The sequence below is a fragment of the Sycon ciliatum genome, chromosome 10, assembly GCF_964019385.1.
Source record: "Sycon ciliatum chromosome 10, ocSycCili1.1, whole genome shotgun sequence".
Classification (NCBI taxonomy): domain Eukaryota; kingdom Metazoa; phylum Porifera; class Calcarea; order Leucosolenida; family Sycettidae; genus Sycon; species Sycon ciliatum.
In genome coordinates, this window is record NC_088652.1 from 10,156,262 (window position 1) to 10,227,249 (window position 70,988).

The 70,988-nt window shown below is 46.5% G+C and overlaps 4 protein-coding genes and 1 long non-coding RNA gene across 5 annotated transcripts; 3 read left to right on the plus strand and 2 right to left on the minus strand.

Annotated features, from left to right (window-relative positions):
* Positions 1-1,162: 1,162 nt before the first annotated feature.
* LOC135826629 (uncharacterized protein K02A2.6-like) lies at positions 1,163-4,084 on the plus strand. Its single transcript, XM_065339232.1, has 4 exons — positions 1,163-1,178; positions 1,529-2,199; positions 2,820-3,046; positions 3,142-4,084. Exons 1-4 carry the CDS (start codon positions 1,163-1,165, stop codon positions 4,082-4,084), a joined length of 1,857 nt encoding a protein of 618 aa, XP_065195304.1.
* A 1,700-nt stretch (positions 4,085-5,784) lies between these two features.
* On the minus strand, positions 5,785-36,752 carry LOC135826630 (uncharacterized). Its single transcript, XM_065339233.1, has 6 exons — positions 36,419-36,752; positions 30,693-30,976; positions 24,494-24,820; positions 17,817-18,005; positions 9,661-9,695; positions 5,785-6,006 (listed from the first exon to the last, which is right to left on the minus strand). The coding sequence occupies exons 2-6, from the start codon at positions 30,889-30,891 to the stop codon at positions 5,785-5,787; spliced, it is 972 nt and encodes a 323-aa protein (XP_065195305.1). The 5' UTR covers positions 30,892-30,976; positions 36,419-36,752.
* A 15,997-nt stretch (positions 36,753-52,749) lies between these two features.
* LOC135825606 (uncharacterized) lies at positions 52,750-54,180 on the plus strand. The gene is made up of 3 exons (XR_010555094.1): positions 52,750-52,916; positions 53,357-53,391; positions 54,021-54,180. It is a non-coding gene; the product is annotated as an uncharacterized LOC135825606 (long non-coding RNA).
* An 8,839-nt stretch (positions 54,181-63,019) lies between these two features.
* On the plus strand, positions 63,020-67,510 carry LOC135826631 (latent-transforming growth factor beta-binding protein 2-like). Its single transcript, XM_065339234.1, has 5 exons — positions 63,020-63,091; positions 63,343-63,475; positions 63,912-64,172; positions 65,542-66,024; positions 66,936-67,510. Exons 1-5 carry the CDS (start codon positions 63,020-63,022, stop codon positions 67,508-67,510), a joined length of 1,524 nt encoding a protein of 507 aa, XP_065195306.1.
* A 2,088-nt stretch (positions 67,511-69,598) lies between these two features.
* Positions 69,599-70,261, minus strand: LOC135826202 (uncharacterized protein DDB_G0271670-like; the record flags this gene model as incomplete). The annotated part of the gene is made up of 1 exon (XM_065338835.1): positions 69,599-70,261. A coding segment is annotated over one exon (663 nt), but the record flags the coding sequence as incomplete, so codon positions are not given.
* Positions 70,262-70,988: the final 727 nt, after the last annotated feature.

A 70,988-nucleotide genomic window follows, 5' to 3' on the forward strand; every position in this document is an offset into this window, starting at 1 on the left:
TGTGGACGGTAGCAGCAATGGTGAAGTGTGTTGGTAGAAAGGGAAGGAGCGAAGTGTGAATATGTGTTAGTGCGACGTGAAGGGAAAGCACGAGAAGTGTGGTTACCAGCAGCAATGGTGACATGTGTTGGTAGAATGGGAAGGAGCAAAGGAGACAAGTGGAGAGCTGTGTCTGTAAGTGTGAATATGTGTTAGTGACATGGAGAATAGAATGCAAAGTATGCAATGTAGCTGGGTCCATGGGTGTGAAGACAAAGATGACGACAAATATTTGCTAAGCACTATATATAACCAGCTAGCACACATAAGCATCAAATATCAAGTATTATCATATCATATATTCGCAACGTCACAGTCTATCACAATTTACAGCACCAGCACCTAACACAATAATTTCACACTGTGTCCAGCAGTCTCCAGCCACGATCCCTGTTAACACTTGGACCTCTATCACGAATGAACATTGCTTCACGTATACGACGATTCACGAAGGACGACTGCTTGGCGAGAATTGATGCGTTGGTGATGGGTGTAGATGTGATTGCTTGTTGTGGGTGGTGTTCTGCATAGTGTTCTCCCCATGGCGTCTCCAGCGCTTGCGCTTTGGCCTCTCTGCAATGCTCCTCAAATCTCTTCCTTGTAGTTCGCTCGGTCTCGCCAACGTACTCCTCGGCGCAAAGTGCACATAACATCGAGTAGATAACATCCCGAGACAAACATTGACCACTCTCCATACCAGCATCACATGCACGACATTCAACTGGTCGCCCCCTTCCTCTTCTCTTCTTATACACTTCCTTCGGGCATTCAGGACGGGACAATGATGACGATACCAACATGTCCCTTAGTGACCGACCGGACTGGAACACCACGCGCACATCCTTACTGAAAGATCTCACCGTACGACGAACATCACGTGCCAAACGATCATTGACGAAGGGCAGTTTGATGATGGATGTGTACGATTGTTGTCGTTGTCTGGTGGATTATTTTCTTGGTGTGCTTGCATGGTGCTTCGCTGCTTGAATAGCGTGTTGTGGGTAGTCGTTGTCTCGTAGTAATGTCTCGATCTTCTTCTCTCCCCGCTCCCTCCCCCTGTCGGTTGACGCGTTGCTGTTTGCGCACCGAAACTGCTCCTGGGCAACCGAACGCTTCACCCCCAATGGCAATGAAGACTCGTACGATAGATGGACACCACTATGACTGGGCTTAACGAACAACTCCCACTGCACAACACCACTCGCCACAGAGATAGACAAGTCGAGATAGTTGACTGTGTGCGAGACATTCTGCTGGGTGTGTTCCACTGTGAAGCGTATGTCTGGGTGTCTGCTGCTCATGTACTGCACGAACTCCATCAACTTGACAAGACCATGACACCATACTACCAGACAATCATCGATATAGCGACGATATAAGCGAGGCTTCCACGGAAACATAGCCATCGCCTCCGACTCGAGCTTCGACATGAAAATGAAAACATGAAAATGATTGCCATTGGGGGTGCGAGATGGTTGCCCATTGCCAGGCCTTTCCGCTGAAGCCGAACTGGACAGGTTAGAGAACCTTGGTATTGTTAGCAAGGTCCAGTGGAGCGAGTGGGCAACCCCAATTGTGCCAGTTATCAAGCCCAATGGCTCAGTGCGTCTCTGTGGCGATTTCAAGGCCACATTGAACCCGCAACTGAAGGTGGATCAACACCCTCTTCCACGTGTAGAAGATGTGTTCGCCACTCTGGCTGGAGGACAACGCTTCACCAAGATCGATCTGAAACAAGCGTACCTCCAGATGGAAATGGAGGAGGAATCAAAGCCACTTCTCACACTGACAACGCACAAGGGCTTGTATCAGCTCAACCGTCTCGGATTTGGTGTGGCTTCCGCACCAGCGCTGTGGCAGCAGGCCATCGGCCGCACCCTGCATGGCGTTCCACATCAGGCCTGCCTGCTAGATGACATCATCGTCACCGGTCGCGACGACGATGAACATTTGGACAACGTGGAGAGCATCTTGGGTCGTCTCTCCGACCACGGCCTGAGAGTCAATCCAGCGAAGTGCACGTTCTTCGCAGATGCAGTGGAGTACTGTGGTCACATTGTCAGTCGCCACGGTTTGCGCAAGACTGATGACAAGATCAAGGCGATCAACGAGGCCCCGGCACCACAGAACGTGTCCCAGCTGCGCAGCTTTCTGGGTATGGTATGCTACAGTCAAATCTGCCGTTAGCGACCTCTGCTGTAGGCGACCATCTACCGTTAGCGACCGATTTTCCGTGCACCGACGGTTTCACATACAAACTGATCTGTCCAGAGCGACCATCTGCTGTGCGCGACCAGCGACCGCGATTTCATGCACGGTGGCTGCATTCAAATCTGCTGTAAGCGACCGCGACCCAGGTTCAGTAAGGTGCGAAACTGTACTTGCCAGTGCGTTGTCAACTGCAAAGTGTGAAAATGCGCTGTCTTGCAAGTGCGATCGACTGGCGCCTGGCCTGTACTGAGGCTGTGATGTAGCTCTCAAGTCCAGGCAGTGTCGATCTACTGCCGTGTCGCATACGCGTACTATACGGGTATGGTCGTCGTTGAATATCCAAAAAATGATATTAAAAATCACATTATTCTCGTCGATTTGAGTACATGGAAGCATATACCTGGTATGCCGGATTTACCATACATCTGCCGTAAGAGACCATCTGCCGTAAGCGACCGCTTTTTCTTGCACCAAGGGGCGGTCGCTTACAACAGATTTGACTGTACTACCAGCGCTTCTTGAAGGACTGCTCCACGACTCTGCACCCTCTCAACCGCCTGCTCCGAAAGGGTCAGTCCTGGCATTGGACAGCTGACTGTGCAGCAGCATTCAAGACCATCAAGGCAGCTATCGCCTCGGATCAGGTACTCATGCATTTTGATCCCGACCTGCCGGTACAGTTGGCAACTGACGCATCACCCTACGGCCTGGGAGCGGTGCTCTCGCATGTTCTGCCGGACGGTGCGGAACGGCCGATTGCCTTCGCGTCACGTTCGCTTGCCGAGACCGAGAAGCGGTATGCCCAAATAGATAAGGAGGCCTTATCAATCGTCTGGGGGGTCCGCAAGTTTCACACGTATCTGTTCGGACGATCGTTTGTGCTGCTGACAGATCACGAGCCTCTGACAGCCATTTTCAGTCCGAGCAAAGGAATGCCAGCTCTGACGACAGCGCGTCTACAGTCTTGGCCAAGGTCCTAGGTGGTGTTCGTGACGGGTGGTCACACTCCTCAACTGACGGTGACATGCAGCCATTTGCGAGGCACAAGAATGAGCTGGGACTGCACCAAGGATGTCTTATGTGGGGAATCTGGGTTGTCATCCCACCCCAACTACGCAAGCGAGTACTTGAGGAACTGCACACAGGCCATCCAGGCATGGTTCGTATGAAGTCATTGGCCCGTAGCTTCGTTTGGTGGCCAGGCATCGACGCTGACATCGAGACAACCGGCAAGGTCTGTGCTGGCTGCCAGGCACACCAGGCAGCACCACCAAAGTCACCACTCCATCCCTGGGAGTGGCCGTCCAAGCCATGGCAACGCCTCCACATTGATTTTGCAGGACCGTTCCAAGGGCACATGTGGCTGATCGTGGTGGATGCCCACAGCAAGTGGCCGGAAGTTCTGCCAATGAACAGCACCACTGCTCCAGTCACCGTTCGCCGTCTCCGGGAAGTGTTCGCCCAGCATGGTTTGCCTGACCAGATCGTCAGTGATAATGGCCCGCAGTTCACATCCGATGAGTTCCGTCGTTTCACTGAAGCCAACGGCATTACCCACACCTTCTCAGCACCGTACCACCTAGCGACGAATGGGTTGGCTGAACGATTCGTGCGGACGATGAAGCAGGCACTAAAGTCCCATTCGGACACAGCACCGCTCGAGTTCTTGCCTCGCTTCCTGTTGTCGTATCGCACCACACCACATGCAACAACGAATGCCACACCAGCATCTCTGCTAATGCATCGTGAGCTACGCACTCGGTTGTCCTTGGTCCAGCCCAGTGTTCAGGCATCTGTGGCCAAGAAACAAGCAGCTCAGAGTAATGCGAGGTAAGCAAACCGGGAGCGCACGTTTGCTGTGGATGACACCGTCATGGTACGTGACTACCGCACCAACGCACCACACCCATGGATTCAGGGCACCGTGCAAGCGGTAAACGGCTCCCGCCACTATACTGTGGAAGTTGGCCCAGACCAGCAATGGAGGCGCCATGTGGAACAGCTCCGGTCAGTCGTTTCCGCTCCGCAGTCATTCGTACCAATGAGCGCAGCACCCTTGCCGTCCGTCGCAGCACCGGCAGAGCCTGATTACAGTTTGTGTTTTCCCGCTGCTCATTCGCCGACTTGTGTTCCGCCACCACCCAGTGTTGAAGCCGCTGCTATTCCAACACATCCACCTGTGCAAGCAACAGTACCAGCAACTACTGCAGCGCAGCAGACCCAGCCGCCACCGGCACAGGCTCTAACTGAGCCCCGTCGTAACCCGGCAAGAACTCGAGTTCTGCCAGCTCGCCTGAGAGAGCAAAACATTCTCCTGAATGCTCTGATAATCTGTTGCTCGCGTGGTTACTGTGCTCTCGGCTTATCCATTGACTTTCTCTTGTGTATTAAATGTATATACGCGTTTGCAACCCTACTATACATGTAGGGGAGGAAATGTAGTGTATGGCTGATGATACACTCAGGGACATTTCTTACGTCATCATTATCGTATTGACGTCACACCATACGCAGATCATTTTAGTATGTCTGCCTTTTGTATTGACACACGTGTCTCCTTGTTCTTGTTCCGTTGACATAATTTACTTGCAATTGTAGTTGGTCTTCTTCTAGTCTCCATGTAATCGATCATAGAATAAACCGAACCCCGTCCCTAGCTGAGACACTACTCTTGGCTCTTGGTTTCCTTGTTCCAGGCGCTTTCCAGGAAGCCAATGGTCATGACATTTGAAGAATTGATGACTGAGTTAGGGACCATCCGTAGTTATCGACCTTTGTCATGAAGAGAAAAGTTTCATTCATGGGTGGGTGGGTTGAGGAGAGTTTGAAACATATTGATAGCTGAAACAGTCCATTCTAGCTGCCAAATCAATATATTTTTTCGTTCATGGGGGTGGGTGGGTGGGGGAGGGTCATAACTAAACTCTTTCGTTTCTCGAAAATTATCGATACACTCAAACGCCTCTTATCTGGACGCCTCAGGTACGGGCACGTCTCTCTACCGGGCACCTTCAGCTTGAGTTCCTGCAGCGAAATGTTTCGAATTTGGAAGGTTCGAACTTTTTTGCATATGCGCAAGGGCTTATTTGTCACTGCCAACTATCTATGGATTCTTTCTGTATCCTGAATACGCAATACGTGCCAAATAAACTTCTTCAAAAAATGATATGATACATGGTAGATGAGTTTTCCTGAGATACGGGCAAATCTGAGATACGAGCAGTGCCCGGTCCCAAGGTGCCCGGATAAGATACGTCCGAGTGTATTTCCGGATGGCCCCTTACGAACTTTTGCATGTGGTGTGTTTCAGCAAAATTGACCCGTTCTCGCTGGCACTTGGTGCAAAGCGGGAGTACTAGTACCCCGCAGCCGTCAAAAGGTTTAAAAAATAGTTTGTCTACCAAGCTTTGCTTCGTACTCTCTTTAAAATATCAGAAAATCTCAACTGCTGCAAAATTCTGTATGCTCATTTAGCGTCCACTTCTGCCGGTACACTTAAGTAGAGGTCAATCCAACCCACTCCTGTAGTGCACTCTATCTCTCATGGGCCGTTGGCCACGATGAGAAACAAGATTCAAAACGGCCCTTACGGCTGGGGGTAAAGTAGTGTTCCGATGAAGTGGGAGGTCCCCAGCTGCCGTTGATCAAGCGTGGGCGAAGAATACATACCACCTCCATAAAAGGACGTGGTACTGTCACGTTAAAGTAGAAGAATTGACCCACTGAGTCATAATTGCTACTATCCAGTTTATGCCACTAGAAAAGTTTCACATGGACAGAAAGAAACACAGAGTGGATGACACTTCAAGAGAGAGAGAGAGAGAGAGAGAGAGAGGAGAGAGAGAGAGAGAGAGAGAGAGAGAGAGAGAGAGAGAGAGAGAGAGGAGAGAGAGAGAGAGAGAGAGAGAGAGAGAGAGAGAGAGAGAGAGAGAAGAGAGAGAGAGAGAGAGAGAGAGAGAGAGAGAGAGAGAGAGAGAGGAGAGAGAGGAGAGAGAGAGAGAGAGAGAGAGAGAGAGAGAGAGAGAGAAGAGAGAGGAGAGAGAGAGAGAGAGAGAGAGAGAGAGAGAGAGAGAGAGAGAGAGAGGAGAGAGAGAGAGAGAGAGAGAGAGAGAGAGAGAGAGAGAGAGAGAGAGAGAGAGAGAGAGAGAGAGAGAGAGAGAGAGAGAGAGAGAGAGAGAGAGAGAGAGAGAGAGAGAGAGAGAAGAGAGAGAGAGAGAGAGAGAGAGAAGAGAGACAGAGACAGAGAGACAGAGAGACAGAGAGAGAGACAGAGAGACAGAGAGAGAGAGAGACAGAGAGAGACAGAGAGACAGACAGAGAGAGACAGAGAGAGAGAGAGAGAGAGAGAGAGAGAGACAGACAGACACAGACAGACAGACACAGACAGACAGACAGACAGACAGACAGACAGAGTAAGTTACATTTATATTGATTTCACCCGTGACTTGAGCTTCCCACAACACAAGTGTATAGGCATTAGTGTAGTAGTTGGCCCCGGAGGCAATCACCCTCACTCAAGTCAAACACTCACTGTGACTTCGTAGTTTACCAATAATTATCAAGAAAGAAACATTATACACACTTGGAATGCAAAGAGAGTAGAAAGGCAACAAGAAAGAAGACCGCAAGGGAACAAAAGTCCGGCAACCGGCAGCCATGTTTTAGTTCATTAAACAACAAGCAATCTACGAAAACCGGTTGCCGACGAAATTCTAGCAACTTCTGGAACATTAGTATATTAAATTAGCCAATCACAGTTCACAGCTCTGGAACATTCTGGAACATTAATACTAGCAGCCAATCACAGTTAGCAACAGACAGTCATACGGGTAAAGTAGAGAAATACGGGTTTAGCCATACACGACTCATACATGACTCACGAGCCACTCACGGAAAGGGTAATAACATGCAGATACAACATACTGTATAAGCAGAAATATTCGTCTGGAATTTAATTTCGTCCTTTTCGTCCAAATTTGTCCAGCGTTTCTATACACTCTTATGATCTATGGACGAAATTTTCAACCGGACGAACTCCTTTTCTTTGGAGTTGGACGAAATTATTGACCGACGAAATTTTCTGCCTCTACAGTACGCAAGGAGAGAAAAAAATGTAACTAACTGCCCATCTTGGGGTTCGAACCTAGGAATCTGTATTTTTGTATTTATGGATTCTCCACTGTGGTGGATAGATCGATAGAAAGTGTAATTGTTCACACTTAGGCCACACTGAAAAAAGTCTGTGGTTCGACTCACCCGACCGACCGTACATTTTTCAGCCCGACCGTAACTTTTTTTTCGGCGGGCTGTCGTGTGAGTGACGTACGTGGACTGAACACGTCCACATCTACGTGCTGTGCAGCGTGAGTCTGCGGATGCAGGCGCTAGGCGGCTCCTTTTGGACTTGACTTGTACAGTAGTTATACTGCAGTGCAGTGCAGTGAGTGGTACGACTGCTGCCTTGTGCTGGTAGTAGAGTCTACTCGATACGACCACCGGCAGACTGGCGAGACTTATTTTGAAGTGACCGTTCGGTTGAGAGTGATTGCCTCGTTCCAGATTAAGGACGGCCTTCTGTTTTGGGATGAAGAACAGACGAGATTGCACTTTCCTCGTGTATTGGGAACGATATTTCTGCCACACAATGTTTCAAAGTATTAGCCAGTGATCCCTTTATACAACATGTATGGCATAACACTGCGTAATAATGCCGATGTACTGGGTGTCTCAAGGCAGTACAGTGTATTTACATGTACTAAAAATATATTATTTAAAAAAAATCCGCCCGCCCGCCCGTAAAAAAATGTCCATGTTAGTCGAACCACACACCTTTTTTAGTTTGGCCTTAAGAGTATTTATTTCGTAGAGCTTGTATTTGTATTTATGGATTCTCTGCTGTGTAGATATAAATACAAGCTCTACAAAATAAATACTCTCAACTGTGAAAAATATACTTTCTACTTTGAAGTATCAAATATTGCAACCACTACATTGAATAGGTCTCAGAAGAGAACGGCACCTAAGCTGAAACTCTAGTTTGTGCAGATGTAGCCCAAAGGCAACAGTTTGTAACAGGTACTTCCTCCGCGTCATTAAAATTGTCACTTCCAAGAGCGATTTTATCAAATCTACTTTGTCCACTCGAAGCGAAGAAATCAGCTAGAACTTGAGGGGAGCTCTCAGCTTGCGACTGCAGCAGTTCCCAAAGCAGTAAGATCAACAGTAGCTGAGCTATTGCGCTCGATGTCCACACAGATCAACGCAAGCTCAAAGCCTTCTCTGTGCAGTGCGCGGGCGCTTGGTTTTATTTTTCCCCGCTCTATTTGCAAGGTGCTTGATTTTGCTTCTAAAACCGATCCCAGTGTCGTGACATTCTCATGTACGAGTTTAGTGTGTAGTACTCGGTACGTACTGAGCTCTGTTTCTTTCTCTTGTCTCCATATACTGCATGCTTCACGTTACACGCTTATCGGTTTGACCCTGAGTTCATGTCCGCTATCCCGGGTCTCCTCTATTTCTGTTTGCTTCCACGTGGTACACGGTTACGGTGTAGCGCTGCACGTGTTTCGTCAGCTTCAAGGCCGTCACAGCCTTCGGCCTTTTTTTCTTCTTTTTTTCGGAGCACATTACAACAAAGCACAATGATCGCAGCTTAGCGCAAACGTGACAAATCCTTGTCCCCGATCGTGGTTTGTTGCAGAAAAAAGTCTTTCATTGCAGTTACACTGAAATAGCACCAAATGCCTGGAAATGCTTGCAATTGGCTTAATAAATAATAGTTAAATTTTGAATTTTTTTCCCGGGGGAGGGTAATGTTTGTCCCCGATCGTAGCGTCTTCTTCGTTTGTTGCAGAATCAAAAAGACTTTCATTGTAGTTACCGTATTCTGAAATGGCACCAAATACCCGGAAATGCTTGCAATTGGCTTCAATTTTTGAAATTTTTTTCCGGGGGGAAGACCCCCGCACCCCCCTTCCATGGCCGCCCCACCTCCAAAGTCGGTGCGACGGGCCTGAGCTCGAACTGTAGCATATATGGTAAATCGTACTTTAGTCCTGCTCACACTTCCTTTATGTCACGTACCCGCACGCGCGGTTATCTTGCGCTCTACTGCGCAGCACGGTAGTATTCTACTTTCATTTCCCGTATCCTTTTCTGGCAGGCGGGCTCCCTTTTGCTGTTTTGTCCTTTGGAGAAAATGGCTTGCTTTTTCCTTGGAAGTTGGAAGTCAGTGGCGGGCGGGTTCAGGATTCTTTTTGATAATGTATTTGAACTAAAACACAACGTAGAAATAACACAATTGTCTCTTGACTCTCTTGCATTATATCCGTCCGATGTCAACAAAACGTGACACCCAGACCTCAGCAGACACAGCCCAGCAGACACCCCACATTAGACCCAAAGACCCACCTTCTGCAAAAATTGTCTGGGTTGCTTCTTAGAAGCTGCGTAGGGCACAAAGCAGCAAAGGAAAGGGACAGTCGGGTGTGCACGTGAGCATACTTGCATGCATGCACGCGTTCAACAGAGAGGATTATTTTTCATTCCGCCATGTCGAATTTTTTTACGAAACCCCAGAGATATGTTTTAGCTGACCTAGGCGCGTGTTCCTTCGCTAAGTTTATAACTAATTTGTAATGGTTACCATACCCTTGTGATGCCATTTATCCGTACGTTCCATTGCATGAGCATGAAACTCTTAATCCCAGGGTCATGGGTTTGAGCACCACGTTGGTTGCCAATGTTGAAACGTCGCCACTAACGTAATAAATCCTAGACTCGACGACACACAGGCCAGGTACGAGGTGATTCGTCATTATTTAACACGAAAGTAAAAAAGCCTTCCGTAGGTTCGAGGTGCGAATCTTTCCATTTCTTCCTCCAAAAATGTAATTCTGATGTCCTTAGATTGCAATGGTGGGTTGTTCATGCACATAATCCTTGGTGTTGGGAAGCAGGGGGCAGTTGAAAAATGGCAATTTTTCCGCATATTATTTGTTGTGGTCATTTCTTAACATCATGGTAAAATAGGCCTTAGCAGCACAATTTCAAGTCAGTTTTCAATAGAAAGAGACCCTACGTATCCAGGATGGTCCAGCAAGACTGGATCAAGATCATGTTGATCCAAATACAAGCCATTCAAGCTTGCATAGCAGTAGGTGTATCACCCTGATTTTATATGCAATTGTGATCAACATCTGTTAGCAAATTCAGTAATTGCCAATGTTTGGCCATTACCAGGCCGACACACACCCATTCTCCTTCCCAGGCGTCGTTTCCAGTATGTAGCTATCATATGCTTCCTTTTCAGCTATATATTTTGTCACTGGAGGTTGAAACCAGCGGCTATGACTCTCTTATACTCTATTTACCGTAAACATCGCGCACATGCAGACTGAAAGCTCTTGCAATGTCACTTCCTGAAGGAATATCAGTCTCAATTTTGGAGGCGAACTTCACAGAACATTGACAATGGCAATGGCAAAAAGAAATTTGACGTGACTTTTTGCAGGCGCTGGCAATGAGATATTTTACCGATTTGTTAAGAAATGACGTAATGTTAAAAAATTACGAATCACCTCGTACCGTCTATCAACAAATTTTCGCCGGTGAAAAACGTTCGCCGATCGCCAAAACCTTTCGCCGTCACTAAACTTTTCGCCGTAGGCGTGCGAGAGTCCACAAAAGTGATCGATGTTTCGTGTGCGCATGTACTCGTGGTATAGTAGTACAACGGTCCGAGCGTAGTTTGTAGACCCCTGTCTACTGTACGCAGTTTTTACAGAGAGTCCGGTGGAATAAGAGTGAGCCGAACTGATAATTGTGGTTCTGGTGACAAATTTTGGCCGCGATTAATTTTAGCCGATTGACATCGACCGGCGAAATCAGCGAAATTAAATCGCCAGCGAAATTGTATTAATTACAGTAGGTGATAGGGAACACATTTATGGGGAGAGACCGAGAAATGAAAGACTATTTTGTGACGAAATGAGAGAAAGCTGAGAGAGCGCGCTGCAGCGAGAGAGAGAGAGAAGAGAGAGAGAGAGAGAGAGAGAGAGAGAGAGAGAAGAGAGAGAGAGAGAAGAGAGAGAGAGAGAGAGAGAGAGAGAGAGAGAGAGAGAGAGAGAGAGAGAGAGAGAGAAGAGAAGAGAGAGAGAGAGAGAGAGAAAGAGAGAGAGAGAAAGAGAGAGAAATAGAGGGATAGAGAGATAGAGAGAGATAGAGAGATAGAGAGAGAGATAGAGAGATAGAGAGAGATAGAGAGAGATAGAGATAGAGAGATAGAGATAGATAGATAGATAGATAGATAGATAGAGAGAGAGAGAAGAGAGAGAGAGAGAGAGTAGAGAGAGAGAGAGAGAGAGAGAGAGAGAGAGAGAGAGAGAGAGAGAGAGAGGGAAGAGAAAGAGAGAGATAGAGATAGAGAGAAAGAGAGAGAGAGATAGAGAGATAGAGGGATAGAGAGATAGAGAGAGATAGAGAGATAGAGAGAGAGATAGAGAGATAGAGAGAGATAGAGAGATAGAGAGATAGAGATAGATAGATAGAGAGGTAGAGAGAGAGAGAGAGAGAGAGAGAGAGAGAGAGAGAGAGAGAGAGAGAGAGAGAGAGAGAGAGAGAGAGAGAGAGAGAGGAGAGAGAGAGAGAGAAGAAGAGAGAGGAAAGAGAAAGAGAAAGAGAGAGATAGAAGAGAGAGAGATAGAGAGATAGAGAGAGATAGAGAGAGAGAGATAGAGAGATAGAGAGGAGAGAGAGAGAGAGAGAGAGAGAGAGGAGAGAGAGAGAGAGAGAGAGAGAGAGAGAGAGAGAGAGAGAGAGAGAAGAGAGAGAGAGATAGAGAGATAGAGGGATAGAGAGATAGAGAGAGATAGAGATAGAGAGAGAGAGATAGAGAGATAGAGAGAGATAGAGAAAGATAGATAGATAGAGAGAGAGAGAGAGAGAGAGAGAGAGAGAGAGAGAGAGAGAGAGAGAGAGAGAGAGAGAGAGAGAGAGAGAGAGAGGGAAAGAGAGAGAGATGAGAGAGAGAGAGAGAGAGAGAAAGAGAGAGAGAGATAGAGAGATAGAGAGAGATAGAGAGAGAGAGAGGAGAGATGAGAGCGAGATAGACAGTTAGGCCCTTGCACACTACGTACATGTACAACGTCAACAAACTTGAGCATACGCTGTGTATGCGCAAGTCTGTTTAAGTGCAGTTGCACACTGACAAGAGATCTGCATTTTATGTGTTCATTGCCTGAAGAAAATTGACTGAAATTCAAAAGATACGGCACGAAAATGCTCTTGCCAGAGCGAGTGCTTTCTGTTTGTCGCCTATGATTTCGTTCTTGTGTCGTTCTTGTTGCAAATCATGCCCTTGAACCTCAGGTTGCCTCCGGCAAGGAGATGGCGGCGACTTAGAATGTTGCCGCCATGATCACGGATGTTGCAGGACCTTGCAGGACCTGATGCTGCAAAAGCGTACGTCCCATGACGCTGGTTTGGTGCAAAAATTCAAATTTACCGCGCCTTCCCATGGACATCGTGTCAAGAGGGCCACTCTTCATGTGCACCGCATGCAACTGTATTTCCTGTGTGAATACCATCATAGACCTCCACCATAGTCTGTACAATATGTTGGCAAGCACCAACAAGTGGTCTTGAATAAAGACGTCCACTAGAAATCACTTGTGGAAATATTCAAATTTCGAACCCTCCAACGGCCATGCACTAGCCGAATCCAACCTCGTGGCAGGAAAGCACACACGGAGCGCCTTCATATACCATTTTGCACTGTGACATGGTAATAGTCCCTGCCCTAGCAGAAACTCGAATGAAGCCGCCACGAATCGGCTTCACTTGATGAAGTGTCACGCGAAATTATGCATCTATGAGAAGTTTGAATACTATTGTTGTGAATCTGGTGTTGGAAAGGTCTCTGAGCAGTTGTTAGGGGGGTGTGAACTTGCCAAATGCGTAAAACCATGCCTGTCCCTTCGTAATGCTGCACAAGTTTTTGTTGTATAATTGTGCATGAAAATAGCTCTATGTGCTGGCTGTTACAGTGTCTAATCACGACAATGGCAGCTTTTACGAATAATCAAGTAGCTGATTATGTGCATGTTTGAAAACGAATGCCATTATTGGAATTCCACAATGTATTTTCTGTTCTTGTTTTGCTGTTGGAGAGAACTGTTAGATCGTCTCTCTGTGCTTCCTTTATTCAATTTCTTAGTTAGTTTTCAATTCTCTTAAAATATCATAATATCGTCTATGCAATTTGTAAAACTCAACGGATCTTGGGAGTTGTGATGGTAGTCGCCTCGCCTGGGGGATTCTGAGTTACCAGTGTGTAACAACTATGATTTCCACAAGTGAGTTTTAGTGGATACCTTTGTTCAAGACCACTTGTTGACGCTTGGGGATATGTCATAACAGACTATGGTGGTGGTCTTCCCCCAATTTCATGACCTAACCTCATTGCTACTCGCCCTTGAAGATGGCCTTCATATTAAATTTAAAGTAAAAAAAAGAAAAGAAAGGACCAAGAAACTACAAGTTACACTATAATGTCCACTAACACCACCAGTTACTAAACAATCAGCTCATGCTGTAACATTGCACGACACTGACCGACGGTACTGACGTTCTGCAACGTGCCAGAGCTGCTAGCCAGTTAGTCGTAGAACGTCAGTACCGTCGATCAGTGTCGTGCAATGTTATCGCATGAGCTGATTGTTTAGTAACCGGTGGTGTTAGTGGACATTATAGCGGGACTCGTAGTTCCTTGGTCCTTTTTCTTTTCTATAAATTCATCCTTGGCTCTCCATCCAAGTCCATTGGTAATAACAGTTAAATGGCCGCCATTGAACAGGCTGAAGCGATCGATTCGGTCTTGGGACTCAGCAAGTCGCCAATCGAAAGTTGGATGGCTAAATATTACTAGGTAACTTGGATTGGTCTGCGAACATAGTTGGTTTGGCTGAACTGTATTGTTGTGAGCAGCAGTAATCCCTCGTTCTTGTACCTTGTTTGAAGGTGTTTCGGTTCGTGATTTTATCGGTTTTTGGATTTTTGGCCAATATCTAAAGAACAGAGGGTTCTGGACCAAACTATCATAGTGGGTGAATGAGGTCCACCTAGGGATAAAAGGAGGCAACTTTGTACGAATTCAGAAATTTGGCCAGGTCGGGTATTATGTGGTTGTTACAGACATTGACTCGTACAGAGAAATTCACAGTTCCAGTGAGACTCGGCCAAACGCCGAGTTTTCCGCATCCGCAGGAACGCCACCACCCTCTTGGATCAAGGCGCAGATGCAGCTCCTAAGCGGTAGGAGGTGAGTAGATCAGACCCACCACAAAGTGGTCAAAGACCGAAATCCCATTCACTGCATCCATGTTTCCCTCGTGCCAGGCCACGAGTTCCCAGTTAACTGTGGGTCGCAGCACGGCTGGAAATAATCCTTCCGCTTCCAAGCAGGACTTGAACTTGGCACCCTCTGTTTCTCAATCATGGTCTCAGACCATCCCACTATGCCCGCCTGGACTCTTAATTGGGACGAAAAAACGTACACAGTGGAAATTGTGGGCACAAGTTATGCGATCGAGTCCACCAACTAAACCAGATTTTGAACAGTCAGACGTGTACAATCTAGCACAAAATTGTGCCCACAATTTCCCATGTTACAAATTTTTCCTGGGCTCACCATCTGAACTCTTACTGTAAACAGTGGAGATTGGGTATAACGACACTCCTTCGGGAGAGGACAAAATGTCACTATATTCGATCTGTCACTAAACCCGATCTTCGCAAAGGACTTACTAAACGACTAGGGCAGCGGAATTGTGTCGCTAAACTCAATCTGTCGTTTTATCCGACCTCCACTGTACCGTAAAACATGTAAATTTCGGTGCATTAAAATTTCGGTGCCAGGGACCTGCCAGGTTTCAGGTGTAATGTAGAATTAGGTGACCAGCGTTTCGTTCACATACAGTGCATACTCAAGTGCCTTTTAGGTGTACCATAATTTAAATGTTGGTGCCTGTTTTCTCTACCGAAATCACCGAAATTAAAAAATTAAAAAAATTTTCACGGTTCGCGTGAGACTCGGCTGGAAGCCGGGTTTTCCGCATCCGTAGGAACGCCACCACCCTTCAAGGATCAAGGCGCAGATGCAGCTCCTAAAGCGGTCCGAAATTAAAGTTACACCTAAAATATCGTGTTTTACAATACTCGCAATAATCCCATTGTGCATTGCCAAATATGGAAGGTATGAATAATGCATGTGAGTACGCTGGTATCAGGAATGCACTGTTCAACACCCCAGACGACCATGCCCAGGTGGCTATGTGGGGTGTTATGTGAGTACACTGGGATCAGCAATGCACTGTTCAACACCCCAGACGACCATGCCCAGGTGGCTGTGTGGGGTGTTATGTGAGTACACTGGGATCAGCAATGCACTGTGTTCAACACCCCAGACGACCATACCCAGGTGGATATGTGGGGTGTTTATCGTACCAAATTACGTCATTGCGCAGTGGGCTTATCTGCACGGAGTGGCTTCAGACTCCAGTCACATGACCATTCAGCGCAGCCGTGTTGCGTTCAACTCAACACCTGTATGAATGGGGACACACGTGACGGCGGACACATCGGTCCCACTGTCCACACGCCATGATCACACTTCCTGCGTGAAATGCAGTCGCATGGCAAACTGATGTGAGCACCACTCTATAAGCTCGCTTTGTAATATAGTAAAAAAAATGCTATAGTTTGTCAGGGCCATAGCAGCCGGTTCGGCTTGGGCCGGACCACTTTTTCGCCCGGAATGCAGGATTTTGCACCCTAATTTCAAAAATTTCCCGGGCGACGCCCCCAGACCCCCCTCCAACCGGACCACCTCCAATAGCGGTGCTACGCGTCTGCTTGTACTACCGTAATGCCGCGTATAAAAGCAGGTGCTTGGGCGAGACCAAAATATAATCGAGATTCCCGGGCAGGACCCATGCGAAATTGGTGCGGGCGGGCGAATTTATTTGTTCTTTCCCATGTACATTGTATATTGTATATTGTTAGATTGACAGCATGAAACAAGGTGAAGGACACGGTATTCTACATGTATAACCCTCTCAGTGCCACGGGCGACTTTAATCGCCCAGAATGAGTATGTGTGTACAAATAAATTCGTATCTTCACTTCTACACACAGGAGAGTTACAAACGACCACTCTACGTCTTCAGGAAGACCTTGGCTATCGACTCATCACATCGTTTTTGTGTCCGTGAGGATAGATATCGCCAGGGGGAAGCCTGAAGCGCGCGCTCGGACAAAAAATTGTCGCGCGTAGAAAACATGACATATACGCATAGCGGGTTTCTCTATTTCTTTCGCGGCAACCCATGCGTATTGGGTATCAAAACACCGAGATTTTCGGTGGCTTTCAGGCCAACTTTGTCCGAACTTCGTGTGTTGAAAGTTGACTGCACTGCGATCGATCGCGCGCGCGTGAGAAAGTGCAGATGCTACGAAAATGCAGAAAACGGACCTCGCTCAGGCGCCCTCGCGAGGAAAACTATTTTCGCTGCGTTTTCTCTTCACAGCTGTCTGCCTGGCCATGATATCTTTCCAGAGAGCCATCGTTTGCAAAGATCCGTGGATATACAGCTGAGCAATGACAAATTTGAGTTCGGCTCAACTCAGAAAAATTTGAATTTTTCTGACCCCCTTGGCAGTGAAAGGGATAACAAGGTTTATCTAATGCTAGTTTTGAGCTAGTATTAGGTTTTAATTATAATATGTACATGTATGTACATGACTATATGTGTGCATGCCATGTTGAACTTTTTTTACAGCATTTTCCGGTAGTTTTATTCAATTTTTTTACAGACAACAGGTACGCGGTTCATCCGTTCAATTTTTCTATGTTTCGGCCAGCGATGGCCCTGATCTGATCTACATCAGGGAGTCGTACAAGCTCGGGTTTGTGTGACTCCGCGTCACAGATCTACTCACACGATCAGTACTGTACATGTATGAACTGTTAAAAAAAATTGGCTCGATTTTGGTGCGGGAGGGCCCGGGAATCTCTTTTTTTTTTTTGGTCTCGCCTTACGGCCGTATAGGCCGGGGTTCAAATCATGCCTCTATTCAAAACATGCTTTTATTCGAAACATGCTTCTATTCGAAACATGCTTCTATTCGAAACATGCTTCTGCGCCAACATCATCAGTCTACACTGTGCATTGCATACTGTCACGCATGTACTTGCACATGTACTTTGCAGAGAGCGGCTTCTATTCAAATCATGCTTCTGCGACACGGTGCGCTTCAAAAAATCGGCTTCTATTCGAGTCATGCTTCTATACAGGTCATGCTTCTATACAGGTCATGCTTTTATACAGGTCATGCTTCTATACAGGTCATGCTTTTATACAGGTCATGCTTTTATACAGGTCATGCTTTTATACAGGTCATGCTTTTATACAGGTCATGCTTCTATACAGGTCATGCTTCTATGCAGGTCATTACAGTATGCCCCGAAGAGCCAGCGGCTAAGTCTCCTGACTCTAATTCAAACTTACAAGCACTGAAGTAGTTCATTGAGCAGTTCATCAGGACAGCATCAATGAGTGGACTCTTGGTAAGTGTGCGGTCCCGCAGATGCGCCGCCAACACGGCCGTGCGCATCGTGGGGTCAGCCAAGCGAACCAAGTATTGCAGCTCGGTCTGATTCCTGAAGGTACTGGTCTGAAACGGTGTGTCTTGGCTGACTGAAAGCACACGGACAGACGGGACAAAATGAACACACATTAGGTGTTAGAACATAGCAAACAGGCAACCCTTTCGGAGTGTCCAGCGACCCGACCTACGTCCACGAAGATGACCGGCTACCCAAGAACTCCGTGACGTTAATCGACCGGTCTGTCCTGGTAACTAGGGGTCTGAGTAGCAGAGCTATAATGACTGAAAGTGAGACTCAAACATTGACAACTTGCACATGCTTAAAAGATGTATATCCACTAGTTTCAGTGTACTGGGCTTTTTTTTTAATAGCAATCAGAAGAATCAGCCAAGCAAACATTTTACGTAGTAATCCACAAGAGAAGAATATGAATAGTAGAATTTTCTAACCGATGATTCTTCTGACAGACTGTACAGTAAAGCCTGGTTTAAGCGACCAACCCGCGGTGCAAGCAAAAGCGGTCGCTAAAGCCATGTGGTCTTTGGAACCAGGTCGCATACATTCGTGACATATCGGACTGTCTACATACGTGTGCATGATTCCGCTTCCATGTACTCATATTGACAGGCGTGGAGCGTAGAAGACGTTCTGCAGGCAAAGCACACCTCACTCAAGTGCATACAGCACACCCTGCACTGTCACCCATCACTTCTATTGACTGCATGCACATGAATCAGAGCGCACTTCGACCCTGTCGCTGTCAAACCTGACAGCCAAGATGGCACTTTTGGTTAGTTTTGGTCGCTGTGTGCAGGTCCAATACTGCACTTGGTACACAAAAAGTCGGTCGCTGGTCGCGCAAGGCAGGTTGTTGCTGTATCCAGTGCAGCTTCTGTGTAGAACAATGCGTGCATGGAAAAACGGTGGTTAAAACTAGGTGGTCGCTAAACCCAGAGGTCGCTTACACCAGGCTTTACTGTAATCAAGTTCTTGCCTCCGCGCCGCCTATGGGCTTTTCCCTATGAACCCAATTCCGCGTTCAAAGTGGCAGTTCGGACTGTGGCCGGACAAACACGACGTCACCAAGTTTCCGTGTCAGGATGAAGTGCAGTCAAATCTCATTTGGACGAACACCGATAAGGCGAACTTTCCATTCGTACGAACTAGGGCCAATCCTATGGTTGGCCAGGCATCAATTCAAGTCGAAATTATTCGTTTACGATGAACTTCTGTAGAGCGAACTTTCGCGAAGACGAACTATTTTCAAGTGTAATTTGAACAAAATCAGTGTGGTCATGTACATGTAGTGCGAGCTTTCGGTCCACGAGCGTGCGCGTGGGTTGGCTGCCATTTTTCTTCCTTTTTTTCAATAGCCGAGGCCATATTGTACATACAGCGCAAATTGTTTTCAAGCGTGTTTTGAACAAAACCTTTGTGCAAACTTTCGGCACAGTCGTGATTCAGTGCACATTGTCATTGTACTTTCCTGTTTCTGGCTTATGCTAAGAATAACATGCTTCCCATGCACCACAGCATGCACCTTCACGTAAATACAATCCATACGATATGCATATCGATTTTTTGTCAGATCTGGATAAGAAGAACTTCCGAAAAGACAAACAATGTTCAGTCCGTTGAAGTTCGTCCTAACCAGGATTGACTGTAGGCAATGAAAAACTGCCAATGAGCATGCTTTCCGTGGCCATGGGGGCTCATGGAAAAAAGTGGTTGCTGTTTTTTTTAAGCCCCGGTGGCTCCTAGGAATCACTGAAATTTACGTTAGGTCAATCAGGGGCGTCGGAAGGTAATTTTGTGTGGTACGGTCAGCCATCTGAAGTACAATTTAACTCTTGGGGGAGGGGTGGCTCAGCTGAAAATTTTGGAAATTTTGAGCCCACATCAGTGCATTTTATTGACTCACGGGGTACTTGGCCCTTTTTGGGGGGGGGGGGGCAAATAGTGGTACGGTCAATGCCGTAGTGACCGTACCGTGTGCGACACCCCTGTCACTATGGGACTAAAAACAAGCTCGAGGCGATTGAAGAGCTGAGATAGCAAGACCTGATAAGTGCCAGACTTGAGAAAAACCAGATCTTCAGCTCAGTGTACTCAAAACAGGTGTAGAGGCACCACAAACCAAAATTTCACATTCCAAATCTCATTAAAACCAGTTCATAACTGAATCCCAACGACGTATTTACAGTCAACTTCGCCAATAATGACTGCGGATATATTAAACGACAATTCGCGAAATTTCCAAGCTCAGAGCAAAGTCCCATCTAACTGGGTACAGGCCTTGGGATTAGAAAATCATGGTCGTTCTGACATAATGTCCTGACACTTCTTCAATTTTTCGGACATGCCCGGACATACCATTTTGCCACACATGTCTTTGAAAGTCGACTTTTCAAATTTCTCACCCAACGATGAAGGACTCGGAGAAATTTTTGGACGAACAACTTTTCTCGGCGAACCGCACAAGAAGTGACAAACCTTGCATCTACGCATTTCACCCCTGCGCGATCGTCTTTGCGTCTCTCATACTCCAACGCAATGGATGCTGAAAGGTCCTTGTCCCGCAGTCAACAGTCCACTTGTCACAAGTGGCCACTCGCACAGCACAGAGCTTCTTGCCTGAAAATGCCGACTCAATTCCCAACATAACTGTGGTTTATTTCGTGTCACGTGTTTTTGTTTCGTCTTGGTCGCTGTGCACACGCGTCACTGGTTGGTGGTGTTGTGCGCATGCGCGAAACTGTGTGAGCTGGTCTTTGGCCGGTCTGTCGTCTTGTTCCGTGGTCCTGCTTGTTACAATAAAAAGAGTGTGAAAAGGCAGTCCAGTGGTGGTGGTTGAGCTGATGGAGAAGTAATGTTACACTTACGACTAGTGCTGAAACGATTACGTCTTTTCCTTAGTGGCTCAGCTGATACTAGTGTTGAAACGATCTCACCGGGTACTCGTTAGCTCGCTCGCCAGAAACTCGGCTCGTTTGTGCGGCCAGCTCGTTTGCACTAACGAACACCGTACACCGTAATCCGTACACATGGCAGTACAAGTCGAGCGGGGAGTCGGAATTTTTTTTACGACTCCCTAGTCGATCGAGAGTCCAGTCCCGCGCAAAGTGAAAATCACTCGCAGTTACAGTGACTGCATGCCGCCTGCAGGACACTGAGTTGTTTCAGTTGTCTGGTTGCAGCTTTGGTGGACTCCACTGATGTCTTGTTCCGCATCTGCTGACCTGCTGCAGGACAAAGTTCTGTCAACTCTCGATTCGAGTGAAAGTAATTAGTTACGCCCAGTCGTTTGGAAGTTTTCTCCTGCGATGCAGCGAAGAACAGGGCTACAGTCTTTGCAAAACGGTCTATTCTTACAAAGGCTGCTCAATGGCGGCGCTGAAAAGACATCTCGACACCAAACAGCAGTCCGAAGTGAAGCAGCAGCAACCCCAAACGCCGGCGGTGATAATTTGGACCAGCTGAAAAAAATCGAACTTAGGAAACAAATATTAAAAAATCATTATTTGCCACATCAGTGAAACTCGTTAGCTCGCTCGATAGCTTGCTCGTTAGTGGAACTGATCGCTCGTTTGTTATAGATACGCTCGTTTCAACACTAGCTGATACCATAACGATCGGCTTTTCGGCTATTACGATTATTATTGTAACTACATCAGTACGTGTACGTTCTGTGAATTTCAAAATGTTTACGAGTCCAACATCGCCAACGACGGAAAGCGGGCGCATAGATCCGATGATCCCGCAACAAGTCCGTCAGCTGTTCGGACTGACCAGACAAACACAGACAAGACAGAGGCAACGCAGTGGTTGCAACCCAAGAGCTGATGGTGCCCTTCGCCTGTGACTTCGCTGACTCCGACGATGAAGTCAGAGAAGCCGGCCAGGGGTGCAGATCGGCGGATTTCGACGGGTGAACTGAATTGAGGAACGCCAACAAGTAACTAGTTGCTTCTCCTGTCTATGCCAAAACAGGCCCAGACGCCAGACCTAGCTCGTCGTCGAGCAAACTGGTTCGGGAACTGTCGACAGAACGGAAAACACGAAACTGAAGACCACTTTACTGTCTTTAGCTCAAGACTACTCGCACATGGAGGGAACTCCAGCCCCTGCAGCTAGTGTAGACACATACTGAGCCTGCCAGTCCTGCATGCTGTATGTAAGAAAAGTAGTCAGTTCAAAAGACGGCGACGGTGATCGCGCCAATGTTTCTCAGATCGCGCTTGTACTTTTACACGTACATCGATGTTGCAAGTGTACAGTCATGTACATATTCGTGTCGAACTCGCAACACTTACGTCTTTCGGTGCATGCATGCTTTGTGCGACCCCCAAAAAGGGGAGAAATCCCGTACCGTGCGTAAGTACCATTCTACTCGTTTAGCCGATAAAATCGAAATAACCGTTCGATCTATTTCTTATCGAGTAAGTAACGAGTAATCGATATAATCGTTTCAGCACTACTTACGACATGGTGTTACACTTACGACATGGCCATGGTTCTATTTTACCGACTTTGAAGATTTGGGGATCGTTGGAAAGCTCTTGATGAGAAACACGCTGATCATCTGCGTCTTGTTTCAAGCTTTCCGCTCGTACCTCACATGACTGCCTTTCCTTCAAGAAACATTTGTTCTGTGTTGTGCGACTTTGGCTTCGTTCTGGAATACTCCTTGTGTCGTCGCTGACAAACTCGGCTCCGAGAAGCCCTTCCCGATTTTTTCCCAGCTTAGATCGATATTTTCCCAGGTAGAGGACTATCCTCTGGTTGTCTTCCCCAAGTGTCATTAGAATACGCGCGTGAACTTCTAAATACGAGCGGCGAGTCAAGAGCCTGTTTTCTCTTGATTTGGAAGACAAATGGTGTGGTCCTTTAGTTGCTGTTGAGTGTAGAAGGCTGCTTCCTGCTGTAAATTGCTTAGTCGCATGTGGGATATTGTAGATGAAGACAGCAGTCGGCCAAGTGAGCTTGACATTGTGATATCTACCCTATTGTGCGTTGAACGATTACGAAATGTCTAACTTGAATGTTGTACACGCGAGCACGCCAAGCAGAGGCTGACAATCACTGGCGAGATCAATCTCCAGACTGCCAGGAGTAGTTCGAGCAAGTTTGAAGCGGAAAGACAGCTAACTGGGCAGGCCAGGATGCCTTTCCACCCTCTTTCTCTCTCAAATTGCCGAAAAGTCGAGTATCTCGCTCGAGCGTTTTCAAAACCTTTCTCTTGGTTTCGCGTCCCAAATCGTGAAACCACGCGAGGATCAACATGAGTTTCTTCCAAAAACGCAAACTCATCGCGTATTTGTACTATTCGCACAAGGTTACATAAATCGCGCCGAACGACGCCATATTTATAAGTGCCTGCGCGTGAACAGCCGTGCCCGAGGTCAAATTCACTGCTTGAGTGACGGGCTTTCTGGACGTCTGACAGCTATTCAGTCACTCACAAGCCAGTCATTGTGCTAAACAGATCTTCTTTAGTTCTCTATCGGAAGTGCGCCATGTCATTTCGCTCATGCTATACATAAACGGTACAAGCACGTGCATGCCTGCACGTGCGTACCTCCACGTGCGTACATAGTGCTACATACAACTGCATGTACGATATCTACAGACGTCTGATAGCTATTTCAAGTACCTGTCAGTCAGAAGTAGTAGAACCCATAGCGATGGATAAAAGGCACACATGCAAGAAAATGCAGCCAAGGGGGGGGGGGGGTGGTGGTGCTTTTCCTTTTGCTTCAAAATAGTTGCAGTGATCAGCATAACTACATATACTGTATCATCTCTAATATAAGCACAGTCTCCAATAATAGAACACCCCGGGGCGGCATTCAAAAAATAAAGTGCTCAGTCTCCATTATAAGCACACTGTGTAAATTCATTATCTGTACCGGCGAAAAAACCCTGAAATGTGTGCGTCTGACATGCATTTGGCCGTGGCAACATGCCTATGAAAGGAGGTGGAAATAATAATGGAACAGTCACCAATAAAGGAACGTCTCCATTAATAGCACCGGGCGGAGGTACATTGAAAAAATAAAGGACCGTGCTTATAATTATTAGAGATAATACGGTAGTTGTACATGACAGTAGAGTAATTAGTATACATGTCCCCGTAGATGATTCCAAAAGGCTTATTTTTCAATTTTATTTCCCTTGCATATTGACTTTATAGTTCCTTTCAATTGCAGTATGAAAATAAAGTACACCTTGACGTATAGCATGAAAAGAGCTTCATTTTGATATGCATGTCATGCTATTCAAAAGATGGGTTCAGGTACATTCAAATGGGACTTCGGGTGTATGGGCACTTCGCGAATAAGGACATTTTTCTGATGCCCCACGGAGTGTTGTTACTCACCAAACTAACTGTAGATGCAAACCGCACATTAAATGATTTGTTTTGCCATTATCTGAAAAAGCGATGAAATGGATTTAGCGGGTTTGACATTCCACCTCTTGGACTCGGAAAAGAACATCTTGTAGAGAAAGAATGAAAATGGCCAGTGCGTCAATTCTGTGCTACTACTGCCCACACTGGTTAAGGCTGGTACTCACCGCAAACGTATCTCTGTTTCTTCCACTCGGCTTCGGGGATTTTTCGCACACCGAAATCAGCTCCATATGTGCGCGGGTAATAGCAGTAGTTGTTGGCCATAGCTATGCAATGCCGATCCGGCACTAAGAGCTTTCTCGTCTTGTAGTGATAGCCAAACTCTTTGAATGCGTTTTGCAGGCAGGCCTGAGAGTCCTTCTGCATCAGCACAAAGTTATTACCCAGTCGCTTGCACACATCTTCGCGATTTGTTACGTTTGGAGGCGTGCGGTAATCGTTCTCCGGTTGTACAATGTGCCACCCGGCGCATTTATAGTGGTTACGCTTGGCTAAAGGATGCATAGCGCCGAGGACCGAGCCATGCCCACACAGACATAGGCGTGCACGCACACACACACACACACACACACACACACACGCACGCACGCACACACGCGCACACACATACACACAAACACGCGCACACACGCACATACACGCACACACACACGTACACACACACATACACACGCACACACACATACATCCACATACATGCGCACATACACCCACACCCGCCCACACAGACGAAAACACAAACAAAAAATCTGGTCAATACAAATTTCATTTGAAAGACTGTCAAATCTTTTAATTAGAGCTACAAGCCAGAATTTGTGAAGAAAATCTCTGCCAGCACACTATTAGATGGCCATACCACATTAGGAGCTGTCCGTAAATATTGATATTTTTATCACGGAACAAGTTTATTTCGTTTCAACCCAACCCCTCCCTCCCTCCTGTCCACTCAGAAAGTAAAAGGTTTTTCAATAAAAAATAAAATAAAGTAGAAAGGAAAAGGACATTGTGGAAACGAGTTAAGAGTAACTCTCCACCACTGTAACTAGATACTATATACAGTCAGAAAGTGCAACAACTAGGCACAAAACTGACAGAGTACTGAGACATTCGACGTCCTGACACCTAGCTTCAACACATCTCCATAGCGCTAACTGACAGCCTTCCAACTTGGAAGGTTCAAGGTTATGGAAAGACCAAAGAGGGGAAGGCAAGCGCAACGAAAACGAGCACAAGCTACAGTCCCAACGGAACAAAGAATGTCGATTGTTACTGGACGATGACGAGACCAGTAGGCGATTTGACAAAGCGGCATTTTTTGTTCCGTTGGGACTGTAGCTTGTGCTTGTTTTCGTTGCGCTTGCCTTCCCCTCTTTGGTCTTTCCATAACCTTGAACCTTCCAAGTTGGAAGGCTGTCGGTTAGCGCTATGAAGATGTGTTGAAGCTAGGTGTCAGGACGTCGAATGTCTCAGTACTCTGTCAGTTTTGTGCCTAGTTGTTGCACTTCCTGACTGTATAATCTCTATCTAGCTACGATGGTGAAGAGTTACTCTTAACTCGTTTCCATATGTCCTTTTCCTTTCTACTTTTATTATTGGATCAATACCCGAGTATAAAATAAAGGTTGGCATAATGCAGGCAAATGCAACAAAAGTTGAGTGTGTGTCACTGCTTCTACTTTCATGTACGTGAATCAATGTTTTCTGAAACGAAATTGATCAACCCCCTCCCACCCCACAACGAAAATATTTCGTTTGTGAAAAAAGGTTGATATTATTTAATTATTTATGGACGGCCCCTTAGGAGCTGTCCAGGACACAGATCCGCGCTATTGTGTGTGTGTGTGTGTGTGTGTGTGTGTGTGTGTGTGTGTGTGTGTGTGTGTGTGTGTGTGTGTGTGTGTGTGTGTGTGTGCATGCGTGCGTGCGTATACCGGTGACGACTGGGGAGCTCATCTTATTCAGAACCGATTACAAGATCTGTAGAAAAGGAAAAGGACCAAGGAACTACACCTTACACTAACACACCACACTAACATACCACACTGTAGGCGACAATGAGCTTACGCGATAACAGTGCACAGCACCTTAATCCTTGGCTCTCCATCCGAGCACACCTGATGAGCCGCCATTCTAAGATCCAGTTGTGAATTCCCTAGACTCCCACGGTTCTCTCCCGTCCTTATCTACTCTGGCCCCGTGACATACTGGAGCCCTTTATAATTTTAACCACAGATTTTGTATGCCTCGATCTATTTCCTTAGCCTTTCCTCGATAAACTGCTCCCTTTACATAAAGTTGTCATTTCATTCTTCTTGCAGGAGATCCCCTCGACAGGCCAAAAGCCTTTGGGAAATCCTTAAATATAATAAATACCAAAAAAAAGAATGAATGAAAAGGGATGAATGAACTCCACAATACGTGGAAGGCTCTGTCATACTGTAAGTCTGCAAGTGTGTAGGCGCGTTTAAATTTCGGCCTCCCAGGGCTAACACACATTTCGGCCGCATTGAAATTTCGGCCTGTTCTGCTGCTGCCTGCATACACATTATCATAATATGATCTATATTATAGAACCTTGCAAAACAGATCTTCGGTCGCAATAAATTTCAGGCCAAAATTGCCCAGGGTGTTCGAAAGATTCAAAAATTTCGAACTCTCGTAACTTGGTGAATTCTTCAGTCTTTTCGGTTTCGGAGAAACGAATTATGTAGGTCGAAAAGAAAACTCTCAGCTGTCGTCTACAACAAATGCTGAAGCAATGAATTATCGGATTTGTTACTATCTCGAAAATAGAGGTGTGAATGATCATCATTCTACTCAACAATATATATTTTGGCAATGGCACTTGTCGGGAAAAATAGCAACTTTGCACTCCATTTGACATTTGAACAGATGCAAAAATAGCAACTTTGCACTCCATTTGACATTTGAACAGATGCAAAAATAGCAACTTTGCACTCCATTTGACATTTGAACAGATGGCATTTGCACTGTGAGAAGACAGAAAAACACGGCGAACTTGTTCATGCTTAGCGTAATTCCGCGCATATAAGCCCATGGGCTTATAAGTTATATGTGAAATAATGCAGTTTGGGAATAAAATATCCAGTAAAACATGTTCGTTTTTTAGCCCATGGGCCAATATTCGAATTTTGAAGGTTCTCGAAAAAGAACAAGTCCGTGCTCATAGTGGGTCTATCATATCCTACTGGCATAGTAAACTACTAAACTCCACTGACCTGCACTGACCTGCACTGACCTGCACTGACCTGCACTGACCTGCACTGACCTGCACTGACCTGCACTGACCTGCACTGACCTGCACTGACCTGCACTGACCTGCACTGACCTGCACTGACCTGCACTGACCTGCACTGACCTGCACTGACCTGCACTGACCTGCACTGACCTGCACTGACCTGCACTGACCTGCACTGACCTGCACTGACCTGCACTGACCTGCTGTACCATGGTAGCAAGAGTGCATATTATGAAAAAATTCTACTTGACAAGTGAGTCGCGCGTGTGCCTGTTTATTAGCCCATGGGCTTATAAACGGAGGTGGGCTTATATTTGGATATAGGCCCACGGGCTCATATGCGCGGAATTACGGTAGCGCGCTATCTGCGAGAAGTTGTATGCCGTCTGATACTGCTCATAATGTTTTCTGCATTTCACGCGCCGAAGGTACACGACAGTGCTGCCTTCTGGCTATGGATTGTAAATGGTGGTGCCACAGATCCTACGCTATGATCAAAGAGTTCAAGTAAGGTGGAAGCAAGTTTTACTGCAGCTCCAAGTTTCACGCTTGCACGATCATCAGGCCAAACATTGGGACATAACCCACGTTAAAATACAGTGGAGATCGGATATACAGTGAAAGCTGGTTAAGAAGAACACTGATAAGAAAAACTTTCGCTTTAGAAAAACTAGTGTTCATACCTCTATTGGATAAATCACTGTGTATTCACTGGGTATAAAATATGGATAAGAAGAACTCCCGTTATTGCGAACAAAATTAATACCATTGGTCCCTTGATGTTCGTCCTAAGGAGGGTTGACTGTAATGACCTTGCAAATAACGACAGATTGAGTTTAGCGACACAATTCTGTTGCCCAAGTCGTTTAGTAAGTCCTTTGTGAAAATCGGGTTTAGTGACAGATCGAATATAGTGACATTTTGTTCTCTCCCGAAGGAGTGTCGTTATATCCAATCTCCACTGTGCTAAGAAGAAGGACACACTTCAGGCTCTTGAAGAACATCTTGAAATCTTTTGATGAAGTTTCAAGATGAGGGAAAGATACAAACGGGGAAAGGTCTGAAGAACAAATCGCCTGTCATCACCAGGACTGGAACCAGGAACCCTCGCTTGAGGCCAGCCATGTTCTTAAAACACTTGAGCTATGGTGTCGCCGTCGTCCCCATGGCCAGCAATCAAGGACATCTGAGAGTTGTAATTTTTGTACTCCTCCAAGGTGTGATTTTTGGCGTGCTGGGCCAAGCACAAGGAAGCCATCTGCAAAAAAACTGCAGAAAATGGTTGTTGTTGGATCCTTTGGTGTAATCTTTGTTTCTAGTCGAAGCTAGTTGCTGTTTGGAGCAGAAACGCAGAAATTGACTATTTTCTGCATATACTCATACATGTACTCATGTACTCAGGCATGCAGTCTCACTCGTATTTTAGCTCTTTTTCTGAAATGGATGCTGCTCTGCGCCCCTTGGTGAACATTTCCTGCGCTCGTGGAGCAGCTGAAAAGGACCACTGGTATGTCTGGTTCCTGGTTTGAAAGTGGAGAGTCGACTTTTGTGCCTTGAAAAAGGAGTAGAGAGCGATAAAGGTACGTCTGTGGCCTATTTTTGAGTGCTCCTCGTACATTTTTGATCGTGATAGAAATTCTCAGACCAAAGTCAGACCAAAGATGATGGCCGTACAGTTTTCTTGTGGATTTTTTAGTTGTTTCATCTCGTATCTATGTCAGTATCGTGATGGTGAAGTGGAGAGGGTGATTTTCTTTCTCTCGGCTTCGTTCGGCCGACTTTGCTTCGTCCTCGTTGAAAAGTGATCCTGAAAAAAGGTCGATTTGCAAAATTATGTTGATTTTCAATAGGGGTGAAACAATTATACCGAATACTCGAGTACTCGCTCGGTTTTTTCAGAAATAATCGTACTCGGAATAAATCAGAGTACTCGTTCATACGTGGTACATGCATTTACCACAGAAATCTGCAGTTTCAGAGCAGCAATCGGCAGATATTGATGTGCAGACTGTGTGGTGAACATTTGTTCAAGAGTAGAGAGAGCCCAAATGACCCAGCAACCAATATACCAGAGAAAAATGACTGCCATTCGGTTCAATCAGGGGTGTATCATGTGATTTTAAGGCCCTCGGTGTGCAATTTTTAGGAGATGAAGAATACTCGAATACTCGAATATTCGCTCGGAGAAAATCAGAGTACTCGAACTCGGGATCTCAATGCCAACTTTCACCCCTAATTTTCAATGTACGTGGTGACATGCGATTGCTGGCTATGAGCAGAAACCTTTCGACACGATCTTCCGACTTCGTAACTCATGCTTCCTGTGAATCCACACAGGCGGGCTGGAAGCAGCCCTCACTGTAACGCACACACTTCACACACTTCACACACTTCATGTACAAACTAGCTCGCGGCACTGCTTTAAAACTGCTTTCATGAAAAATCAAAAACAGGCGCAGTAAAACGTGTGACTAACGACCGCCCCCCCCCCCCCCTCGGGGCCAGAGAAAGCGGTTTTTAGTCGCAGGTGGTCCCTAGTTAGAGGTTTGCACCGCTCAACCATAATGTGAATGTGAGACCGTCCGTGCCTGGCAAAGTGGTCTGTAGTACCAGGCTGGCCGCTAGTCACGGTGGTCTTCAGTTACAGGTTTTACTGTGTGAGGAATATAGTTTTTTCATTTTTTTTTTAAATAGAACACAAACCTACAAATCATGTTGAAAGACAAAAAGTACATTGGACTGGGTGAGTATCATCATACTCCCCCAGAGTGCGCAACTGGGACGGGGTTGTGGGGCGGCGTAATCTGTGAGGTACGTCATTTTTTGGGTCGGACTTGCCTCGTTCCATCGACGCAGACACGCGGCGCAACGCAGTCCACACTTCCCCTACTCATGATGTCATTATTATACCGTGCAACAATTTGGTATTATGGAAAGTTTGGAAACCCCCTCGATAGGCGAAAGCCGTTGGGGAATCCTTAAACAAAAAATTACTTTGAAGTACAAAAAATTACAAAACACGGATTTCGCCCTCCCAGATCTGATAAGTGAAGTTCCGCACTCTGGGGAGTTATGCACTCTTGGTATCACCAATACGCCCTTACGTATCCAGTCGCCAGACGGCTCTGTGAGTTTAGGCGTGGCGTAAACATCGGGCGAGTAGTCCACGATCATCTCGAACGGTATGTTTAATGCCTGGGCAGAACGCAGCAGCCCGACGGCCAGTAGCAGAAGCGGCAGCAACCGGCGTGACATGTCTGCAGCAGTGCAAGCCTGCCACACGCTACCACAACCGTTTGTCATTCACTTCGCAGCGGGAACGGTGCAGGCCACGACACCTGCCTCGGTCTTGATGCCGCCGGTTCCTTTGCAAGTGTCCGCTGGCTCTCTGCAGGGACAGAGAGAGCAGAGAGAGAGAGAGAGAGAGAGAGAGAGAGAGAGAGAGAGAGAGAGAGAGAGAGAGAGAGAGAGAGAGAGAGAGAGAGAGAGAGAGAGAGAGAGAGAGAGAGAGAGAGAGAGAGAGGGGGAGGGGGGAGTGCACGTTCTACACTCAGTTATTGTGCAGTGTGCAACAACGAAATGGCATGAGATGGCTGTGTGAGAGTGTGTACTTTGTGCATACACAATAACTAGATGTATGTTTCATGACTGCTGCTCAAGAAAAAAACTTGATATCATTACATGACGTGTGAGTACATTGTTCGAATCGCCTGAATCTCACGAGTCCGGTGCAGTTTTAATCGTAGTTCTACGTTGAGTATGAGGTAGGGGTGAAACGAGTATCTATTTTGACCAATCGATCCCTCATTCATAATATTCGATCGAGGATCCGATTATTTCGAGTATTTTATCAAAATTCAAAAGCAATAGATTTGTGGGTTCTCGACCAATTCGGAAGAAATTATCTGTGAACATAGAACACAAGTCGCCAACGTCTTGTACAGAGTGTAAAGTAACGATTTTCATCAGTACTTTCGTTTCTCAGAACGGTAACTAACGTTACTTGCCGTGGTGATCGCATCGTCCAAGTCATAAAATACTGACTCAAAGGCATGCATAACGCATGCATACCAGTGGACGAGCGGTACAACCAAAGTTTTTGAAAAATAGAATGCCAGTACAGTACTAAAAAAACAACAAAAACAAAAACAAAATGTAAAAAAGAGAAGAAACACATGAGAACGAGTTATGCAGCAACTACCCATGACTGTAACAAGATGACAAACGGTCAGACAGTGCGATAATAGGGCACACAACTGACAGATTACTGAGACATTCAGCGACCCGAGACCTAGCTCTAACACATCTCCAGTGTGCAAACCAACAGCCTTCCAACTTGGAAGGTTCATGGTTACGTAGGACCGAAGAGGGGAAGGTGAGCGCAGCGAAAATGTGCACAAGCTAAGTCCCGCGGCAACAAAGGATGCCGACTGTTACAGGACGATGATGAGACCAGTTAAAGGGGAAGTTAAGGCAAAAATCAAAATTTCACCAGTTGTAGTCTTCGGGGTGCTGAGTCGAAGGGTCGTGGTCCGAGGAAGCTGAGACGCTCCCTTCCTACTTTAATCCCAATCAAACTCGCGCACTTCCACCGAAACTGGGTGACTGCGCCCTACTAGATGGGGATTTGTATGCAAAATGTCTCTAAAAGCGCCATTTCGTTCTTATAAAAGCATGGATGACCGCGATTGGCCCATATGTTGTAGTCTTTTGGACGCTGAGTCGATTGGTTTTGGTCCGAAAAGGCTGCGATGCAGCGTTCCTCCTTTATTCCCAATCGAACATGGTGGAACAAGCGGTCACGTGCTCCTGCGTACACCAGTCACCTGGTCACCGTGCCTGCAGGGTACAACTTACTAGCCTGTTTGACCTTTTTTGGGTGCAGTCCTGTCACTCGAGTTGAACTCGAGTTGAACCTTGGTGTGAAAGTTGTCGCCTGATGGCGTGGTGACCAGGTGACTTGGGCACCCAGGAGCACGTGACCGCTTGTTCAACCATGTTCGATTGGGAATAAAGGAGGAACGCTGCATCGCAGCCTTTTCGGACCAAAACCAGTCGACTCAGAGTCCAAAAGACTACAACATATGGGCCAATCGCGGTCATCCGTGCTTTTATAAGAACGAAATGGCGCTTTTAGTGACATTTTGCATACAAATCCCCATCTAGTAGGGCGCAGTCACCCAGTTTCGGTGGAAGTGCGCGAGTTCGATTAGGATTCAAGTAGGAAGGGAGCGTCTCAGTATTCTCGGACCAAGACCATTCGACTCAGCACCCCGAAGACTACAACTGGTGAAATTTTGATTAGTGCCTTAACTTCCCTTTTGATAACAATGCGGTCTGACTACAATTCGAAGCAGCAAAGCAACACACCACCCAACTTGGGTGGGTCAGCAATATCGGAGATAAAGGAAGGGGGAAGCTTTGCGAAAACGAATTGTAGAAAACCGGACGCCAATATCTAACGGTACTCCTCATGCATGACACTATCGTGGACGAGTTGACTACAATAACAAGTAGTTCCACACGACGTACGTTTCGCCGTGTTGTTATTGACGGCTCATCAGGTGTGCAAAATTTATACTCAGATACTGAGCCAGTAATAAAATGTAAAAAAGAGAAGAAACACATGAGAACGAGTTATGCACGTCATGTGAAACTACTTGTTATTGTAGTCAACTCGCCACAATAGTGTCATGCATGAGGAGTACCGCTAGAGATTGGCGTCCGGTTTTCTACAATTCGTTTTCGCAAAGCTTCCCCCTTCCTTTATCTCCGATATTGCTGACCCAACCAGGTTGGGTGGTGTGTTGCTTTGCTGCTTCGAATTGTAGTTAGACCGCATTGTCGTGTTATTAACTGGTCTCGTCATCGTCCTGTAACAGTCGGCATTCTTTGTTACCGCGGCACTTAGCTTGTGCACATTTTCGCTGTGCTCACTTTCCCCTCTTCGGTCCTACGTAACCATGAACCTTCCAAGTTGGAAGGCTGTTGGTTTGCGCACTGGAGATGTGTTAGAGCTAGGGCCCTGGTCGCTGAATGTCTCAGTAATCTGTCAGTTGTGTGCCCTATTATCGCACTTTCTGACCGTTTGTCATCTTGTTACAGTCATGGGTAATTGCTGCATAACTCGTTCTCATGTGTTTCTTCTCTTTTTTACAATTTTGTTTGTCGCTATCTCGATAATTGCATTGAGGCACTGAATCACAGTGCCCAGACGCAGTAAATGCACTGCGACCCTGAAAAGGTTAAGAACGCACCCCTAGCCAGAAGCAGCCCACCAGTATGAAACAGAGACCGCTGGAATTGGTGCTGCACTCGAGCACGGAAATCAGGGGTCGGACTTCAGTTGTCATCACAGTACATCAACACGACTGTATGTAGCGTACCTACCAACCATCTTGATCTGGCCGGGACCGTCCCGATATCGACGGTGGTAATAGGCACTCAAAAGTGTACTACTAGTTGCAGGCCTCACAGCTAGATTTGTAAACATTTTCATACCTAGGTGAGTCGTTGTCCCGATCTCAGGTTTGCAAAGGCTGCCAGGCATGTTCTGAGTCACGGGCAATTCCTAGTTCCGGGCAGTGCTGGGCCCCAACCTGCCCGGATCAGAGGAGTGTTGCTGTATTGACGATGGGTACATTTACTGTGGGAATTACTAGCCCCCACCCCCAACCATCCGTGCCGGTTTGATTTGCGATGCAAAATAAAACAAATACAATACAATGGGCGCTTTCGATTACACGATTGCACAATTCTGGAACTGTTTTTCTTAATTCTGGAATGACCAGAATGAGCGGATTCCGGCCTTGTAAACGAACGACTGGAATTCACAACGCATTTTATTCATGTCATGTCACAAACAAAATTGATGAATCGTAAAAAGGGATCACGTACACCCTCGCGCGGACGTGGACCCAGCATCGCGCACACGCCGGCCAGGGAGGCTCTTCGCGCGCTTGAGTCATGACCAGACCGGTAACTAGGGATGTCCACAAAATGTTTTCGATTTTTTTGCATTTTGGGTAATTTTCACACTTCTTTTGCAATTTGGGTAATTTTCACACTTTCCATTTTGGGCCAATTTATCCAGCAAACTTGCCGCAGGAGTCTCACTCGCGGCTTGCCCGGAAGATTCTACGATGGAGATGGCGTCGAATTCTTCCTCGCTCTTCTCATTGGAGTCGGAGTGGATCTCCGTCAACACACTTGGCTTGCTGCATGCCATTTCCACCGATGTTTCTGTAACAGCTGTAGCTATTCAGGCAATACGGCTCGACGACTCGTAGATCTGGTACATGAAGCGCCATTTTGGTTGTCATGGCAACAGTCACATTTTTCGCGCAATTTGGGTGATTGTTTGCAATTTTTTAAAGGGGAAGTTAAGGCAAAAAATAAAATTTCACCAGTTGTAGTCTTCGGGGTGCTGAGTCGAATGGTCGTGGTCCGAGGAAGCTGAGACGCTCCCTTCCTACTTGAATCCCAATCGAACTCGCGCACTTCCACCGAAACTGGGTGACTGCGCCCTACGAGATGGGGATTTGTATGCAAAATGTCTCTAAAAGCGCCATTTCGTTCTTATAAAAGCACGGATGACCGCGATTGGCCCATATGTTGTAGTCTTTTGGACGCTGAGTCGACTGGTTTTGGTCCGAAAAGGCTGCGATGCAGCGTTCCGCCTTTATTCCCAATCGAACATGGTTGAACAAGTGGTCACGTGCTCCTGGGTGCCCAAATCACCTGGTCACCACGCCAGCAGGTGACAACTTTCACACCAAGGTTCAACTCGAGTTCAACTCGAGTGACAGGACTGCACCCAAAAAAGGTCAAACAGGCTAGTAAGTTGTACCCTGCAGGCACGGTGACCAGGTGACTGGCGTACGCAGGAGCACGTGACCGCTTGTTCAACCATGTTCGATTGGGAATAAAGGCGGAACGCTGCATCGCAGCCTTTTCGGACCAAAACCAGTCGACTCAGCGTCCAAAAGACTACAACATATGGGTCAATCGCGGTCATCCGTGCTTTTATAAGAACGAAATGGCGCTTTTAGTGACATTTTGCATACAAATCCCCATCTCGTAGGGCGCAGTCACCCAGTTTCGGTGGAAGTGCGCGAGTTCGATTGGGATTCAAGTAGGAAGGGAGCGTCTCAGCTTCCTCGGACCACGACCATTCGACTCAGCACCCCGAAGACTACAACTGGTGAAATTTTAATTTTTGCCTTAACTTCCCCTTTAATTTTTTTAGAGAACTTTCGAAAATATCCCGAAAACATTTTGGGTTTTTTCTGCACATTTTACATTTCCATTTTAGGAGAAAAAAGACATTTTTTGGACATCCCTACCGGTAACACACCGACTGTGCAATTCTGGAGCCAGTATTAGAAAAATTCCGCCCTCTCTTCAGAATTTACGGATTCGACGGAATTGGGTCAAATCAATTCTAACGACAGAATTTGTCACTTTTTGTGTAATCGAACTGTGCATCAACAATAACTAATTCTAGAATTGACCGAAATGCGTGTAATCGAAAGCGCCCAATGTAGAAGCTGGCATTTCTTTTTTTTTCAAATTCTTACTGTCGACAACTAAGGTTTCGAGGCCATCGCATGTGCATTGCGATAACGCTAGAACACATGCATACAATCAGCATAGCCACAAGCTGCCACGGAAAATAACCCTAAACATAGACGTACAAACCCGGAGCCAGCTTGGCTGCAATTGGAGCAGAAGCAGCGGTGGCGGCAGCGGAAGCAATAAAAGGCCAAGCACAGTTGGTGAAGAGCCGCAAGTAGCACAAAACACCCGTGGTCGTGCTGAATAATCTTACCGATTGTGGGACGAATTAGCCTGCGACAGCTCACACACCGACCGGAAAAGTCGAAATCACCGACGGTGGAAATACGTTCGGCACAAATTTCTGCAACCGGCTACGTCCTGAGATCAAAGGCGAGGCAAGGCGAGGCAAGGATAGGATTTTCTAAAGAAATTTATCCTGACTTCTCTGTACCGACTGGCCGCCAATAAGGAGAATGGATGCATTCACGAACAGCGGCGCGTACTCGTTGGGGAAATACTATGTTTGCTACACGCTGGGAAATCAAAGCGTTAGGTGATTGTCAAGTCTTTCAAGAAATTTGGCTCATCCACGCTTCGGCTTCCCTTCCTTCCAAAGCACGCCTTGTTCAATGTTGCTGAAAATAAAAAGATAGAACTAATACTTAGCATGCATGCTGCATCCGAAGTGGGATCCGCTTCGGGGTCTTCTTGGTGACGAAAGTAGCTCAAGATTGGTACGCAACTTGGGAGTGGTATTCCTTTCACGACCATGTTCCTAAACGTACACGCACATATATGTACCTGCAGGTTTGGTAGAGTTCGCAAATGACCAAGGGCAAGAGTACGCGTACCAGAGCAGGGAGTCTTTTACGGCTCCCGGGATCCCTGGTAGAATCTACCGACATATACCATCCATAAACATCATTTCTGAGGTACTAGGTGTAGACCTACGCATGGCAGAAAATAACTTGGAAATAATTCATGCCAGCGCCAAGTCTATAGAAGACAATTGTACAAGTCGATGCAGGCCTTCAAGAAGGTCTATGACCACCTGAGGCAGTCTGACTAGGACTGGGCAACCGACCGCCTCTGGGCAACCGACTAGCCTCTTCCGGGATTATGCCTCTGCTAAGTCTGCTTCTCCCACCCCAAGCCAAATTGTTGCCAATCCTGAGTAGCCAATCTTCACTGCTACTACCCTTCATAAAATAATAATAATTATAACTTTATTAGGATGACCCAAAGGCAAATCGCCTATCGAGGGGTTCACCGCATGGAATGGTTGTGGTATGACAAAGCAAAGAGGCAACCAGTGTTCGTGTGTATGTCGGGGGGGGGGGGGGGAGTTTCGAACTGTGCACAGTGAAGGGATAAATGTATGTACATGACCAAGGACAGGGTATACCGGACAAAGTTGCCATTTTTGGGAGCACCGGATTGGGACGTTTAACAGTATTGTGGTGATGAGTGCAAAATCATAAGAATTTGTTATAGAGGTTATAACTTATTATTATTATTATTATTATTCCTAAGTCCTCCTGGGGTTTGCCGCTCTCCGGTCCTCTTTCATCCCGTTCTCCCCTCTTTTTTGGGGATTCTTTGTACTTCGTCTTTCTTGTTTTTCTTGTTCCTTTGTTTTTTGTAGGACAGATTTTTGGTGTACTGATTTCGGTTGTTGTTGTGTCTGACTCTATTCCCAATATCTAATTCTGTGGTTGGTTTTCCAACTCATTGGGTTGTAGTTTCCATCATGAGTTTGATTCCATCGTGAGTTTGATTCCATCGTGAGTTTTGATTCTATTTGCTATTTTTCGTTCCATTTTTGAGCTCATATTTTATTTTCCTGATTTCTTCTCCAGTGTATGTTTTATTGCATTTTAATACATTGTGTTAATTTTGGCCCGTAAAAGAGGCTTGCACTTCAAAAAAAAAAAAAAATTATTATTATTATTTTAATATGGCAATAAGTAGGACGAGCTGAAGCGACATGTGGACTACTTTATTAACAATGTAAGCGATGGAGACGATGCAAGAAACAACCTAAAGGGTAAGGAAAAATACATGTAAGAAGAAAAAGGGCAATGGAAAAAAAAAAGATGATTCGAACAAGTTTTCGTACAACACTCTTCAGGAATCACCGTTGTACTAAAGAACAAAATGAGAACAAAGGAAATAATATAGCAATCAAGGTAGGGTGACACGATACAATGACAGCACTAGAATATCGAGGTGCGATTTCTCACAAAAGTGTGCAGAAAACAAGGGTATACAAGTAAGAACTAAGCGTGACAAGTGTGTATCAGCAACAAAAAACAAAAAAGTGAGAACGAATGATAATAATAACAATAATAAACAAGAAGGTGACAAAACACATTTAGGCACAAGTGGCAACAACGTTGCCACACTACACAACAGAACATTATTTGAACAATTTTAAGGTAATAACACTATCTTTCTGGACACACAAATTCGGCTTATGAATGCGCTGACAAACAGCTTCCAAAACTTGTAACTGCAAAAGATAACCATGACGAGCACGGCACAAAACAGAAAAACAGGAATCAGAATAAGTACGACAACAGTCAGTACTAGAAACCAAATGATTGTATACTGAAGACTTGTTATTACGAGACGGACGCACACAATCTCGACTCACTCGCACACCCTCACACTCACTCTCACCCTCACTCAGGTTCTGCAGAGCAGGTTCTGATTCGGACAGTGAGGGAGAAGGTGAGCTGAGTGAGGGTGAGAGTGAGTGTGAGGGTGTGCGCGTGAGTCGAGATTGTGTGCGTCCGTCTCGTAATAACAAGTCTTCAGTATACAATCATTTGGTTTCTAGTACTGACTGTTGTCGTACTTATTCTGATTCCTGTTTTTCTGTTTTGTGCCGTGCTCGTCATGGTTATCTTTTGCAGTTACAAGTTTTGGAAGATGTTGGTCAGCGCATTCATAAGCCGAATTTGTGTGTCCAGAAAGATAGTGTTATTACCTTAAAATTGTTCAAATAATGTTCTGTTGTGTAGTGTGGCAACGTTGTTGCCACTTGTGCCTAAATGTGTTTTGTCACCTTCTTGTTTATTATTGTTATTATTATCATTCGTTCTCACTTTTTTGTTTTTTTGTTGCTGATACACACTTGTCACGCTTAGTTCTTACTTGTATACCCTTGTTTTCTGCACACTTTTGTGAGAAATCGCACCTCGATATTCTAGTGCTGTCATTGTATCGTGTCACCCTACCTTGATTGCTATATTATTTCCTTTGTTCTCATTTTGTTCTTTAGTACAACGGTGATTCCTGAAGAGTGTTGTACGAAAACTTGTTCGAATCATCTTTTTTTTTCCATTGCCCTTTTTCTTCTTACATGTATTTTTCCTTACCCTTTAGGTTGTTTCTTGCATCGTCTCCATCGCTTACATTGTTAATAAAGTAGTCCACATGTCGCTTCAGCTCGTCCTACTTATTGCCATATTAAAATTATTGTCTCCTCGTCGAATTATTATTATTATTATTACATGTACTATCATTTGAAACTCGGATGTTATTATTATTTTTTCTTTTTTTGTTAGGGATTTCCCAACAGGCAATGACTATGATTGTTGCCTTTTTACCGGGAACCCTAAATGAGACTTTGTGTTATTGAGCCATAAATAAATGTAAAAAGGAAAAGGACATATTATGGATACGAGTTAAGAGCAACTCTCCATTACTGTAACTGGATACTATATACAGTCAGAAAGTGCAATCACTAGGCACAAAACTGACAAGTTCCAAGTTGGAAGGCTGTCGGTTAGCGCTACGGAGATGTGTTGAAGCTAGGTGTCAGGACGTCGAATGTCCCAGTACTCTGTCAGTTTTGTGCCTTGTAGTTATTGCACTTTCTGATTGTATATGTCGAAAGCCTTCGACAAAGTGCAGCATCAGACTCTAGTTAGGGGGTGATTATTATGTGCAGCTCCAGCCCGGGCTGATCAACAGGCGGGCCAGCCCGCCCGCAACGCGATCTCGGGGTTGTACACAAATCCACACAAAACCTGTGGTGCGTTTACATGGCAAGCGGGCTGGCCCGGCGAGGCGGGATCCCGCCTCGAGGCACCCGGGATCCCGGCTAGGCGGGCCAGAAAAAGAACAGACCAGCCCGGTCCAGAGTTTTATTATTATGGTGTCGACACTGCGTTCATACTACAAAATAGGTACTTTTACCTTTTGAGGGAAGTAACCTACTTATATATATATATATTAGTGCAATTAGGAAAATAATAGATGCAGACATGGCCAGACAACAACGAGTTCATGGAATTTTTAAGGATTTTTATGTTATTCAAGATCGATTTTCGTGTTCCGCTCATCAGTGAATAGTATCGGAACTGAGGGTACTGTGTACAAAAATAGAACATTTTATAACAGCATAATTAAAAGTGTGAACAAAAAAGGAAGTGCTACAGCATTACATAATAGTTGTCAAACATAGTGCTAATATATATAACTGAGTGTAGGCACAAAGCATGAGGTGATACAGTGCAACATGACACAACATTTACATCTGATAACCAGCTACGAGAACAACTTTAGCGCGACTACATGCTTCTTTTGTTTACAAAGAACAGGATTATGCACACGAATAAAATACAGCTTCCAGAACCTTCAACTGCTTAACATAACTTGCACGGCAAAAAACAGAAAAGTGAGAATCATCGTACACACTAAGACAATCTGGACGTGATAACAAGTGACAAAATACAGCTGACTTTTTGCTCACGTCGCTCTCTTCCGTCTCATCCCATCGTCAAAAATGGACATTGGAAATGGGTGGGCAGTAGCAGAGAACCCAGCAACGGTGACGCGGAGCAGCGGTCAAACGACTTGTGATGCTGGTGGAGATGATGGAGCCATGTTGGAGGCTGATAAGGAGTGCAGTGAGACTGAGCATCAAACGGATGATGAGGAAGTGACTGATGATGATGATGGTGGTGATGAGGACGATGATGATGAAGATGAGACGGAGGACGAGGATAAGGCGGAGGAGGTTGAAGGAAAGGAGCGGGATGAGACGGAAGAGAGCGACGTGAGCAAAAAGTCAGCTGTATTTTGTCAATAGATGACTTGCACAAAGATTGTCTGGGTTCGAGACGGGGCAAGTGGACCTTCTGACTCTGACTTCCCCACCTTTTGAGTTCGTGACTTTCGCTTTTTGCCTGATGATTCAGTGACGAACACTCGGCTAGTTTTTTTGGCTAGAGAGTAGAGTTGTTTTGATTCGGCTTGTATCGTCAAGCCGAAGCGCTGCTGCGCTCCTGAATGCACTAGCAGACGAGAGATGGAACTGAGGCTCCCATTCCATACGTTCCTTTCCGAGCCGGCCGGCCGGGAGGCAGAAAAATGAGGCGGAATATTATTTTAGTATCATTGGTGTAGGCTGCAACAAGCACGTCGTGGTCCTGAAGTGTGACTACTTTCCCGCAGTGGAAGCGAAGTCAAGCACAACGAAAGTTTGTGGACGTCTGAGAAAGAACTCGATTCCCTTTGATTCGGCTGCACTAGTTCCAGAGCGACTCTCTCCTGAGGACAGACTGCGGAGAGGCCAGGAACCTGCCGAGTCACGAGTGGAAGCCCAAACCACGAAAATGAAGGGTGGCAGGACTGAGTGTGAGAGCCCGAGATGGCCTTTAGTAGAACTTCAAGTAGTATCTGAGTTGAAGGAGAGAACAAGTGTGGTGGAGATATGAACATTTCATCAGCCCTGACTCTGAGCAGCTGTATCTAGACTTGGACTTAGGCCGGAGACATAGCATTGTAAACCTTACTGAAGCCATATGTACCCAATGGCTGGCTCTAGTGAGAAAGCAGTTTGGCGCAGGCTCGCAAACTATGATTGAATCAGGGAGTGGTGGAAAGTCACATTATACCTCTCCATGATTAGCTGGTCATGACGACAATGCGGCTCCGGCTGGGTCTCATAGGAAAGTAACTCAGTTAAGTTGACCCTGGAGCACCACTTGCACATCATTCCACCCAAGTCGCGGAAGGATGGCACATTGCTGCTACGCAATGGATGTAATTCTGAGCAGGCACTACATATGATCCTTTCTGCAGACCGTCAACACAAGATAGAGCAAACACCAACAAAGCTGGAAGACCTCACTCTGCCATGCTCACAGCACAATTTATAGCCAGCAACCGAATAATACATGTACCGTAAAGTACCGCCAGAGAGCCCCACCATCTCATCCTTTCGTGGTCGTATTGTGGAGGTGGTCTGCTGTCTGTAGGTCATACGACATGAACCTTGTACACATATTGCACGTTTTGCAGTCAATCCGTACCTTCGAGCGGACACAAGCTCCACACAAAAACCTGCCAAGTGCGACCTTAGTACACTAAGATTCTCACACCGTACAAACTTCGTTGCACTCTGCCATACGATCTTCCTTCCCTGTAAAATCAAGGTGGGGCGCTCTCGCGAGACGGGGCGCTCTGGCGGTACTTCACAAATACACAACATGGGAACCCATTTATACCAAGTGCTATTATCGGGCAATGCCATTATGTTCCTAGCACGCGGCACAAGAAAATTATAGAGGTCCGCCGGCATTGCCTTGATTTTGTCATTATGTGATGGTGTGTGTGCGTGTGTGTGTGGTGTGTGGTGTGTGGTGTGTGGTGTGTGTGTGTGTGTGTGTGTGTGTGTGTGTGTGTGTGTGTGTGTGTGTGTGTGTGTGTGTGTGTGTGTGTGTGTGTGTGCGATCGGATTGTTGCTGACTGCGAGGGATGGCTAATATTGTGCGGATGCAGCGATGATGGAAGGCATCCAAACGTCTACTATCAGCTTTCAAGGGCGTCCAGCACTCACTGCCGTACAGCAAAATGGACAAGACACAGGCCACATATAGCTTTCGCTTACTGACTAATGACAGCGAGCGATCCGACAAGACTGGAAGAAGAGCAGCGTGGTTCCGCACAGTGTGTCAGTTGCTGCCGATGGTTCCGTAGTAAGGGTGGGCTTGCAGTTCATCGCTGCCAGCCTGCACTCCCTGAACATGCAGATACGGCATTGACGGCGTCTCTCGCTAGTTGCTGCTTCCAGCATTGTCAACGCTGCAATCGCTGCTTCAAGTCCCGGGCTGGTTTTAACCGCCATAACTGCAACCGTGGAAAACGTCTTGCTGCAGCCGATAGGGAATCACTGCCGCTGATCTGCATGCATTGCCCGAAGCGTTTCCGACGACAGCAAGATTTGACGAGGCACCAGAAGTCCTGCCAATGACGGTGCCCTCCAAACTCTGGCCCCCTCCGGGGGTGACATTGCCCAATGGGCAGTCATGCTATAGTAGTAGTAGTAGTGTGTGTGTGTGTGTGTGTGTGTGTGTGTGTGTGTGTGTGTGTGGGTGTGTGTGTGTGTGTGTGTGTGCGTGCGTGCGTGCGTGCGTGCGTGCGTGCGTGTGTGTGTACATTACATATTGCCCTATCAAAAATATAATAAACTCGGATGGTGAGCAAATGTATCATGGATAAAAAGAATAAGGACAACATGTTACGAGTTATGACTAACTGTCCACCATGTACCAATGTAGCTAGATCATAATACAGTCGGCGAGTGCGACAAAAAGGCACAAACTGACAGGGATGCTAACTGTTAGGACATACAACGACCAAAATTAATAATCCCGTTTGTCTCTTTCCCTCAAAACTAGTTAAAATTAATAATATTCAACGGTTAATTTTGAAATGTCTATTATTTCGTGCCGTCGGATTAACCGAGCATGCAACGAAAGGAAAGGTATACACGCTTACACATTATATTTTTAGGCAATTATCTGCACCAACCTGCATTCCTGCCGAAGCATCATGTCGGCTGTGGTGGGTCGGCATTCCAACGTATCTCCACACACCAGGAAAAACGTGAAGCGAGAATTCCCTCGTCTGCAACTGGCAAAGTCTTCACTTGACACTCAAGTTGAAACTTCTAGATACCTAGCTAATAGGAGCAGACTTCAGGACATTTGTCGCACTCGGGAATCCTCAGTTCGATCCGTACAGGGTTGGTTAGACACAAGACTGAATGGAATAGCAAATTTCATTGACTGACATCTTCATCTTTACCAACACAGTTCACCACATAAACTTTCGCGCGAAAAAAATAAAAAGACCCACTGATCAGCTGGCTTGGCGCATCGACTGCACACTCTGGTTTTCATCAAGGAGTCGTAAAATACCCAGGTATTTTACGACTCCCTGGTTTTCATGACTCTTGCTACCATATTTTTTCCGTATCCATTCACCACGGGCTTTATCGGCTCATCAAGGCCACCGCGGGAACGTTCGAACGTCGCTCATTGGCTACAACCATAGAAACGGTACGGTAAAAACCTGAAGGTGCAATCATTTTGTTGTATTACGGTCCCGTTTTGAGTATGGCTCATTACATGCCCCATCAATGCATGCGGGTCTGTTTGATTGAACGGGAACTGGGCCAAACAACGTAAAGGTTTAGGCACCCAAGATGGCAGAGGTCGTATCTGTTCACGGGGGAGACAGATGAATCCCGGGACATACCACCCTGGGGCCTAATAAATTACAACTCCGAGGAGAGGGCAACTTTGTCTAGTTGTTGTTGTTTATTTTAGAGCAAAGAGGAAGAAATGTGTCATGCGCATGCACATATCTGGTGAGGGAGCTGACGTCATTCAGCGAGGTCGCTACAGTACTCCCCCACCAGAGAACAAGCGGAGCGCAGAGAACGACAGAGAAAAAAAAGGAAATAGAAAGAGCGCTGCATGTGGCGTACCCAATGTTTGTTAACGAGGCTAACAATGGCCGAAACAGAGGAGAAAAATGCAGAAAGCGAAAAGAGATGCATGACAGAGGGGGGTTAACATGTCAGAGGTGGATTAACGTGACAGAGGTGGAGAGCATGTCAGAGGCGGAAAGAGAGAGAAAAAAACTGTATGCAAACTGTGAAGGCAGAGGCAAAGACGCGCAGTAATCAGTTGCGGGAAAACTTGCCAATGAACAGCCCATGTAGCCGTGTATCAATGTGGCGAGGCGGCGACTGGGTAGTCGGCAGCCAATCCAGGTACGCAACATGACAGCAATACAATTTTGTAGAATAAGCAGCAGTGCTGGCTCCACGACTGGGGAGGCTTTGCGGGTGGGAGGGGGCCAAGCTCCAGCTTGTGGCCGGCGCACACTGGACGGTGGTTGGAGGGTGGTTGCTCCACAGCTGCTCCAGGCGGTGAGGTGCGGATGTTGAGGCTCAAGTTTAATGTCAACAGCCGGTGATTGACAGGCAGCCAGAATGCGGTGCACGCAGGAACGGACTGCGGCGAAAACAAGTGATGGCTGGCAGGCTGACGGGCGGAAACAGCATGACGACGGATGGCGGCGGCAGGAGGGCGTAGTCCGCAGCAGCTCCAGGTGTGCCGAGGGCGGGTGGGCGGCGAGAGGCACCACAAATTCCCAAATCCGGAAAGTCAAAATACTAGAATGCTCCGCGAGCGCAGCGTCGGGGGTCACCAATTTAGGCACCCAAGATGGCAGAGGTCGTATCTGTTCACGGGGGAGACAGATGAATCCCGGGACATACCACCCTGGGGCCTAATAAATTACAACTCCGAGGAGAGGGCAACTTTGTCTAGTTGTTGTTGTTTATTTTAGAGCAAAGAGGAAGAAATGTGTCATGCGCATGCATATATCTGGTGAGGGAGCTGACGTCATGCAGCGAGGTCGCTACAAAGGCGAATATGGAGAAGAAAGGGAGCAAAGGAGGAAAGGAAATAAAATGAATGTCAGGAAGATAAAAGAAAAACAGAAATCAAAACAGTCCAAGCTGCAGAAGGGCCCAGGAACTGACAGAGACGGGTCACATATACACGGGGGCACGCACATTCACATGTCAGACGGAAAAGACAACAGCAGCCGCAGCAACAACAACATCAGCAGTCCAACACACCATTTCAGGCCTACACATGGGCCGGCTTATTCACGAACACCCAAATTGGTCTCTCGCACCTCAAGCACACCCCTTCATACATGTACTTCACGAAGGTACACCCCCACTCATCTATTTCAGCTTGGAAGGTAATACCGCATACCAGTGTAATGAGAGTTCACATAATAGTCATTAGTCTAGCATGGCGTCATTATATTTATCTCAATTCAGTGTTTTCCGAAGAATAAATAAAATAAAATAAATTCAGCTTGACAGCCTTGTTTTGCTCCTAGAAACCAGGGGACGCCCTGCATGCTAGGGACCCAATCTGCGGACCACAGAAATACCAAGAGTAAGAATGTGGATACAGAACAGAACAACAAGGACAATCAAGGCTTGTTTGCTGCGACTTGAAGTTTCATGCTCTCGCGCGTGCTCTGCCTCCGCGGTGTTGAGCACTGTCAACACACTGCACTGGGTACACCCTCCGGTAAGAATGTGGATAAAAAGGAGTCACTATTCGTACTTACGGCACTTGTACCCAGTCACGTTATATAGCCCTCCCTACTCGGTCTCTTTCACTTCAACCACGGAGTCACGGACACTCTTTCGGATCTCTGCAATCCTAACACCTCTTTAGAACAAAGCAACATTCTGCCAAAAAGGGTATATATAGATTGCTCTCCATGTACATCATATGTATGGGTACATTGGCTACGGGAAAAACTAGCGCCACACAGATATGATACCTAGTACCTGTACTTTCGTGTAATCAAGTGCAAGAGTCCATAAACAGTTTATGGACTCTTGGTGTAATCATGACATTACAAGTGCATGTTTCATCCTATCTGACGTACTCGGCGGCGTGCACTGTACTGTAGCCAAAATGCCTGATGAAGCCCTGCAAATGCCAAAAAGTGGTAGAAAGTAACTATTGAAACAATTAATTGCAAACTTACCGTAGCAAGTCCATATACAGCAGGACGCAATGTTTGCCGCTGGTCTAGCGGAGGCGCAGCAGGTGATTTCAGTCCTCGCGCAGTTCCCTTTCAGCAGTTGCGACCTTGTTTTCGCTTCTGAGACGCCGCTTCGGCCCCTGGTGGAGCTGCATGTATAGCCTAGACCACGAATACCCAAACATTTTCGATCGCTTCCACACGCAGAGCAGAACTATTTTAGGTGGTGAATTATTTGACTTGGTACTTCCAAGTCCGGATACACGAGTTCTTCTTATTTTTAAATCCCTACTTTCCCTACACTCCTTGTCTCGCTTTTGAGGACGAATTAGCTTGTAGAAGTTTGTGCCGAACGTGTTCGCACTGCACTGTTGTTGGTATTGTCGATACTGTGCTGCTGGAAGCTACAAAATCCCGGAAAATACGCCTCTGGCGTGTGGGCTGTTGTGAGCGGTTTCGTTCCAAAGGAGGTGTTACAAGATCGGTAAGATTTTGTCGGCAGCTGCTTGCTGCTACTTCTGCTGTTGGCGTTGTTGCTGGTGCTGCTGCTGTTGCTGCTAATGATGCTGATGCTAATCGGCACTTGCAGCAGCATTTGGCCTGAGTTGGCAGCAGTGCTTGCTCTGAAATTACAGCAGGGCTTTCTCTGCCGTCGCAACAGCGCTTGCTCTGACATATCCCGTTATTACTATTTAAAACGCGGCGATTCAACAGGCTCGTTGCTGCTTGTAGCTATGCTTGTTGATGTGTTCAGGCTAGCGTAAGTTCAGTGTGCATGCGGAAACCTCGAAACTCCTTAGGTGTCCACGGTGTGCATTCCAAAAAAGGAGAGGGCTACTTGTACTGGTATCAACACGAAGACATCAAAGAGGACATACCATGTCTCGACTTGTTTTATTCAAAGCCCCACATTTAAGTGAATAATAGCAAGAAGGTACAAGAGAAGAGCTAGAGAGGAAAGGAAAACCAAAGAGGAGTCCAGGTAGAAAAGGAAAAGTCACTTGAAAGATTAGAATATTGAAAGGATCCGTCACTCAATACGGTTAATTCCCATCGTGGACAGGATAATTATTCAATTGACATCCCTACGCAAGAAGTAGGTCGTTTTTATGAACAATGACAAAATAATATTTTACCAAGCATGCCTGCTTGAGGACATACCATTGTTCACAGCGGTACTCGTTGGTACAGTAAAACCTGTCACTAACGACCACCCCTTGGGGCCGGAGAAAGTGTTCTTTAGTGACAGGTGGTCCTTAGTGACAGGTGGTCCTTAGTGACAGGTGGTCCTTAGTGACAGGTGGTCCTTAGTGACAGGTGGTCCTTAATGGCAGGTGGTCCTTAGTGGCAGGTGGCCCTTAGTGGCTGGTGGTCCTTAGTTGGAGGTTTGCACATCACAACCATATATGAATGTGAGACCGTCCGTGTCTGTCGAAGTGGTGTGTAGTACCAGGCTGGTCGCTAGTCACGGCCATCTTTAGTTACAAGTTTTACTCTATTATGGACTTGTCAAAAAATGTCTCTCCGATGTTGCTCGAATTGTCAGGACTGAAGCATCACGAGGTTATACAATCAATCTCAAACAATTGTCTGTATTAGAGTCGGGTGGAGAGCCAAGGATTAATTTATAAGGAGAAAAGAGGAACAAAGAGCTACAGGTTACGCGATCATTATCCTTAGTTATAGAACGTCAGTACTGTTGGTCAGTGTCTTGCAATGTTATCGCATGAGCTGATTGTTTAGTAACTGGTGGTGTTAGTGGATAATATAGCGTAACTTGTAGCTCTTTGGTCCTCCTTTCTTCTTATAAATTGTCAATGTGTAATACTATCCTTCTCTTTGCTTTGCGCCTGTGAAAATCACTGCCGTGTGTTCACATCACAGTGAAACCTCGTTAGGAAGAACACTGATAAGACAAATGTTTGCTTAAGAAGAACTAGCATTCGTAACTCCATTGGATAAACCACTGTGTATTCACTGGGTATAACATACGGATAAGAAGATATTGCGAACAAATATCATCGGTCCCTTGGTGTTCGTCCTAAAGAGGTTTGACTGTATATCCAGAATTATGAGTATAAGAAAACATATGAACACGTAAAATGGCAATAAATAAGATAAATTGTGCACTCATAACAACAGCAAAAATGAAGAAAGTTAAGTTCCATAACGTTTTCTTGTGACTTTCATCAGTGGAACGCCGTCACATAAAAATGTAGTAACTAAAACACACACTTATATGAACACGCTTATATGTTTTTTGTTTTTTTTTGCCGCCAAAAGTCCACTTCTGGGACACTTCAACTGTGCAGAAACAGTGAAAATGCTACACATGTGAAGTAAAAGAAAAAGGCCCAACCCCGCCCTGCCAGCTATTGGGGCTTACGGGGGTCGCCATAGCAAATGATAATAACACGCCCTGTATGTAGTCACAAGGCAACGTTTGAATTGATTTTGAAATGCTTTCTTGTGGCATCCATCGGGAATCAATCGCCACAGTGGAGTTCGACTGACACAGAATCAAAATAATGATGATTACAGTCAGATGGGTCAGAATAGATTGGTAGCATCGCAGGGTTGATAACCACCACACCTAGGCGAGACGTCGGGCGAAGAATTAGTATGCACGAAACAGCTCGGAGTTCGTATAGTAAGTTGTGAACGAGTGGTGAGAAAAAAGGAAATAAGGAGAAAGTGAGATGGGACAGGTTAAATACACAAAGCAACGCCAACCGCCCACAGCAGTACGATACGCGAGCCACTGGATAAGGGCGGCCATACACAAATTCAGACGCCATCCAAAGGTTTGAAAATATTTGACTAGCCGGCGAGGTGACAACAGTTTTTTTAAAGATGGCAAAAACAGAATCAGCTGAAGGGACATGTTACGAAGGTTTTATTGAATTTCCATCACAGTTATTTTTTGTCCATCACCACTTTTATTACATCTCTATAATTATAACCTTCGTAACATGTCGCTTCAGCTGATTTTGTTTATTGGCATCTGAAAACCATCCGAAGGTGTTAAACAATGGCTGTTGGCGAGGCTGCTTGACAATGTGAAACCTCATCTTTTGGTCGGAACTAGGCCTCCGGACCTGATGAGAAGGCAGAAGTGACTGTTCACTTGGTGAAGTAAAATAAAATGAACAAACAAACAAGTCAACCAGGAACTGTGCAGGCCAGAGAGGTGATAGAAACAGCACAAGGAAGAAGAGACAAAACAACATACGGGAGAGGGACAAGTTTGAACTGATGCACAAAGTGCACACTCTCACACAGGGATCTCATACCATTGCCTTGTTGTACACTGCACAATAGCTGAGTGTAAAATGTGCACTTTCCCCCTCTCTCTGTCCCTGCAGAGAGCCAGCGGATAATTGCAAAGGAACCGCCCGCATCAAGACAGAGGCAGGCGTCGTGGCCTGCACCGTTCCCACTGTGAAGGCAATGGCAAACGGCTGTGGCGGTGTGTGGCCACCTTGCACTGCTGCCGACATGTCACGTCGGTTGCTGCCGCTCCTGCTGCTGACCGTCGGGCTGCTGCGTTCTGCCAATGCTTTTTTTCACACCACACCGTTCGACCTGGAGCTGGATCGGTCGCCCAATCTTCCAGCCACGCCCGAACTTACCGAACCATCTGGCGGCTGGATTCGTAAGTGTCATATCTCATTATGCATTGGTTACTAAACAGGGGGTTTCGGAAGGAAATTTATTGTGGTACGGTCAGCCATCTAAAGTACAATTAACTGCGTTTAAAGGGTGGCTGAGCCGAACATTTTGGAAATTTAGAGCCTAGATCAGTGTATTACCGTATGTGCGCACCTTGGAGGTATATTTGACTATACAGCCAGTCTCAGTTATAAAGCCATGGGCCTCATAAATGAAATTATATTTGAATTTTGTTTTGTAAAAATGAAGGATTTAGTGCTATACTATTAACAAACTTACAGCCCAGCAGGACGGGTGAACAAGTGGATTTAGATTGAAATTTCTGTGTGGACTTTGACTTTTATGACATGGTGTAGTGGGTGAGTCATTTTGCATCTATAATAGCTAGGAAAGCCAAACAAAATGGATGTTTTGCGGTGCTCAATATTCCGGAAAATTCATGGTGACCTACTACTTTGTTTGGCCATTTCATCTCTACTTGGTACTCTGAAGACACTGCAAACTTTACAGCCAAAAAATTTAGGGCTACTTTGAAAGTCTGATTTAGTTTCCAACTACCTTCCAGCTGCTCTTTCTGTGATCCTTATCACCATAGCAACCAGGCGATCCTTTTTAAAATATTGGACCTGGAGTCTGGTGGGCTGCGGCAGGTGTATGCGTGGTTCCCATGACTCCTCCAACCCCCACTCCCCATCCAAACCGCATCCGCAGAGGGTCTGACTAGTCTGATCCAACAAGAGAGTTTGTCGGGAAACACGCCCGGAGGTACACTCGGGCAGAGTGATGGCCAAAATACATCCGATGACCGTATTTAAAAAGAAACAGAATTTTCAAAAGCTTTCGTGGAGACAGAAATGAAATCAACGCAATAAAATTTGAAAGTCGTTCGAAACGTCCAAGGCTACATAACCTTTGTGAGTGGTGTGTGTATTGAATGCGCAGCTTGCTTTGTTTGGTGCGCTGAAGTTGAGTGCTTTTGGCCTATTGTGGTATGCCCGTCTACCCACCCTGGTTTGCCTCTGGAACCTGAAAATCGGCTGTTTTCAAGTCACATTATATTTACTCACCATTGTGTGTGTGTGTGTTTGTGTTTGTGTTTGTTTATGTGTATGTACGTGTGTTTGTGTTTGTATTTTTTATGTGTATGTGTGTGTGTGTGTGTGTGTGCGTGCGTGTGTGTGTGTATGTGTGTGTATGTGTGTGCATGTGTGTGCATGTGTGTGCATGTGTGTGTATGCGTGTCTATGTCTTTGTGCACATGGCTCGGCCTCGGCGCTGTGCGGCACTTCAGCCATAAGCAACATCCATGAATGTGCGGGCTGGTACATCGTCCAACCAGAGGGCGATTACCGCACGCCTCGAACGGCAACAGACCACGGGTCAAATTGCAAGAAACTGGGTGCCAACTTTCAGCTGATGGTGAGCTCTCCGGTCGAAAACATCTGCCTGGAACAAGCATTCAATAAGTTTGGCTACCACTACGAGACGGGAAAGGAGCTCCTAGTGCCGTCTCGGCATTGTATCGCTATGGCCAACAATAGGTGCTATTACCCAAAGGTGTACGGGAACGGAACACGTTCAGTTGTGGTGACTCTCAACACTACGCATTGGCAGCAACAGAGATACGTCTGCGGTGAGTACCACCGTTGCCCGGCGTGAACAGTGGCCCCAGAACTGACGCACTGGCCATTTTCGTTGTTTCTCTACAAGTTTTTTCCCCAATTGCCTCAAGCTTGTTGTTTATAGTCGTCTACTGACCGAAACGTAAGTTTTGGTGATTCATATGCACCACGGGGGGGGGGGGGACAACAGCCACATTTTCATGAGTGGTCGCCATGGTCACCGTGGTTGCCATTACGGAATATACATTGCGGTAGTAATCAAATTAAACTCTGAAACGCGGATCACTGAAATCTTTTTGATCGCGAATTGGTCCAGATTCAGAAAATGCTGATATACTTGTGTTATGCTGCAACACCTGCTGTCCGTTCTGCTTTTCTTGCCTGTCCGTCTGCTTACAGCCAGCAAAGATACAATCTTCACGAACGACAACTTTCGGCGGTTCACCGACTTGAGGTACTTCATGCGTCTCTCCAGCCCCACTCTGGTGACCTCGGTGTTTGTAGCACGGCTGCCGGACCGAAACCTTACCAAGAGTCCACTCATCGATGCCGTCCTCCTGAACTGCACAATGAACTATAAGCGCGCTAGTGAGTTTTTTTGTTGGAGTAGCGAGACATGTGCACAAACAAGCACTTAAGTTATTTTCAAACTCAGATGGAGAGCAAAGGATTATAATTCAAAAAGAGGACCAAAAGTTTACAAGTCATCCGTTTTGTCCAACACTAGCGGTTATAAGCAGAATACTGTTGAGTCAAAAATGTGCAACAATTAGCAATGCCCAGCGCGTACCTGAGTGGCGCGGCTGGATTTCGTTGAGAAGTACCGCACATGTGTCCTCAAAGGGTTAAAGGCTTATTTGCTTTGCAGATTACAGTGTGTTAACAAGAACCAGTTCCGTAGTGTTTTGTATAAAAGCCTGTCTCGTGTAGAAGCATGTTTTGAATACAAGCCTCATGTTTCAAGGTGCGTCGTCAGCGCAGAAGCCTAGTTTTCCCATCTTCTCTGCTGCTATTCTTGCCCTCTGTAGATATTAGGATTCAGCCTATGCAATTTCTTCAGCAGGTGAGGGCTTGGCACGGACGTAATGTCATGTCATGTGATGTAATGTCATGTGACGTGATGTAATGATTGTGATGTGATGTCATGTGATGTAATGTGATGTCACATGATGTCATGTGATGTGCCTGCGATCTGTTTGCGAGCATCAGCGAAATTGATACGAACTGCCAAACCAAAAATCTTGAAATCACACTGAACTGAGGGCAATTCTCGGGAGGGGGAATCTGCACCAGTTGATCTCCTGATCCAAAATTCATGAGCCGGAGAGAGGTGGCACAGAGCCACCCCCCTCTCTCGCTCCCTTTATCTCTCTTTTTCTCTCTCTCTTTATCTCTCTCTCCCTCTCTCTCTCTCTCTCTCTCTCTCTCTCTCTCTCTCTCTCTCTCTCTCCCTCCCCCTCTCTATATCTCTCTCTCTCTCTCTCTCATCTCATCTCATCTCTTAGATGATCACATTGAATGTTTGTATTGTCCACATCCTAGTACCAAACCCTGTGCGTATGAACTGTTGAACTGTCATTTTCACTGTGTGTCTTCCAGTGCATATGAACTACTGAAATGTCATTCTCTGACTCTCTCTCTTGAAGTGTCATCCGATCTGTGTTTCTTTCTGTCCATGTGAAACTTTTCTAGTGGCATAAACTGGATAGTAGCAATTATGACTCAGTGGGTCAATTCTTCTACTTTAAAATGACGCTACCGCGGCACAGCATGGAGGCATCGTGTGTGCTGCGGCCACGCTTGATCAACGGCACCTGGGGCCCGTCAAGCGCCACCGAGCACTTCTACTCGCCACAACGTAAGCCGCGGCAGCGTCTCAGTGCGGAATGGGTTAGGGAACCGAGTGGACGGGATTGTTGTTTCAAATCTTTATTCTCACGATGGCCTGTGGCCAATAAGAGATAATAATTATTATTTGAAACTTGGGTATTGAGCCAATAATAAAAGTAGAAAGGAAAAGGACATATGGAAACGAGTTAAGAGTAACTCTCCACCACTGTAACTAGATGCTATATACAGTCAGAAAGTGCAACAACTAGGCACAAAACTGACAGAGTACTGAGACATTCGACGTCCTGACACCTAGCTAGGTTAGCGCTATGGAGATGTGTTGAAGCTAGGTGTCAGGACGTCGAATATCTCACTACTCTGTCAGTTTTGTGCCTAGTTGTTGCACTTTCTGACTGTATATAGTATCTAGTTACAGTGGTGGAGAGTTACTCTTAACTCGTTTCCATGTGTCCTTTTCCTTTCTACTTTTATTATTATAGTGAGATTATTTAAAAAATGTAACTCAGATGGTGAGCCAATTAAATAATTGTGAAAAGAAGAAAGACAACATGTTACGAGTTAACTGTCAACCAACGTAACCAGATCTGATACAGTCAGCGAGTGCGACAAAATGGCACAACTGACAAGGAGTACTGACACATTCGGCGACCTGACACCTAGCTCCAACACTTCTCCAAGGCTTATCTTTGATATTTATGACCCACCCAAGTTGGGTGGTGTGCTGCTTTGCTGCTTCGAATTGTAGTTAGACCGCTTTGTCAAATATCCTACTGGTCTCGTCATCGTCCATTAACAATCGACATTCTTTGTTCCGTTAGGACTGTAGCTTGTGCTCGTGTTCGTTGCGCTTGCCTTCCCCTCTTTGGTCTTTCCATAACCTTGAACCTTCCAAGTTGGAAGGCTGTCGGTTCGCGCTACGGAGATGTGTTGAAGCTAGGTGCCAGGACGTCGAATGTCTCAGTACTCTGTCAGTTTCGTGCCTAGTTATTGCACTTTCTGACTGTATATAGTATCTGGTTACAGTGATGGAGAGTTACTCTTAACTCGTATCCATATGTCCTTTTCCTTTCTACATTATCATTCGTTCTCACCTTTTGTGTTGCTGATACACACTTGTCATGCTTAGTTCTTACTTGTGTACCCTTGTTTTCTGCACACTTTGGTGAGAAATCGCACCTCGATATTTTACTGCTGTCATTGAATCCTGCTACCCTACCTTGATTGCTATTATTATTTCCTTTGTTCTCATTTTGTTCTTTAATACAACAGTGATTCCTGAAGAGTGTTGTACGGAAACTTGTTCGAATCATCTTTTTTCCATCGCTTTTTTCTTCTTACATGTATTTTTCCTTACCCTTTAGATTGTTTTTTGCATCGTTTCCATCGCTTACATTGTTTAATAAAGTAATCCAAGTGTCACTTCAGCTCGTCCTCCTTATTGCCATATTAAAAAAATAGTGTAGAGAAAAAATAAGTTCATTTATATATTTATATGGCAATAAGTAGGACGAGCTGAAGTGACACTTGGATTACTTTATTAAAGATGTAAGCGATGGAGACGATGCAAAAAACAATGTAAAGGGTAAGGAAAATACATGTATGAAGAAAACAGCGATGGATTTATTTTTAAATTTTTATAAAATCTTATGTTGTCTGGTGTGTACATGTTCTGGTCAACTGCAGTTCAAACCGAATATTCCCGTCACGGGTCTATCAAGCTCTTTCCTAACTTCAACACAATAACCCAAATTGCCTATGCTCTCCCTTACTTCAGCCTTAATTTGGAACTGATTCTTCGAAAATCGCAAAAATGCGTCCGTGATTGGTCCCACATAGATGGCCTATTAAGCTCTAAGGAACTTCACCACTATACAACCGAGGATGTCAAAGAACAGTACACGAATCAGACCACGCTGGGCAGCTGCGATTCATCCGATATCATCAACAGCAAATTGACCAATATTACTGATTTCCATAAGTTTCCATGTTTACTCATCGATGCAGTGTCTGGCAAAGAGATGGGGATTCCGGTTGGCGTACACTCGGAGGAACCCAAATATTTCCGGGAAAACATTCAGAAATACTACGGCAAGAAGTTCACGGATGGTGCTGGCTTCCAATGCATCACAAAATACGACCTGCAATATGAATTGCGGTTTGTTGAGCAGTGTAAGTGGTATTGTGTGTGTGTGTGTGTGTGTGTGTGTGTGTGTGTGTGTGTGTGTGTGTGTGTGTGTGTGTGTGTGTGTGTGTGTGTGTGTGTGTGTGTGTGTGTGTGTGTGTGTGTGCGTGTGTGTGAGTGATAAAAAAGACCAAAAAGTAGGGATTCACTGGCCAGAAAAAGCCACTTCATAGCTGTGTGGTGTAGACCAAGCTGAATAGTGGCGGCCAATTCTTCAGCCTTGCAAGCTGTTGAATGGTGCAATCCCAGCACAAGTTGCTATGGCTTCTGCTGTAGCATCGCTATCATCGCCTCCGGCGATGGGCGTCCAATGGTGTGTGAGTGTGCGTGTGTGAGTGTGCGTGTGTGAGTGTTTTCTCTCTCTCTCATCATTCGCTCCCTTGTCACTGGACAGTTCTGTCCGTTTGGTTTTAGCAAATTCAAATAAAGAAAACAACAACATCATTAATAATAGGTAATAAACAAGTTGAACAAAACATTGACTGGTTTGAGGGAAAGAGACAAACGGGAAAAGTCTGAAGAAAAAATTGACTGTCACCACCAGGACTCGAACCAGGGACCCTCGCTTGTAGCCAGCGATGCTCTAACCACTGAGCTATGGTGTAGTCGTCATCCCAGCAGAGGCCGTTCAACATTTTCTTCAGACTTCGTAACTCACACTTCCTGTGAATCCACACAGGCGGGTGGGACGCAGCCCTCACTGTAACCCACACACTTCACGTACAAACTAGCACGCGGGGAGCCCCAAGTCATAAAATATTGACTGTTTTGAGGGAAAGAGACAAACGGGAAAAGTCTGAAGAAAAAATTGACTGTCACCACCAGGACTCGAACCAGGGACCCTCGCTTGTAGCCAGCGATGCTCTAACCACTGAGCTATGGTGTAGTCGTCATCCCAGCAGAGGCCGTTCAACATTGAACAAAACAGGAGGGATTAGAATACGATATACCGGTATGGGGGTGGTAGGGTGTGCCCTGCCTTGTATTCCAGTGTGTGTGTGTGTGTGTGTGTGTGTGTGTGTGCATGTGTGTGTGTGCGCATGTGTGTGTGCGCGCATGCGTGTGTGTGTGTGTGTGTGTGTGTGTGTGTGCACGCGCGCGTGTGTGCATGTGTGTTTGTGTGTGTGTATGTGTGTGTGTGTATGTGTGTGTGTTGTACTCTGCCGCTTCCTGTTCTTAGTTCATACAATACATCTGTATGCTGGAGAAAGAACGACTCTGCCTTTTGAGTGTGGGATGCACACAGTTCATCACACTAAAGTGTACGGCTGGTTCAACACAGCACGGAACGAGCGCTACTTTGTTAACGAGCCAAACTCCTCAGTGGACTACCACGTGACACTGCACGACTTCAACTACCAGCGCATTCACATCCACAGGTTCAAAGAGGCGGACAATGGTACTATGCTCACCTGCGTCAATGTCCTACTGCGTGATCCCGCTCAGTCGGTGCACACTTTTACGACATGTGTGGACAAGTATCGCAACGAGTGCATGGAAGAAAGTCAAAAACTTAAACAGAAGTGGACGGAATGCCTCGAGAGTGGGAGTTTGCCACCTCGGACTTGCACACAACGGTACGGCAATATTGAAACACACCTGAATTACTGCCTCCAGGATGCCTCGTTTCGTTCAAATTGCAGAATAGGGGTTGAGTCTCCCTTTCAGTTCTTCGTCCAACTGATTATGAAGGGTACGTAAATTGTTGTCTGTGCCACCTCCTCCTCCCCTCCCTCCCACCCCTCCCCTCCTCCGCCTCCGCCTCCGCCTCCTCCTCTTCCTCCTCCTCTTCCTCTTCCTCTTCCTCATCCTCTTCCTCCTCCTACTCTTCCTCCTCCCCTCCTCCTCTTCCTCCTCCTCCCCTCCCCCTCTTCCATCTGCTTGAAGAACATTTAGTGGCCGTTCGCTTTGCGCCTACGGGAATCGAGACACGCTACACTTTCATTGGATACATGCATCCCATTTCAGGCGCAAATGCCAGAGTTTCTCTACCTATACTGGCTCTGCCATGCATGAGGCTGATAGAAGTATGTTGAAGTCGGTAGAAGTTTGTCAAAGCTGGGAGAAGTTTGTTGAAGTCGACAGACGTCAGTGGAAGTCGGGAAAGCTAGGGAAAAGTCTTCTACCTTTGTTAGCGGGGCTATTTTCCACAATACAGCGATATAGAAAGGAAAAGAACATATGGATACGAGTTAACTTAAGAGTAACTCTCCATCACTGTAACTTTCTGACTGTATAATAGTATCCAGTTACAGTGATGGAGAGTTACTCTTAACTCGTATCCATATGTCCTTTTCCCTTCTACATTAAATTTATTTATGGCTCAACATCCGAGTTTCAAATACAGCGATAATTGGGGAAATGTGTGTTGCCCCCTCCCCCCCCCCCTACCCCCTACGTGGGAGTTCACCCCTCATCATTTGAGCTTGAGTAGACAAATGAATGTTTTGCTCCGAGAGCATAGGGCTTGAAAGTGCTACGTCACAGCATAGCAACAATTTCAAAAATTCAAAAACTGGATCCACTTGGATCCAGTTTTTGTCTGGATCCAAGCACATTTCAAGCGGTCTTACCCACAGCATGGTGATGTAGCCAGTGAAACTGACTGATTTGGCTACTGGGGGCGGGGTTACAACTGGTGGCGAAATAAAAGTCACACCTGCATGCGACATGAGTGGGTTGCTATGCACCCACATACTTAGGCAATAGCAAAGCCACACCTTAGTGGATCCAAAACTAGAAATCTGATGTCAACTTACTACTCCCTGGCCGTTTTGACGTCATCACTTTCAAGCCCTATTGCATCAGGAAGTGCCCTCGGAGGCAAAACATCACCAGGGATACTAGCTAACAGCACTATTACCTGTACAGAGGTGTCCCATGTTACATATGTAGTATTGTCGGAACGGTACATGCTAGGTCGCTTGTGCTCTTGGTGCAGTGGGCATTATTGCTATGCATTTAGCAAGTGTGATATCTATTGCCATGTCTGTTCGAATACGTTGGTAAGACTCGGATGGAGAGTCAAGTATAAAAATTTATAGAACGGACAAAACGATGTTACTTGCCATCCGTTAGCATTCTCATGTTAGTTCATATACAAGGGCGTGATAGAGCTTAACATCAGGTCGCTGAATCAGTCAGTATGACATCAGCCAGTACTCTGCTACCTGTTGCACCTTCTGACTGCACAACATCCTACTGGTAACTGTTAGTGGTCGACAACACAAACTAAGGCGAGACCAAAATAAAATCGAGATTCCCGGGCAGGACCCATGTGAAATTGGTGCGGGCGGGCGAATTTTATTTTTTTATTTGTTTCCCATGTATGTGCATGACTATATATGTGTCGTCGTGAGTTCCCTTCGGGAACGGACACGATAATTTACTTACTTACTTACTTTTTATATATGTGTGCATGCCATGTTGAACTTTTTTTACAGCATTTTCCGGTAATTTTTATTCAGTTTTTTTACAGAAAACCGGTACGCGGTTTACCCGTTCAATTTTCTATAATTCGGCCAACGATGGCCCTGATCTGTACATCTGGGAGTCGTACAAGCTCGGGTTTGTGTGACTCCGCGTCACAGATCTACTCACACGATCAGTACTGTACATGGATGAACTGTTCAAGAAAAAAAATTGGCTTTGGCTCGATTTTGGTGCGGGAGGGCCCGGGAATCTCTATTTTTTGGTCTCGCCTAAGGTGTAGTGTTATTGTGCAGTACAAGTAGTGTACGCATAACGGAGTCCAGATATTGCTACGTAAGGATAAAATGTAACATGTTGGTCCTTTCTCTAAATTTGAATACGTTGGTGTTTGCAAAGAAGCGTTTCGGAGCAGTATTAACAATGCCATAAATAGAGCTAGTGATGCCAACATACTACCATAATTATAACTATCATTAAAAAATCATTTTGTACACTGCTGCATTTCATGATTGTTACATGGTATTCTGTTGGCATCATTTGTTCTATTTATCGCAGCAGTTGTGTTTACGCACAAGAAAACACCTGGCAAATTCCAGGCAGCAGCGTGAACCCAGCAGTGCCACTGCTGCTCTCATGTGCTGAACAAGAGGTGCGAACCAGTGACGCTTCACAATGTTGTGGCCTTGAGACCAGGGAGTAGTAAAATATTCATTGGTTTTCATTGAAACCCACCAACAGGAAAGGTCTGGAGAAAAATTGACTGCCGCCACCAGGGCCTCGAACCAGGGACCTTCGATTGAGGCCAGCGATTCTCTAACCACTGAGCTATGGTGTAGTCGTCAGCCCAGCAGAGACCGTTCAACATTTTCTTCAGACTTTGAAACTCACACAGAGCAGTAAAATACCGGTATTTTTACTACTCCAAGCTTTCTAGTCCCACATGTGCGCTGGCGACAACCGTAGAAAGAAGAGTTCATAGCGACTTGCAATATTGGGGAAACGTGTGTTGCTCTCTAGGTATTAGCTCGCGGGACACTGTGCACTGAGCAAGGAGCGGTGCTCTCTTGAATTTTATGCCAAGCAGAAGGCCCGGTGCATGGACCTTTCTTGTTCTCTGGCTGGAAGTCGATAGTCGGCCAGGCGCGACCTACGCGCAATCAAGATGCACACTGCGCAGCACTAGTATGCATTAATTAATGGGTCTGTGATGTGCATAGCAGTTATGTTCTCACTCTCTGAGGCTGAGCCTGTCATACGGAGACTAGAGGTTTTCTTTCTGTAAAAAAAAAAAGGTTTTCACCCAACCAAGCATTGCTAACCAAGTTTTACTCCAGGTCCCTTCAACTAACACGTCCACTAATCATACAAACACTCCTCCTCAGACCTATAAGTCGTAGGAGGGTGAAACGTCGAAATCCTGGAGAGAAAAAAGCAAATAAACTGGCAACGATGCGTACACATGGTGCCCTAGTGTATGCAGTGTAGATCATTATCACACTTAGGGGTAGTCCATAAATATCGAAGTTTTTTTTTCACAAAACGAAATAATTTCGTTATGGGGTGGGAGGAGGTTGACCAATTTCGTTTCAGAAAACATTGATACATGTACATGGCCATAGGAGCAGTGACACACTTGCGACTTTTGTATGTATTATGCCAACATTTTTTACGTTCTGAGGGGGAGGGAGGGAGGGGTTGGGTCCAAACTAAAACAATTCGTTCGGTGAAAAAAGTTCGATATTCACGGCCCCTTATTAATATTATATTATATTATTATTAGGACACCGGTAGTTTCCGGTTATAAGTCAAATCCCGGTCGTAAGTATAGATAATGGAAGCGGTCCTCACCAAGGCTTCTGTATGAGACAGGCTTCTATACAAGACAGGTATTTCTATGTATGTCAACACTAAAACCAGACTTATGTGCCGACACTGCATCTCGAATAATCAGGCTTGTATTTAAAACAGGCTTCTAAATGAGACAGGCTTTTGCACAAGGCACTACGGAAAATTTGAACAGCTTTTTTCGCCCCTCAAACCATCGTGCATCCCGATAACCTTGTTGATGATTCCAATTTTGTTCTTAGATTCACCAAATCCGCCGGAGAATTTAACGCTGGTTGGCACGCCAACAGTGACGTCAGCTCAGCTCAACTGGCAAGCACCACTATCAGGCGGTGGTGAGTACGACAGCTTTGTTGCCAGCTGTCGTTCGTCAACCGCAAACAACGGAGAGCCGCACCACACTCAAGACGTTGTACGTATTTCCGGAATGTGTGGTAATCTACAGCAAAACCTGGTTTAATTAAGCGACCACCCCCGCGGCGCAAGCGAAAGCGGTCGTTAAAGCCAGTTGGTATTTAGAACCAGGTCCCACGGTGTCCGTGTAGAACTGTCGGTGCATGGAAAGACGGTCGTTAAGAGCAGGTGGTCGCTAAACCCAGAGGTCGCTTATGCCAGGTTTTAATGTACAATTGACACCTCCTCTTCTGAACTGTTTGGCCATTGTATGCTGTAGTCGCGCGATTAGAGCCCTCTCTTGAATAGTACCTTATCTCGAATAGTGCCCTAGTCTCCAAGAGCCAGTGAAAAATAAAGCCCTCTCTTTAATAGTGCCCCCCCCCCCCGGCTTGTAACCAAGCGCATGTGCGAGTTTGGTGTCCTTTCACTAATGTTCTTGTCCATGTCATTGCACTGGTGGTTTCAGGATCAAGGGTCACAGCTCTTAAGTCGTATTGCTGTTCCTGCTGAGTCGGCATAGTTTACATGTAAACAGTATGCTCTGCTTTCACTCTATTTCTCATTTTATGCCGGATAACGTATACTGTACCAGCAATGAAAAAAAACTGCCCTCTCTTGAACAGTGCCCCATCTCTGATGGACAGTGAAAAAAATAGTGCCCAGGGGGGGCTAAAAAATAAAAAAACAATAGCGCAAGTACGGTAACTGTCCTGGTGGAATTTCCAACTCCCTGCCGGCAGACTTTACTTGCCTCAATAGTAGAACTGAAGAATTGTGCGGGTCACCCAATGCTGTACGGGTCACCTAATGCTGTGCGGGTCGCCCAATGCTGTACGGGTCACCCAATGCTGTACGGGTCACCTAATGCTGTGCGGGTCGCCCAATGCTGTACGGGTCACCCAATGCTGTACGGGTCACCCAATGCTGTACGGGTCACCCAATGCTGTACGGGTCACCCAAGGCAGTATATACAGTAGCTTTCCCGATGTCTACAGCAGTATACGTGCAAGATGTCACCATGAACAGTAATGGTTTTCCTGTGTTGGTTAAAGAGACTGTACCTTTAGTCTAGTGAAGGATAATGGATAATCATGAAATGATGCACAAACCCCCTCATTCATGACGTGTTTCGTTTTATCACATTTTACTGTATTTGTGATGGTACATGAAGTGATCCAGTCCAAGTTTCACTCAACATTCAATATTGCTGTGTCTCTCTTTCTCTCTCTCTCACACTCTCCATCTCTCTCTCTCTCTCTCTCTCACTCTCCATCTCTCTCTCTCTCTCTCTCCACCCCAACCCTGCAGTTCGTAAGCAATAGCACATTTTCCGTCACACTCACTGACCTCATACCTGGTCATGTGTACAACTGTTCGGTCGCGTCCGGGATCTTCGACCAGCGTAGTAGTTTCCGATCAGTCCGTGTTTCCACCTCACCACGTAAGTATGCGTTTGCACCCGATGGCCTCTGACCCGGGTGTCTTGTAAGCAAATGTTGCCAGTAACACACCCAGCAAAGCCCTCTAACCCAGACCACACTGCAGCTAGCACTCGGGTTATTTTCCCCAAATTGCCATGGAATTGTGCACGTCAAGCAGGCCGTGTCTATTGCCATCCTGCCCTTTGGTGTTCTGCAGCACGGGCTTGTTTACGCCACTGCTCAACGTTACATTATACGAAGAGTCCGCGTGACCCCCCTCGCTGTGTGCAACTCTGTCGTAGGCGTCTGGCAGGCTGTACTGTCTACTCTCTGACAACTGCAACATCACTGTACTGTACATCATCATTGTTCTTGCTTTTGCCGGGTATTGTTTAACAGTTTGTTTGGACGTGTCTTGTTTTTCCGCTGCCTGCTGAAATCCGTTCTCTTATCCAGTGAAGATTGTTCGCCTCGGGCTGTGCGAGGAATGGCAGTTCCGCTGCGAGCACACGCTCTTCAATGCCGCCAATTCCCTCAGCTACACGCCCTGGGAGTTCACTTCGCTCACGCAGCCGCTGTTGATCAGGCCGTCGCGCTCTAAAGGCCCGTCGGCGTTTGTCCGCATTGCATCGTTCAGCGACGCTCACGATGGACTGCGCGTGGCCTGCGCAAGGCCCGAAGGCATCGTCCTGTACGAGATGTGGTTCGTCAAGAGAGGTATGGTTGCTGCGTCCCCTAGTCTTATGATGACATCGCCCACTGCTGCATGTTCCGCAGTATACTGTATAAGCAGAACTATTCGTCTGGAATTTAATTTCGTCTTTTTCGTCCAAGGAGCTTAAATGCCGCACTAATGTCGATTTGTCCAGCTTTTCAATACACTTATGATCCATGGACAAAATTTTCAACCGGACGAACTCCCTTTCTTTGGAGTTGGACGAAATTATTGACCGACGAAATTTTCTGCCTGCACAGTAAGCCGCACTGTAATTTACACCGATAATGTGCTACTAAGGTGGTCAAATGAAGGGTGATAAACCGGGTAGATGGCTGTACTTTGGGGGAGGGGAGGTCTAGGTGCGGCTTATACTCTATTTCACCTTCTAGAGGTTTTAAAGGAAGACAGTCGAGTGGCAAGCAGGGAGAATGCGTACTGAGATACTCCAACTGCCCTAAAGTGGAAGCCTCCCGGGAAAGTTTAGGGAAATTGGGCCCAAATAGCCCCTATTTCATTGGTTCAAAAATCCCAAGATGAAATTATTGGTGCAGCTTTGGCCGGACCTGCAGCACCGGTTCCGACGCCCCTGGATGGTACATGAGTGTTTGTGTGTGTGTGTGTGTGTGTGTGTGTGTGTGTGTGTGTGTGTGTGTGTGTGTGTGTGTGTGTGTGTGTGTGTGTGTGTGTGTGTGTGTGTGTGTGTGTGTGTGTGTGTACCATATGGTGCAGTGGTATGTGCAGCGATTTCCAATCGATAGGTTGCGGGTTCAATACCCGACGATTATGGTCACACACGTCTTTCTTCTCTTTCTCAGACTCTTCCTGACTTTTCTTTCATTCTCCTGGGTAACAGGCAGTGCATGTCGGAGTATGGGGTGTGATGTGTGTGCGGGAAAAAAAAGAGACCAAAAATAGGGATTCACTGGCCAGAAAAAGTCACTTCAAATAGCTGTATGGTGTAGACCAGGCTGAATAGTGACAGTCAATTCTTCAGCCTTGCAAGCTGTTGAATGGTGCAATCCCAGCACAAGTTGCTATGGTTTCTGCCGTAGCATTGCTATCATCGCCTCCGGCGATGGGCGTCAAAGGTCAAAGGTGTGTGTGTGTGTGTATGTGCTTACATGTCCCTGTGTGCATGATGTGTGTGTGTTCTTTGTATATGTGTGTGTCCATGATGTGTGTGTTTGTATGATGTGTGTGTGTGTGTGTGTGTGTGTGTGTGTGCATGATGTGTATGTGTGTTCTTTGTATATACGTGCGTGTGCATAATGTGTGTGTGTGTGTTCTTTATATGTTCGCGCGTGCATGCGCGCATGTGTGTGTTCTTTATATGTACGCGTGTGTGTTACTCACCCACTCACCGTGCAGAGGAATCGGAGAACGCGTGCAGGACGTGCGGCAGTTGCCCGGACAACGCCCTCTGCTCGGCGACTCGGCGGGGCATGCACTGCCAGTGTCAGCCGGGCTACATTCTAGACGGATCGGCGTGCGTCCACTACGACGCGTGCCTCCGGCAAGATCAGTGCGCGGTGAAGAACAACGTGTGCGTGCGCAATCTGTCCAGCTTCAGCTGTGAGTGCAAACGCGGATATCAACGTCCCCACTCCAGTGGCCCATGCATCGACACGAATGAATGTCTAGAGACTTCTCCCTGTGGTCCTAACGGACGGTGTCAAAACTCGGAGGGTTCGTTCTCCTGCTCCTGTTCGCTGGGGTACGATGGCTGCGGCGTGTCTTGTGAAGATGTCGACGAGTGTGCGCGTGGTACTCACCAGTGCAGTGACAACGCGATCTGCGTGAACACGAATGCTAGCTACGCGTGTACGTGTAAGCACGGGTATACCGAGGCAGGTGAGCGATCTCTGTCATTGTGTGTTCGCGTTGTTGGTGATCAGTGGTTGTTGGAGTGGGCTGTCATGGTGGACTGGTGATGTTCCTATTGCTACCTGCACCTCCACACACGCACGCATGCGCGCAGGCACACACACGCACACACACACACACACACACACACACACACACACACACACACACACACACACACACACACACACACACACACACTACCCACTACTACTACTGTAGCTTGGTTGCCACAAGGGCCACAAGACTCCGAAAGGAGCCAGAGTCATTGTCAGGAGCAGAAACGGAGATGACGACTCAGGTCACTCTGTCGACGGAACTGACGGTTGCAGCGAGAACAGCGAACACCATACACACACGCACACACACACACACACACACGCACACACAAACACACACAAACACACACACACACACACTGCAATACAGGGTGTGTTTAACCCGCTGTGCAAGCACAGACCTTTCAGAATATATCATAGACAAGCTGTGCAGTTACAAATTGTAGGTTTTTGATTAAAAAACGCTCCTTGCTTTTAGGGCAAATTCTAAACCATGGGAAATGGCCAGAAACCTGGCTGAAATTCTAACTCCTTATCGGCTGCTCCAATGGTCCCGAAACGTTCAAAGAAAATGTTGCCACGTCCTAACAAGCCCTTCAATGTGCTTTGTTGTCCGAATCTCCCTTGTCTTCATACTTTTCAAGACCAAACCCTGAATGCGAAATATTTTGAAATGGACTATATACCTGTTTTGCAACGTTTTCTTTATGGTTTATCTCTTCTCTCCTTCTCTCTCTCTATCTATCTCTCTCTCTCTCTCTCTCTCTCTCTCTCTCTATCTATCTCTCTTTCTCTCACTCTCTCACTCTCTCACTCTCCCCCCCCCCCCTCCTCTCACAGGCAATTCATCAACATTGTGCGCAGATATAGATGAGTGTAGTCTTGACCAGACGGTCCTCGCCAATGGAACACTTGTCGACCTTGCACCCTGTCCCAACAACGTCACCATGCAATGCAAAAACACCGACGGCTCGTACACCTGCCCATGCCTGTCCGGGTTCGAGCTCAACGCCAATGCTACGAGCGACGACCCAGCACGGTGCCAGGACACAGATGAATGCGAGACTAACAACCCGTGCGACGGCAATCCGGAACTGGATGTGGAATGCGAGAACACGTTTGGCTCTTTCCAGTGCTACTGTCCTGACGGGTTTGCGTGGAACACGACCACGCGGCAATGTGTTGACCAGGACGAGTGTGCGCTAGGGGAGAACGACTGCGATCCCGACCAAGGGCTGTGCACAAACACGATAGGCGCGTTTACCTGCTCGTGTACCTCCCAGATTTTCTCGGCGGGAGGCCAAAGCATTTCCTCCAGGCAGCTCGAGGGCAACGGAGTGACCTGTGGATCGAGCGTACGATCAAGTAAGTCTCCGCTCTTCACCTGTCCTGTGCCAGAGCTGATTGGCAGTTAGTTGTAGAACGTCAGTACCATTGGTCAGTGCCGTGCAATGTTATCGCATGAGCTGAACGTCCAGTAACTTGTAGTGTTAGTGGACAGTTTGGCGTAAGGGGTCATCGCAAAAGTTGTCTGTCGTCCCTGAAACGAACATCGTTCATTTCGTACTCGGACCCCCTCCCCTCCCCCTGAAACGAACACAGCTTGCTATGCTGGACGACGAAAATCGCATGCATGTACATGTCATATGTACAGTGTCGGTCGACTTGCGATTTTGGCTCTCACCCCCTCCCCCCCAAGTGAATCATGTTCGTTTCAGGGACGACAAAAAACTTTTGCGACGACCCCTAACTTGTAGCTCCTTTGTTCTTGTTCTTTCCTTTAAAAGTTCTTCCCTGGCTGTCCATCCGTGTCGTCTTTTGAGCCTTTCTTAGCTCAGCAGCTGTGTGTACACCTTGCACGTTGAGTGCGGTAGTGTTCTTGCGTGAATGCTGAAATTCAGTTCTGAATGAGTATTCTCACGCAACCGGTAGAATACAGGTAGACTCCCTTTAATTCGAACCTCAAATTGCCAGGCCCTAACTTCGAATTATCCGGAACTTCTAATTATCCAAATGCAGCCCCATGCACTGATATGTATGTCAAAATGCTTGAAATCGTATGCTGAATATGTTTTGCACATTTTTATTTGCATCAACGAAACATAGGTGTTCGTACCGTCCGTTCATGTACAACGGGTCATCAAAGCACTGGATCGACACAAAATCATTTTGACATTATCTTCATCTTCTAGTGAAGACGTTGTCAGCCACTGCAGCTTTCCTGAAAAAATTTCAACGGAAAAGAACTGCGCTGCTTAATCCGCGTCATGAAAGGCCGTCGAACAGCAGCACGTCGTTCTGAAGAACGGAAGTGGAGCATAGGCATCGACAATATTTACGACAATAGTGTTGTTGTTCGCCAACATCCCCGCGCACGAGTTGGCGCGGCAAGAAAGGCCATCGAGATCCGCGAAGAGAGTCAGCCACCTGGAAGAAGTCATCTTCAACCAAACCTTTGCAATTTGCCTAGCACGGGCTTGAATCAAATTTCGAGAGAAGGTGGGTTTCTTGAACGCTATAGTCGATCCTGCAGCGGACCATCAATCGATTTTTGAGCTACTCTTGGCTAGAGGAGAAAGAATGAACTTCGAATTACAAGGATAGCAACTCAATCTCACTTCGAAATAAGCGTTCAAAGGACATAGCCAATGTACTGTAAACAGCTCTTCTGTACGAAGACTGCGTTCGAATTATCCAACCGGCGCACTTTTCGTACTTCGAATTATGCATTCGATTTTGACTTGAAGTGACTTGCAGAAGATCGGTACGACGAAAAAGTTCGAATTACACGGAATGTTCGAATTAAACCGTATTCGAATTAGAGTGAGTCTACCTGTACTTGTATGTTTTATCTGTAAGGTGGAAACGGGCGTCATTTGTAGTGTTGAAGATGTTGCGACAGCTGCCAACTATGTGGAGAATGTGGTCAACATCATATACAAATACTGTACCAGCAGAAATTTTCGTCTGGAATTTAATTTCGTCTTTTCGTCCAAGGAGCTTTTGAGCTACATTAAATGCGGGACTAAATGTCGATTTGTCCAGCTTTTCAACACACTCTTGTGATCCATGGAGGAAATTTTCAACCGAACGAACTCTCTTTCTTTGGAGTTGGACGAAATTATTGACCGACGAAATTTTCTGCCTGTACAATACAGTCATGGGGAGTGTGACCTGTTACTGTTGATGCTGGTGCTGCTGCTGTTGCTACTGCTGCTGTTGCTGCTGTTGCTACTGCTGCTGCTGCTGCTGCTACTGCTGCTGCTGCTACTGTTGGTGGTGCTGCTGCTGTTGCTACTGCTGCTGGTGCTGCTGCTGTTGCTACTGCTGCTGTTGCTGCTGTTGCTACTGCTGCTGCTGTTGCTACTGCTGCTGCTGCTGCTGCTGCTGCTGCTGCTACTGTTGGTGGTGCTGCTGCTGTTGCTACTGCTGCTGGTGCTGCTGGTGCTGCTGCTGTTGCTACTGCTGCTGTTGCTGCTGTTGCTACTGCTGCTGCTGCTGCTGCTGCTACTGCTGCTGCTGCTACTGTTGGTGGTGCTGCTGCTGTTGCTACTGCTGCTGGTGCTGCTGCTGTTGCTACTGCTGCTGTTGCTGCTGTTGCTACTGCTGCTGCTGTTGCTACTGCTGCTGCTGCTGTTGCTGTTTGTGCTGCTGCTGGTGCTGTTGCTACTGCTGCTGTTGCTACTGCTGCTACTGCTGCTGTTGCTACTGCTGCTACTGCTGCTGTTGCTACTGCTGCTGTTGCTGCTGCTGCTGCTGCTGCTGTTGCTACTGCTGTTGGTGCTGGTGCTGCTGCTGCTGCTGTTGCTACTGTTGCTACTGCTGCTGTTGCTGCTGCTGCTGCTGCTGCTGTTGCTGCTGGTGCTGCTGTTGGTGCTGGTGCTGTTGCTACTGCTGCTGCTGTTGCTACTGCTGCTGTTGCTACTGCTGCTGCTGCTGTTGCTACTGCTGCTGCTGTTGCTACTGCTGCTGCTGCTGCTGCTGGTGCTACTGCTGGTGCTGTTGCTGCTGGTGCTACTGCTGGTGCTGTTGCTGCTGGTGCTACTGCTGGTGCTGTTGCTGCTGGTGCTACTGCTGGTGCTGTTGCTGTTGCTGGTGCTGCTGTTGCTGCTGGTGCTACTGCTGCTGCTGCTACTGTTGCTACTGCTGCTGCTGCTGCTGTTGCTACTGCTGCTGCTGCTGTTGGTGCTGGTGCTACTGCTGGTGCTGTTGCTGCTGGTGCTACTGCTGGTGCTGTTGCTGCTGTTGCTGCTGGTGCTACTGCTGGTGCTGTTGCTGCTGCTGTTGGTGCTGTTGATGCTGCTGCTACTGTTGCTACTGCTGCTGCTGTTGCTGTTGGTGCTGGTGCTGCTGCTGTTGGTGCTGGTGCTGCTGCTGTTGCTGCTGCTGTTGGTGCTGCTGCTGCTGTGGGTGCTGGTGCTGCTGCTGTTGGTGCTGGTGCTGCTGCTGTTGGTGCTGCTGCTGCTGTTGGTGGTGGTGCTGCTGCTGTTGCTGCTGCTGCTGCTGTTGGTGCTGGTGCTGCTGCTGTTGGTGCTGCTGCTGCTGTTGGTGGTGCTGCTGCTGCTGTTGGTGCTGTTGCTGCTGTTGGTGCTGGTGATTACCGTATGTCTGTACCCTTTTAAAGCCATGGAGGTATTTTTTCTTCTTTTTTTCTACAAAATCCACATATGTCCAGACACCGGGGTGAATAATGGAGTGCGGTGGTGGGGTCCGTTAAGCTCCGCCGACCAGAGGTCTCTCTATATATTCGATTATAAAGCCAGTCTCGGTTATGCACCCACGGGCCTCATACCGTATGCCCGCAACTTGAAAGCCGTGGCGGTATATTCGATTTTATGGGCTTCATAAATGAAATGACATCTGAAGTTTATTTGTAGTAATGAAGGAATATGT

What these genes read in the sequence shown, in the direction of transcription:
- LOC135826629 (XM_065339232.1), top strand. An exon ending in TGCGCAGCTTTCTGGGTATG is followed by an intron (nt 2,200 to 2,819) that starts GTATGCTACAGT and finishes CTGCTCCGAAAG; the next exon opens with GGTCAGTCCTGGCATTGGAC. An exon ending in CTTGCCGAGACCGAGAAGCG is followed by an intron (nt 3,047 to 3,141) that starts GTATGCCCAAAT and finishes TGCTGCTGACAG; the next exon opens with ATCACGAGCCTCTGACAGCC.
- LOC135826630 (XM_065339233.1), bottom strand. Translation starts at nt 30,891, where the DNA reads ATGACAAACGGTTGTGGTAGCGTGTGGCAGGCTTGCACTGCTGCAGAC. An exon ending in AATGAACTACTTCAGTGCTT is followed by an intron (nt 9,696 to 17,816) that starts GTAAGTTTGAAT and finishes TGCCCTACGCAG; the next exon opens with CTTCTAAGAAGCAACCCAGA. An exon ending in CCAGACAATTTTTGCAGAAG is followed by an intron (nt 6,007 to 9,660) that starts GTGGGTCTTTGG and finishes AAACTTTTCTAG; the next exon opens with TGGCATAAACTGGATAGTAG.
- LOC135826631 (XM_065339234.1), top strand. Translation starts at nt 63,020, where the DNA reads ATGTCTACAGCAGTATACGTGCAAGATGTCACCATGAACAGTAATGGT. An exon ending in CTGTGTTGGTTAAAGAGACT is followed by an intron (nt 63,092 to 63,342) that starts GTACCTTTAGTC and finishes CCAACCCTGCAG; the next exon opens with TTCGTAAGCAATAGCACATT. An exon ending in GATGTGGTTCGTCAAGAGAG is followed by an intron (nt 64,173 to 65,541) that starts GTATGGTTGCTG and finishes CTCACCGTGCAG; the next exon opens with AGGAATCGGAGAACGCGTGC.